Genomic DNA, 58,812 nt, shown 5'->3' with positions numbered 1-58,812 from the left:
AAACCAACCAAAACCAACACAAAAGACAAAAAGAGTGAGTGGTGGTGTGCCTATGCAGTACCTAGATGGTAGAACCTTTGACCTGGGTGGGTTTTTGCAAGCTACAACACTCAAGGACAAGTGCTGAGGGTTGGGGGTGCTCCTGATGAAGAGGGAGCAAGAATGCGATAGAAAGTGATAGGGTAGACTGCTGTCAGCCTACAGAAGGATGGATGGCAACTTAATTTGATGTTCTAAGCTGCACTGAGCTCACAGAGGGCCTGAAGCAAAGTATATTGATGATAGACAAGGATAAGCAAAGTAGATGATAGTTAGACCCTTAATAAAGTCTCAACTATCAAAGCTGCTGAATGAATTACTGAGTGATGGTAAAGTGCAAGCAAGAGGGGCTCTCTGACATCTTCTTTTCTTTTTTTGCTATCTAAGTACAGTGATTTATATACAGTACAGGGGTGTTGCCCTTGGAAAACAAGGTGCAAACACTTGGTAAGTGATTGGTAACTGATGAGTAAGGAATGTAAGTGATGGGTAATCATCTTGGAAAGCATTGGTAAGGATTAGCAAGCCAAAAGGTGAAGAATCAGTAAGCAAAGTCAAAAGATTGGTAAGTATTGGCAATAGGTGAGTCAGAGACAGTCAGAACATCAAAGTATGAGTCAAGTAATGTCAGGAACTGGGAAAGTGCACTGGAATCACATTAGGGGGAGGCTGTGCATGTCACATCTCGAAGAGATCACTTCTAGGCCAAGGTGGGATGACAGAGAGGCAGCACTGATCTGATGCCAATATAGTACATCCAAAAGTGGACAGGATGAGTCAGATGTCAACAAGGGTCAAGCTTTGGGGGTCTGTGGGGGTGACAGGAGCATGGGGGATCACAACTTTTCCCCCCAAACCATCCTCTCAGTGAAGCAAACAAAAACTTCATGAATGAGGCTCTGTTAGAAGAGAGGATGAAGGGGGAGTGTCTTCTGCTGTATCTTGCAACAAGGAGGCAAGATGTGCATCATACTCATCATGGATGTGATCAGGGAGAGTGGAGAACAGTAGATTATACTGTAGCTGTCACAATCTTGGAAGAATGATGGACAAGACTGGTATGAAGACATTGCAGGGAGTAGGGAGGAAGGATCCATATGCTTCTTGGACTGGAGAGACTGAAATGACCACATAAGACCTTTCCAAGCGAATGACAGACCTGAGGTGACCAAAGAACATCCTCCTAGAGGTCATACTGACAAAAAGAACATGCTGTCCAAGCTGGATGGGCTGAGAGGGCACAGGCAAGGGTGGGATGTACCAGGATGCTTCAGGATGGAAGCTGGTAGGAACTCCTGGTAGATATATGTAGCCATGGTCCCTAGCAAAGGGGACAAGTGAAATGACTGATGTGGAGGTGGCCATATCAGAAGAACTTAGCAAAATGAGTGTCTTCTGGAGGGAGTGCTGTAGAAATGTGTGGAGTGCGCAAATCCTTTCCAATTTTGGAAGGTAAGATTGCATGGCTGAGCACTACAAGTGAGTGTGGGAATGGTCTTGGTATCTGCAGAAATGGCAGAGATATGTTGAAAACTGGAATGCTGTACATGGGCGCTTAAGAATTTTAACCAGTGCTTAACTTGCTCCCTTTCTTTTTCTTTGGCACTGATGACTCGTTCTTGTGCAAGGGATGACTGCTGACATTTCTGGCTGTCCTTCTTCACATGAGGGCTATGGTCTCCACCTCCACTCATCAGTTGTATCCATGTCCACCTCACCAAACACCTTTGGTGTGTGACAACAAGTCATCAGTGCCAAAGAAAAAGAAAGGGAGTGGGATAAGTGCTGGTTAAAATTCTTAAGCACTGGTGTATGGCATTCCAGTTTTTGACATATCTCCACTGTTTCTGCAGATACCAAGACCATTCCCACACTTGCTTGTAGTGCTCAGCCACATGATCCTACCTTCCAAGATTGGAAAGGATTTGCATGCTCCACACATTTCTACAGCACTCCCTCCAAAAGACACTCATTTCACTAATTCTTCTGATATGGCTGCCTCCACATCAATCATTTTGCTTGTCCCCTTTTCTAGGGACCATGGCTACATATATCTACCAGGAGTTCCTACCAGCTTCCATCCTGAAGCATCCTGGTACATCCCACCCTTGTCTGTGCCCTCTCAGCCCATCCAGCTTGGACAGCATGTTCTTTTTGTCAGTATGACCTCTAGGAGGACATTCTTTGGTCACCTCAGGTCTGTCATTTGCTTGGAAAGGTCTTATGTGGTCATTTCAGTCTCTCTGGTCCAAGAAACATATGGATCCATCCTCCCTACTCCCTGCAATGTCTTCATACCAGTCTCATCTGTCATTCTTCCAAGATTGTGACAGCTACAGTATAATCTACTGTTCTCCACTCTCCCTGATTGCATCCATGACAAGTATGATGCACATCTTGCCTCCTTGTTGCAAGATACAGCAGAAGACACTCCCCCTTCATCCTCTCTTCTAACAGAGCCTCATTCATGAAGTTTTTGTTTGCTTCACTGAGAGGATGGTTTGGGGGGAAAAGTTGTGATCCCCCATGCTCCTGTCACCCCCACAGACCCCCAAAGCTTGACCCTTGTTGACATCTGACTCATCCTGTCCACTTTTGGATGTACTATATTGGCATCAGATCAGTGCTACCTCTCTGTCATCCCACTTTGGCCTAGAAGTGATCTCTTCGAGATGTGACATGCACAGCCTCCCCCTAATGTGATTCCAGTGTGCTTTCCCAGTTCCTGCCATTACTTGACTCATACTTTGACATTCTGGCTGTCTCTGACTCACCTATTGCCAATACTTACCAATCTTTTGACTTTGCTTACTGATTCTTCACCTTTTGGCTTACCAATGCTTACCAATGCTTTCCAAGATGATTACCCATCACTTACATTCCTTACTCATCAGTTACCAATCACTTACCAAGTGTTTGCACCTTGTTTTCCATGGGCAATACCCCTGTACTGTATATAAATCACTGTACTTAGGTAGCAAAAAAAAAGATGTCAGAGAGCCCCTCTTGCTCACATTTTTATCATCACTCAGTAAATCCTCCATCAGCTTTGATAGTTGAGACTTTATTAAGGGTCTAACTATCATCTACCTTGCTTGTTATTGTCTATCATCAATATACTCTGCTCCAAGCCCTCCCTGAGCTCAGTGCAGCTCAGGACATCAAATTAAGTCACCATCCATCCTTCTGTAGGCTGACAGCAGTCTACCCTATCACTTTCTATTGCATTCTTGCTCCCTCTTCATCAGGAGCACCCCCAACCCTCAGCACTCATCTTTGAGTGTTGTAGCTAGCAGAAACCCACCCAAATCAAAGGTTCTACCATCTAGGTACCACATAGGCACACCACCACTCACTCTTTTTGTCTTTTGTGTTGGTTTTGGTTGGTTTTCACCACTGAACCACACTTTGACTCACAACACATGCATAGTAGTAATGTTCTACTGCATCACCAGACTAGGAGAATTCACTGTACCCTCCATCCAAAGTTTCAACCCAACAAAACACATCTCCAGAGTAAGTTTCCAACTTGTACACAATCAGCAAGGTCTCCTGGTAATAGTCTTCAACCTCCCAGCCACAAAGTGCTCAATCAAGGGTGAAACAGTTCAATGTGCCCCCCAAGACAACCCCATCACAGACCCCATGTGAGCCCTACAAAACCACATTTGTCTAAACCCAGCTACCAATGACACACACCTCTTCACCTGAGAGCACCCCATTCACAGCATTAGACCCTTATCCAAGACAGAAGTAATGAGCACAATAGCAAAACTAGCTAAACCTCACCCAGGACTGCCGAATATCAATGCCACAGCCTCCACATCAGAGGCACACTCTTTTACCTACTAAACAAAGTCCCTTTTGATGTTGTTAAGACCATGGGTCACTGGTCAGGGGATTCATTCACCATATACCTTAGGCACCATGCTCTGGTGCTTGCTCCTTTCCTACAGTACAAACCAGAGCTACTCAATGCTCTCAAATGATACATACTCCCCCCAGTACAGTAGGAAGTGAGTCCACAGCTCTTTTTTTCCTGGGCCTTGAGCTTTGCTGGATGCATCACTGACTCCTTATGTTTTGGGTTTCACAGCTCAGCTTGACAACTCAGGTCTTGGCTTTAGGGCCAGAAAACCTAACAGTTTTTGCCCAGTCCCTTTCAAGCAACACCCCTAGTGATATAGTACTTCACCAAATACTCTTAGATTCTCTCCCACGAGCACCATACATTCCTTCCCCTAGCTAACTAGTTGAATGCATAGACCAGCATCTCTCTGGCATCTTCTACACCACACATATCATCTTTATTTCTATCAGAAGGTTTTCTGTGCACATTCCTCTATATACCCATGTATTTTTTAGTGTAATTACTGATGTGATTGTGTGCTTCTGAAACAGTGTTTTTTGATGTTGCAACACCGGTCAAACGATAGTATTCGCAGCATTGATGCTACGAGTGACTTTGGTGTTCATACTGCCAGCAGATCAGGGAATACGGTGCGAGGGTCCGTGGGGATGGATTGCCTCGAACCTTGTAGGTAACTTTCTAGGGGTAAAGCAAAGCAAAACATAACTGACTCACTTCTCTTTGGTCATCATACATCATCTCCTCGTTCTTGCCCCTTTCAGAGTTGCTTCGGAACTTCTCCGTGAGCCTCTGGTGCACACTGCACAGCAAGAAAGTTACGCTATCTTCTGGAACTCCAAATTTATTCGACCCTTCGTCCAAGATGGGCAACTGAGGTCTCCCTTGATGGAAGACGACACTAGAAACCTGGTAGAGTCACAGGTTAATCTTGGGATGGAATTCTGTGCACAGGAAGGAGCAAAGGATTAAGGTTAAGATCGATGCGAAGGCAACTTTTCTAGAGGTTCGGAGATGGGTTCAATGTAGTGTATATCCAGACGGTATCAACCGGTGAGAGATGAATTTGGTCGCGTAGGAACAGTTCGATAAGATCCCAGGGGAGGAAGGAGGCTAGTGGTTCCTTAACTCAGTGTCCTGCTAGGCCCACAACCCAAGTATAGTGTGTCTGCGACGTGCCAGGCATATCTACAGAATTAGTAACCAGGTATGCAGCAGTAAGTTTAAATTCTTGCCAGTCAAAAAAACATTGAGCAGCTATAATCACACCCCCAGCGAAAAACGGGATACGTACCGGTGCCAGCAGGACAAGTACTCACCTGATACATTGTGTTCGCTTCGGCGACAAAGATAAGACATTGACGATACCACCAGCCTGGCGGTTCTACTCACATGAGATAGTGTTACGTGTTGGCTCGTTACACATGATGGCGGCCTTTACGACTCTGACCTCTTTGTCCTAATTGTTTTGTATCCTCCTCCAAGGTGGGGTTCGTTTCCATGTTTGTGTGCATCATTGAAGTACACTCTACTCCAGAAGCTTGACCCAGCCCCCGCTGAGTCCCTGTGAATTTGTTCCCGTGAAACAGTGGGAGAGAAGCCTCCTGAGCAATGAACAGAGCTCCGAGTGGGGAAGCTATAGGCTGAAGTATGTAGTTGTTGATGCGCACGACACACGACCATGTCTTCGCCTTTCTGACTAAGCACTACGCGGCCGTCTCCCGACAAGAGCTACACCTATTTCGAAGAGACTCCAATTCGGTGGCGTTGTGCTGTGCCCTTCTTCCTGGAAACCTGAACATCTGAGTATGTAGTCATATGGTCTGCTGTAGGACATCCATCAAGCGGAGGTTGCCTGTCACGCTTCGGAACTCGTGGTCAGGAGGAAAGGTGAATGGGTGACCGTAAGAATCAGTACGTAGAAACTATTACATGTCGACTCGTATAGGCGACCGCCGGGATACTGGGATATCTCAGGTGAATCGCCTACTCGATCCAGTTGGGCTGTGCATAGTACGTGAGAAGTCAATCATAAAATTGCGTACATATTCCAATGTATGGTTTGGGAGGGTCGGAAAAAATGTCGGACACCGACTGGTGTCCTGCAGGTATCTAACGCAGCTTAGAACGCTACTAGTCTTCTGTGCGATAAAAGTCGCAGCTTGACGTGAAATCTAGCACACTATACTCGTTCTGTTTCCACAAGGATGGCGAAGTTGGCGGGATGGCCACCGAGGATGCAGAAGTTGAAAAGTTGCAGGAACGCGGGGAGAGAGCACTACTAGGGGACACAGGATAAGGAAGATAGGGTAAAGCGAACGTTGGCGATTCCACCGGCGTGCCCGTATTCATGGCGCTATGTGAAGAGGTCATCGAAGGAAACTGAAGGGAAAGTCGCGTAACCCCGTTCTTCCGGCGCGGATACCCCAAGTGCTTCTCTCTGAGGTGTCTCAGTATGCTCTCCCGCTTCATTCTGTTTCCCGGACGACACCAACGACACTCGATTATGGCATCGAATGCCATGTCCTTGATGTCGTGGACGGCAGCGAAATGATGTACTAGATTGTTGTACGTAACAGGCATGTCACATATCTTTCCGTCGTTGTCCCGCCAGCCGCAGCGTTTGGGTGCTGTTGGAAGGCTTGTCGAGGGCCCAGTGGAACGGTCAGTTCTTGGTGACTTCTTAGGTATAGAAAGGTTCCCGATGTTGTGTGTTGGTTGCAGTTTATGAGGCAGTGACCGAGAGGCATCCGAAAGCGACCATGATGGCGCCACCGAGTAGGGGGCGTTGTCGGAATTGTGGTCAATTCCATCCATCCTTTCACGATTATCCCCTCCGCCAGGCCGGAGCATGGGACGATCAAGTGAGATGGGTATTGTCCCCGCGTTCACCATGGTGCCATCAGCGACGTTCGATGCAATTGGGGGACATGTGGATGTTGGAATGCCCCCAGAAAGCACGTGTCCACACGGTTCCAGAGAAGGTGGCGGAACCATGTTTGACGGCGGACATACGCTCGAGTCGAAAAAGGGTTCGCGTGTTCCAACAGCCATGAGGTCCTCCGACAATTCCGAGGTTAATAGAGTTCGCATGACCATATTCCGCAGTCCGCCTAGGCGTGCCAATGAACTGGACGGCATCAGCAGTAGCGAGGGAATGGGTGGCGTGTGGCGGCGGTTTAAAGGGCGGAATCTTAGCTCAATTTAATTAGTAGCCCAATACCATAGTTGCCGAAGTCAAGCATACCATCAAAGACCCCTCATTCTCATCAACGAGAGGGGTCCGAGTATGAAGTAACGGGATTGCCATGTTCTGCATATTGAACATTCCAAACCGGATTCATCTGATTAAGGGTGTGAGCTTGGTTGTGTGGGAGTGGACGCGCATCAGGAGCCTGTTGTACGGGAGGAAACCCTACGTAAGTACTTCTCGGGTGCCGTTGGCCAAAATTGAACGCACCATAGTCGCCTCAGCGTATTTAGTATCGTCAGAGACATATAATGTGCCCGGAGTATACTGGAATTACGATAAGCATCACGGCTGGATACCTGCCAAAGTCAAGCCTACCATCAAAGACCCCTCGTTTTCATCAACGGGATGATGGGTCGAGTATGAAGCAGCGGGATTGCCAAGTCCTACGCTTTGAGCATTCCAAACCAGATCCATCTGGCTGAGGGTATGAGCCTGGTTGGGTGGGACGGAACGCGCATAAGGAGGCTGCTGTACGGAGGGGAACCCTGCGTAAGTACTCTTCGGGTGCCGTTGGTCAAAGTTAAACACACCATGGTTGCCTCAGCGTATTTAGCATTGTCAGCGACATATAACGCGAGCAGAGCATGCTGAGATTTGCGATAAGCATCATAGCTGAGAACCGAAATAACGATTTACATCACGAGTCCCCATATGTTCCAAAGCCGGGCGCGAGGGCTGAAGTCCGTGTCAAACGGCTCAGAAAATGCTGGTGATACTATAATATCTTAGAATTCTCTTTAAGGTCAAGAAGGTCGGTCTGCAAACCTCAGATAAGATAGTAGGAGGACTAAATCTGATTACAGGAAATGTTAAAAACTTGGTGTCTAGCGTGAAATGACACTTACGTCGACGGGGGGATGGTCCGGTCCTGGCACACTGCATCTTCACCGTCTGAGCAATCCTTGGGTACTGCACCACGCAACATGTGGCTAGGATCGCAGCCATACTGCAAGGAAGTCGCGTCGCGGGAGAGTGGCGGCGGCGAACGGTCACACGCAAGATGCGTGTTGGGCAATTGTGCGGGGTAGGATGGACAACTACGCATATTTGGTAGAACGGCTGGCGAGGGTTGGAATCGGACGGAGAGCACGAGCACCGGATAAAAGGAGAGTGGGGGTGTCTAAGAAGGAATGAGATAGGTGAAGCCTTCAGCCTCAAGAGGGTACGGTGTACGCCGTATTTAATGCGCTCGAAATGTGGCGATGAGGACACACTTCCAAAACGCCAGCATTCTGGAAACAACGTTCTGAAAGCTAATCTTCCAGGATGGGTAAGGTTGGGCCCCAAGCACATCGAGCCAGCGATCTGGCCGTATGGTAGAGTGATCACGTGGCGGCGCCCTTGTCTCCGCGAGTGTACCAACACGGTATCCGCGGAAGTAAATGCTGGCTGGAATCTCCCGGTGATAACGCACCTCAACAGGTTCACCTTGCGGTATCGGAAGGTGCCGTGATTGGTGCGCAGCCCTGGCCGACTGCAGGAGTTATCCCAACCTGACAAATAGTCCCGGAATAAAAGGACACTGAGAATGCCTCTAGGGCCCTGGAACTAGTAGAGCTGTGAGCCCACTGTCCCCTAGATCCGCATCACAGGGACTGGTGATAAATTAACACGAGTGGTTATCCCCGGCGGGGCCTGGATCATTGACGTTTGCTGTAGCTAAGCACCTCGTGGCCCTGCAAACCTTCGATGAGAAGATCTCAAGATGGTACTGAACGTAAAAACTATGTGATACGACTGACACTGACCATCTTATTTAAACCCGTCCACTGGAACGGATGCAACGGTATAATGAGAGCCGCGGGATGGGTGCGATGTACGAGTTGAAGTGTCTGACTGGGGCCCAATATTTTAGCCGAAACCGAACGATTGGATTTTCTATTTATTCGTGGGTGTATGATGACCAGTAGTGGCGGATCAGAGGAATGTATGACCGTAGCTATAGAATGGAATAGAAGCAGCTTGTATAGAAGGATGAGCAACGATCACGAAGAAATGATTGAAGTGGCGCAGTCAATAGGACCTGTATTCGCACTGTACGTAGCGCAGACATAGTTGGCGTGCCCCATCCGCACAGTTGCTGGAATACGGCAACAAGCGTTAAGCTGGCTGCATGGAAGATAAACGTGGATAGCATTCTTACTTCCTGACGCCACGACTCGTTTGAATATGACAATAGTGCCATCTTGCCAGAAGTGTGACAATTTCCGTCCTTCCTTTCACAATTGTCCCCCCCTCCAGGCTGGAGTGCAGTGCGATGGAGTGGGAGGGGTATCGTCCCCACGTTCGTCGTGGTTTCATTAGCGATGTCTGGTACAATTGAGGTGCATGTGGGCCCCGGAACGGCCCCGGTGAACAGTCCCTGAGAGGAGGGCAGAGCCCAATTGGAAAATGGGGAAAACGATTCATTGGAACCGCGGAAAGTTTGCACATCCTGAAATCCATGGGGTCCTCCGAGGGTTCCGAGATTAAAAAGCTTCCCTCGATCAACCGTATTCCATGTCGATTCACCCATTTGTACGGCATCATCAGCGCAAAGGGAGAGGGCATCATGTCGCGGTTGCTGAGGGTGCTGAACCTTATTAATTAACTAAGTAGTGACCCAAGACGGCACCCGCTGAAGTCAAGCCTACCATCAACGACCCTCCACATTCCTCGGCGCGACTGGCCGATGAAGTAACGGGAAAGGGATTATGTACCCCTACATTTTGAGCACCCCAGTGCCAGACTCCGTTCATCAAGTCGAGGGTATTCGCTCGGACGTCTGGGAGGGGACGTGCGTAGGGAGAGCACGCAGGCGAAGTTAGAAAGGAATGGGGGAGGCGAAGTCTTCAGCTGTATGAGGGTTATTGTGTGACCCGGACTATTATACTGAGTGGGGCAATGCAGGCATGCTGCCCCCAAAGTACTCGGCGCAGAGTGAAGGATGCGCCCTAGAAACGAAAGCTCCGTGAAAGGTAGTCTTCCAGATGGGTCAGGTCAAACCTTCGAACACACTAATCCAGCCACGAGGTTGTATGGTTGGACGATCAAGTGAATGCGCCCATTTATCCGCAAATGTACCACCAGTGCCCGCGGAAGTAAGTGTTTGCTGGAATCTCCTGAAGATAAGCGAAAGTCTGCACCTCAATAGGTTCCCATGCAATGGCGGAAGCTTCCATGCAACGCAAACTTTAAAATAGGAACAGTTTCGTGAGCGAGATGTTTTAGTGGCTTGCGGCGCATGTCAACCAGTCACCTCAACCCAACAAATAGTCCCGAAGTAACGGGATGGTATATCTTTGGGACCCCAGAGACCATTCAGACTGAGAAGCTTATTGCCCCCCGGTATCCGCGTCACAGGAACTTCGTGGCGAGGTGACTTAATTCCGTAGTGTTTCGGCGGGGCCTGGATCATTGAAGTTTGTGGCAGGCTACCTCGTGGCCTTACGAATCTTCGATCAGAACATTCCGAGAAGGTACTGGAAGCCAAAACTATGTGAAACACTTACCATCTTATATAAACCTGTCCACTGGAACGAGTGTAACAGTAAAGTGAAAGCAGAAGAACGAACGCAGTGTACCACTTGAAGTTTGTTTAACTAATACCCAATATTTTAGCCGAAACCGACCGACATGACTTCTATTTGTTCGTGGGCGTGTGATGGTCAACGTTAGCGGATCAGTGGAGTTCATGAGCAAATATATACAGTGAAGCAAAAACAGCTCGTATGAAAGGATGAGCAACAGGAAGTAATCAAATGGCACAGTTAATGAGATACCTTCGTGCAGTGTAAGTAAGACCTGTATGCAGATGGGGAAAAAAAAGTCGATCAAATTCGGCGAACACGAGGTATCCATAGGCCTCACCACAAGACAGCAATCCTTGCCGCATATACGCCTCGTGTTGTCTTTCCACTCACAAGGCCTTCGATAGGGCTGTGACGTTACTTGTGGAAGCCCTAAGGCTGTGGTGTTTGTAAACTGAATTGGGTTAGGGAGCACCTGGGAAATCCCCGAAGGAAAGGCTAGCGTATCGGCTGTGGCGAGAGAGCCAACTGAACTGGCAGAGGTGACGACGGCACCGGCATCATTGCTAAAGGGCCCCAGGTACCCTCGGGGAAGAGCAAGATGTCCGGTGGGAACGTTGACTTCGGTGGCTTGAACCGAGACCACTAAGGAATCGAACTGTGAAAAGATAGAAATCATCAATCAGTCCTTGCCAATGCAGACATCGAAGTCGAGCTCACGGCAACAGATCCCACGGCGGGAAAATAGGGAAGGTACCAAGTGGGACCTACCGTAGCAGTTCAATGTTCCCTGCACTGTCCTGGTGACCGAAAACAGTAGCGGTTTGCAGGTAATCCACACGGAACGTGGACTACCCAGATATAGCTGGTGCATCCGATGCGGGCGACTGCTGGAATATGGTAAAAAGCGTACACAGGCTGTACCGAAGATAAACGTAGATGGTCTCTTTACCTCAGGAAAATTATAATGAATACTGCGAGTGATGCAGAAGATGACAATGAGGGGCTGGCACATTGCAAAGAGACCGCGTACGGCCTACCCTGGTGGCAAAGCATTTGTTCGCTTTGCCAGCAAGTCTTCATCTGGGGGGAAGCAGTCGCTGTCTTCCAGATCGTAGTGAAGATAACAAGCAGACGCGTCGTATTCCTTCACAGGGGTGGGGACTGAGGACGAGAACCGAGGCTGAGAGAACATAATTTTGAAGGGGTTGGTGGACAGAAAACGAGCTTGATGAAGGGATTCTACCCAGAGGGCTGTATTTATATATGAAGACCATGAACCCTTTAAAACATGAACCAAGGAAGGCAGCCAAGTATCTGGGGTGGGAATGTGATGGCCTCGTTCGCAATTGAATTGATTGGAAGAAGCCAGAAATGAGAGACATTTGGGGGCCTGCAAAACATATGGGGGCGGTGAATACTGATGTTGGAGGGCAGCCCTAGCTGGACTGAAAACAGAAAAGGACGCCAAGGACGCAGATCTCGAGCTGGAAATTGAGAGGAGACTGCAAGAAAGAATTAACTGAAAAGTCCTATGAAAGTCCGACGGCGTTAACTTACTTCCAGAAAACTGCAAGCGCCACTTACACACCGCGGTATTATGAGCGGGTGGGGGTTTAAATTTCACTCGATCGATGAACTTCCTCTGACTCCAGAGGCAGGTCACTATCTCGACCGCAACCTCGCCTTGGAGATAAGCCTAGCGAAGAAACCGTTGGGAAGCCGAGCAGCCGAGGTGTGACCGACTGCGGAGACAATGAATGTAGTTCAAAACTACACATATAGCGAGTACACAGGAACCAACCCAGGAGACCCCCCAGGTAACGCAGCTGGCTGCTGTGGATTTTCGAACCCAGCTGATTTGTCTGGTTGGCGGTGCTGGCCGGGGAGAATGAAAGTCCAACTAGAACCTCGGCGTGTCCGTTCGCGGCGTTGGGGTGCTCTGCACTCCAAAACTGCATCACCAGACCACCTCCTGTCACGGTGATGAGCCCAGAAATGTGTGGCGACGGTTCTGGGTGCTTTTCCTTTTCTGTCGGCCGTTTGTCTCAATTGGTCAATCAGGACCGAGATTCACTGCTGGAGGTTATGCTTACATGTTCATATGGTCCCGTACAGCTCTCCGACCTTGAAATCTACATATCACAACGCGAAAGGCCCGATATCAGCCTAGAATCGCAGAGAACTGGGGGGGAAGTAGGGGAGGAAGGTTTTTAACATAGGCAAGTCGCTGCTTATCAACCCCCAATCGCCAGATATATGTCAGGCACAGCGTCTATCGGCTAAGGTCCCGCCAACAGACGCTTGGGGCAAGCGAGTAACCTCGCTTCGATTTTGCTCAATTTTGTGCGGTGGGCAATACAGGCCGTGCCAACGACAGCAGCAAGGAAGGACACTGCTTGGTGAGAGCCGCCATCATACCAAAGAATGACCTGGAAGTGGCTGTTTTCTGACACAAAACCCGAGAGGCCAGAATGAATCCATGGTAATTGTTGAACCATGGAATGCTAATGAAAAAGTTACGCTGAGTGCCATGTCAGTACAAATATTGAACCATGGAATGCTAACCGGGAAGTGACGACTGGGTGCCATGGAAGTATAAGTAACACAGAAAGCATCTCGCAGAACAAGGACGTAACACAGCGTACTTATACAACGGCGCCTCGTCGACACACGATAAGGGCGACGTGAGGCAGGTTGACGGCAGTATCACCATCACGTGAGGCCACATCATTGATCTATGATGGGCCACAAATCCGAAAAGAGCTGCTGCTGTGAGTTTGCTGTGTCAACGTGTAACGTGCTGTATATTCCCATTGGTGTACCATGTCAAAGCTCAAACAGAGTCTCGATGATACCACTACTTCAGTAGACACCCGCTTTTGCCGACGTTGACTCTATTTTCTTCAATTTGAACGCTGAGGTCGATTGTTTGGCGCGGACGCCGAAGGTTTGCAGACGGGAAGGCTAGCAAATTTGATCTTGTCGGCAGCGGACTCGGTCGTCGGCAGCATCACCAAAACATATGGCGAAGAAAGTGATCCGTGTGCTCTTCTTACCGTCTTGAGCTGCGATGCATACCGAGTACGATTACTTCCTGATTTTAATTTCTCAGCGTTCACTGATGGACAAAACGAGTACAGGATAATCCTGCTGTGAAGGCTCTCATAGGGTAGTACATGCTGTCAAAGATATCAGCGGGTCTTACCTTCTACAGCACGCCGTCTTTACTGTTTGCACCAAAAACACGGGTTCAAAATCGGGCCCAAGCGCACCTAGGACTTGTTTTGTGTGATCACATAATCAGCATGCCGGTCCAGGTCGTTTCACCCATGTATCATATGCTCGTCGACGAATTACAGGACGCAGTCGCAGACGTATGCCTTTTCACCCACTCCCGGGCGTATCACCTGACACCCGAAGAGGAGGCGATGGCTGCTGTGCAGAAAGATTCGACACGATACACGTTAGTAGAAAGTTCTGAGTTAAGTAGGGGCAGAAATCGTGTATGTGGATTCCATCCACAAGATGAGAAAATATCCTGTATTGCGCAACGCGTGGCATTCCGTCACCGTTGTCACTGGAAATTCGAGTGGCCAAAGGAAATACCGGCTACGAAAGGGATAAATATGACACCAAACTTCATGCAATTTTGCATAAACTGAATACCAAATATAAGGGGACCTGTTCAGGGTACCGCGCTAGGTACTCCTATCTTGCAGCAAATTTTCGCAGACTTTCGCACATTGGTGGGCCATCGCCTGTTGACTAGGGAACCCCTAGATGTGGGTGAAAGTTACAGTGAAACTATCGCGAGCAAGTCCGTCCGAGGGTTGGCCTCCATCGTGGTATTGCCAATTGGCGTCTTGTGTTGGACACTGTTCGGTCGGCAGGGATCCCGCGATTTGGCATCCTCCGGTCCCTCTCAGTCGATCTCATGTCTAGAGTTGGACACTCAGAGAAGAAAATATGCAGGTGAAGACCAATACTACCTGTTCGCGTCGTCGCCGTAATCGCCAGAATCCTTTCAGCTCACGACAGACAATCATCCACCGGGTAATGCTAAATATCAGATATTAGCTACGGCATCATGCAGATGGGGAAGTAACGCAGTCCAGCCTTCACATAGGAATCGAACCGCTTATCACCTTCCACTCATTGGACCTATTATGTTATACTAATCATCTCGACAGAGAATCTAACACCTTTTCTGAGCTTTGTAAAAACATCGCGTCATTGTGACGAAGCCGCACTTGAAACTCCATGCTTGCTGCCAATGAAAAGCCCGAGAACGACAGAACGGCCACATCACGGTATGTGACTTGGTATTGCTCAGTTTTCCACTGCACTTGAATTTGTTTCCGCGGTGGCTTTACGATGTCTCGTATCATTCACCTATCCTGTCTGATCGATGTCGAGTTGAGTCAGTGGTTGCGGTTTCATTGCAGAGTACTCCACCAGATGCTACACCCGGACGCAAAGTTAATATGAGACTAAATTGAGGAATTTGAACCTTGTCCACTTATAGAGCAGCGCTTAATGTCAAGGATAATGTGAGAGCATCAAGTCGTCCATGTGCTGCAACGGACTTCACGACTTCGGCTATATGATCGTTTCATTTGCTTGCTGCCATTACATAATTGCGTTAACCACAGCTCATGCGTCACGTGAGATCTTTAACCTAGAAACGGGCTCCATGTACTGATCAGCGCGGTACATAATTCCCCTCGTTCCATCTCAAAAGTGCAAACAGGGTTCGGTGAAAATGTAGATTATAGGCTGCTCAGATGAAGGGAGTTGATTTTAGCCCCTTCCCTTGCGCTAGGCCCCGGTCATCTTTGCTTGTACCGCTGACTTTGATTTCTTCAAATTGAACATCGAGATCGATCGCCGCGATCAATTTATTGTTGGTTAAACACGGGCGCGGAGAGCGTGTACTTACAGGAAGATTAGAAGACTTGATCTTTTAATAACGGTGGAGAGAGCAGTCCGCTTCCTTTTCGGCTCCTGTGTTGCTGTTGACGAACCACGGCACGCTAGATCATCTGGCTGTGAAGCTTGTGAGGGTTCTTGTGGAGTACATGCTGTTAAGCACATCAACGGATCTTGCCCTTCATAGATCCCCATTTGATCAACATACCAGTGCCAGTCGCTCTTTCATTTAACTGATCGAAGAAAACATAGCACTGTGCAAAGCGATCCTTACAGTTCCCGCTACATAGGTATACATGCCTAGTTATACTCATGGTATAGTACCCGATGCCCGAGGAAGGGGAGGCGATAGTTGCTGCACAACGAACTTCGAAGCGATACAAGTTGCCAGGAAGTTCTGGAGCAGCACGGAGCAGGAATTTGGTACCCCAGAACGAGAAGGTAGTCAGCTTTATTTACATTCCCACCCGTTTTCGACTCGTTCATCGATCTCAGTACAAAGTGTTAGGTTTGTAGATGAGTTGTGCCAGTTCCTGTAATAGATTATCTTGTAGGCATTACCTATGCCCGGCCAAGCTGTCAGCACCCCGCTCGATAGCGTTGTTGATCATTCCTTTTTCTTGTGGATTAGGGTAAATGCGAAGGTGGCGAAAGCTGTTTGTACACAGTAAGACTGCTTCTGACCGGCGTGATACCCGACTTGTAGTCAACGTGTGGACGGAACCACAGCCAGTGTTCGGACTCTCTCCCTGCTTCATCGTGAGAAGAGAAGCAACTCAGTTGGCCGATGCGAGAATCTCAGTCGACGGATCTTCTTTTATCTTCTATGACGATTTTCAATACACACCTTGCGAGCTATTCCCCGACTCCGAAATATCTTCATCACTTGTTTCCATAGTAGGGGATAGGACGGTATGCTCCTGATTCAACGTTTACGATACGAAAATGAAGGTATGTAGTGCAGGAGATCGAGAAGTACAGTGTGGCAATGGTGACGACAGTGCTGGAAATGACCCGTGGTCGTACGGAGTTGTGTCAAAATCACAATTAGTTTACGAAAGCATGACGAAAAAATTTATTCACAGCATTGATGTTACGAATGACTTTGGTGTTCACACTGCTAGCAGATCAGGGAATACGGTGCAAGGGTCCGCGGGGATGGATTGCCTCGAACCTTGCAGGTAACTTTCTAGGGGTAAAGCAACGCGAAACATAACTGACTCACTTCTCTTTGGTCATCATATATCATCTTCTCGTTCTTGCCCTTTTCAGAGTTGCTTCGGAACTTCTCCGTGAGCCTCTGGTGCACACGCGCAGCAAGAAAGTTACGCTATCTTCTGGAACTCTAAATTTATTCGAGCCTTCGTCCAAGATTGGCAACGGAGTCTCCCTTGATGGAAGAAGACACTAGAAACCTGGTAGAGTCACAGGTTAATCCTGGGATGGAATTCTGTGCACGGGAAGGAGTAAAGGATTAAGGTTAAGATCGACGCGAAGACAACTTTTCTATAGGTTCGGAGATATGATCAGTGTATGTATATCCAGACGGTATCAACCGGTGAGAGATGAATTTAGTCGCGTAGGAACAGTTCAATAAGATCCCAGGGGAGGAAGGAGGTTGGTGGTTCTTTAACTCGAGTCCTGCTAGGCCCGCGACTCAGTATAGTGTGTCTGCGACGTGCCAGGCATATACAGAATTAGTAACTAGGTATGCAGCAGTAAGTTTAAATTCTTGCCGTCAAAAAAACACTGAGTAGCCATGATCACACCCGCGCGAAAAACGGGATACGTACCGGTGCCAGCAGGACAAGTACTCACCTGATACACTGCATTCGCTTCGGCGACAAAGATAAGACTTGACGATACCGCCAGCCCAGCGGTCCTACTCACATGAGATAGTGTTACGTGTTGGCTCGTTACACATGATGGCGGCCTTTACGACTCTGACCCCTTTGTCCTAATTGTTTTGTATCCTCCTCCAAGGCGGGGTTTGTTTCCATGCTTGTGTGTATCATTGAAGTACGGTCTGCTCCAGAAGCTTGGCCCAGCCCCTGCGAGTCCCTGTGAATTTGTTCCCGTGAAGCAGTGGGAGAGAGCCTCCGAGCAATGAACTGAGCTCTGGGGAAGCTATAGGCTGAGGTATGGAGTTGTTGATGTGCACGACGCACGACCATGTCTTCGCCTTTCTGACTAAGCGATACGTAGCGTGGCTGTTCGCTATTACCTCCTGTCCCTAGGCCTCAAGTATAAAGTAAATACTTACCGCCAGTTGTACGGTACTGTACCATACCCCAGCTCTCTCGCTGGAGGAAGTTCACTCAATTCCCCATAGAAGGCTTCCGTGGCGTTCTGATCTTCTCGCCCTATGATGCCCACGATCCGTACGTTATTACGTCTCCACCTATTTCGAAGAGACTCCAATTCGGTGGCGTTGTGCTGTGCCCTTCTTCCTGGAAACCTGAACATCTGAGTATGTAGTCATATGGTCTGCTGTAGGACATCCATCAGACAGACAGAGGTTGCCTGTCACGCTTCGGAACTCGCGGTCAGGAGGAAAGGTGAATGGGTGACCGTAAGAATCAGTACGTAGAAACTATTACATGTCGACTCGTAAAGGCGACCGCCGGGATACTGGGATATCTCAGGTGATTCGCCTACTCGATCCAATTGGGCTGTGCATAGTACATGGGAAGTGAATCATAAAATTGCGTGTTGTATATATTCCAATGTATGGTTTGGGAAGGTCGGAAAAAATGTCGGACACCGACTGGTCTCCTGCAGGTATCTAACACAGCTTGGAACGCTACTATAGTCTTCCGTGCGATAAAAAGTCGCAGTTTGACTTGAAATCTAGCATACTTTACTCGTTCTGTTTCCACAAGGATGGCGAAGTTGAAAAATCGCAGGAACGCGGGGAAAGAGCACTACTAGGGGACACAGGATAAGGAAGATAGGGTAAAGCGAACGTTGGCGATTCCACCGGCGTGCCCGTATTCAGGGCGCTATGTGACGAGGTCATCGAAGGAAACCGAAGGGAAAGTCGCGTAACCCCGTTCTTCCGGCGCGGATACCCCAAGTGCTTCTCTCTGAGGTGTCTCAGTATGCTCTCCCGCTTCATTCTGTTTCCCGGACGACACCAACGACACTCGATTATGGCATCGAATGCCATGTCCTTGATGTCGTGGACGGCAGCGATATGGTGTACTAGATTGTTGTACGTAACAGGCATGCCACATATATTTCCGCCGTTGCCCCGCCAGCCGCAGGGTTTGGGTGCTGTCGGAAGGCTCGTCGAGGACCCAGTGGAACGGTTAATTCTTGGTGACTCCTTAGGCATAGAAAGGTTCCCGATGCTGTGTGTTGGTTGCAGCTTATGAGGCAGTGACCGAGGGACATCCGAAAGCGACCATGATGGCGCCACCGAGTAGGGGGCGTTGTCGGAATTGTGATCAATTCCATCCATCCTTTCACGATTATCCCCTCCGCCAGGCCGGAGCATGGGACGATCAAGTGAGATGGGTATTGTCCCCGCGTTCACCATGGTGCCATCAGCGACGTTTGATGCGATTGGGGGACATGTGGATATTGGAATGCCCCCAGCAAGCACGTGTCCACACGGTTCCAGAGAAGGTGGCGGAACCATGTTTGACGGCGGACATACGCTCGAGTCGAAAAGGGTTCGCGTGTTCCAGCAGCCACGAGGTCCTCCGACAATTCCGAGGTTAATAGAGTTTGCATGACCATATTCCGCAGTCCACCTAGGCGTGCCAATGAACTGGACGGCATCAGCAGTAGCGAGGGAATGGGTGTCGTGTGGCGGTGATTTAAAGGGCGGAATCTTAACTCAATTTAATTAGTAGCCCAATACCATAGTTGCCGAAGTCAAGCATACCATCAAAGACCCCTCGCTCTCATCACCGAGAGGGGTCGAGTATGAAGTAACGGGATTGCCATGTTCTGCATATTGAACATTCCAAACCGGATTCATCTGATTAAGGGTGTGAGCTTGGTTGTGTGGGAGTGTACGTGCATCAGGAGGCTGTTGTACGGGAGGAAACCCTACGTAAGTACTTTTCGGGTGCCGTTGGCCAAAATTGAACGCACCGTGGTCGCCTCAGCGTATTTAGTATCGTCAGAGACATATAATGTGCCCGGAGTATACTGGGATTACGATAAGCATCATGGCTGGATACCTGCCAAAGTCAAGCCTACCATCAAAGACCCCTCGTTTTCATCAACGGGATGATGGGTCGAGTATGAAGCTGCAGGATTGCCAAGTCCTGCGCTTTGAGCATTCCAAACCGGATCCATCTGGTTGAGGGTATGAGCCTGGTTGGGTGGGACGGAACGCGCATAAGGAGGCTGCTGTACGGAGGGGATCCCTGCGTAAGTACTCTTCGGGTGCCGTTGGTCAAAGTTGAACGCACCATGGTTGCCTCAGCGTATTTAGCATTGTCAGCGACATATAACGCGAGCAGAGCATGCTGAGATTTGCGATAAGCATCATAGCTGAGAACCGAAGTAACGATTTACATCACGAGTCCCATATGTTCCAAAGCCGGGCGCGAGGGCTGAAGTCCGTGTCAAACGGATCGGAAAATGCTGGTGATACTACAATATCTTAGAACTCCCTTTAAGGTCAAGAAGGTCTGTCTGCAAACCTCGGATAAGATAGTAGAAGGGCTAAATCTGATTACAGGAAATGTCAAAAACTTGGTGTCTAGCATGAAATGACACTTACGTCGACGGGGGGATGGTCCGGTCCTGGCACACTGCATCTTCACCGTCTGAGCGATCCTTGGGTACTGCACCACGCAGCATGTGGCTAGGATCGCAGCCGTGCTGCAAGGAAGTCGCGTCGCGGGAGAGTGGCGGCGGCGAACGGTCACACACAAGATGCATGTTGGGCAATTGTGCGAGGTAGGATGGACAACTACGCATATTTGGTAGAACGGCTGGCGAGGGTTGGAATCGGACGGAGAGCACGAGCACCGGATAAAAGGAGAGTGGGGGTGTCCAAGAAGGAATGAGATAGGTGAAGCCTTCAGCCTCAAGAGGGTACGGTGCATGCCGTATTTAATGCGCTCGAAATGTGGCGATGAGGGCACACTTCCAAAACGCCAGCATTCTGGAAACAACGTTCTGAAAGCTAATCTTCCAGGATGGGTAAGGTTGGGCCCCAAGCACATCGAGCCAGCGATCTGGCCGTATGGTAGAGTGATCACGTGGCGGCGCCCTTGTCTCCGCGAGTGTACCAACACGGTATCCGCGGAAGTAAATGCTCGCTGGAACCTCCCGGTGATAACGCACCTCAACAGGTTCACCTTGCGGTATCGGAAGGTGCCGTGATTGGTGCGCAGCTCTGGTCGATTGCAGGAGTTATCCCAACCTGACAAATAGTCCCGGAATAATAGGACACTGAGAATGTCTCTAGGGCCCTGGAACTAGTAGAGCTGTGAGCCCACTGTCCCCTAGATCCGCATCACAGGAACTGGTGATAAATTAACACGAGTGGTTATCCCCGGCGGGGCCTGGATCATTGACGTTTGCTGTAGCTAAGCACCTCGTGGCCCTGCAAACCTTCGATGAGAAGATCTCAAGATGGTACTGAACGTAGAAACTATGTGATACGACTGACACTGACCATCTTATTTAAACCCGTCCACTGGAACGGATGCAACGGTATAATGTGCCGCGGGATGAGTGCGATGTACGAGTTGAAGTGTCTGACTGGGGCCCAATGTTTTAGCTGAAATCGAACGCTACGATTTTCTACTATTTGTGGATGTATGATGACCAGTAGTGGCGGATCAGAGGAATGCATGACCGTAGCTATAGAATGGAATAGAAGCAGCTCGTATAGAAGGATGAGCAACGATCACGAAGAAATGATTGAAGTAGCGCAGTCAATAGGACCTGTATTCGCACTGTACGTAAAACCTGTGTGCAGCCAGAACAAAATGTCTATTAAATTTGTCAAGCACGCAATAAGTATAGATAGACCTTACCAGAATACAGCAATTGTTGGGTTCCACGAGGAATCTCACTTTGAGCGACGGAATCCAAGATGTTTCTCTCGGAAATGCCTTAAGATGGACTTCCGCTTCATGCCCTTGCCACAAGCACCGCAGGTGACGAGTTTGTTACTTGCCATGTACAACGATTCCGTGGACAGCGGCCAGATGGCCCTCGCAGTGCCAACCCACGAGTTCGCCGCACATACCCCCCTGATTGGATTTCCACTTACAAGGCTTCCAGTCGGGCTGTGATGTTACTTGTGGAGACCCCAGGGTTGCGGTGTTTGTAAACTGGATTGGGACGGGATACGCCTGTGAAACTTCCAAAGCAGAGCCTGGCGTATCGGGTGTGACGGGGAAGCCAATTGAAGTGGCGACGGCGCAAGCATCCCGGCTGAAGGGTCCCAAGTCTCCTTCGGCACCAGCGAGGTGTCCGGCAGGAACGCCGACTTCAGTGGCTTGAACGGACATTACAGCGGGGATGGATTGCACAGGCTATCAGACAACATGAAAAATTACGAGAGGTCACTCTTATGGTATCAAGTCGAACTTACGATGTGAGATCCGAAGTTTGGGTAGTAGTATTGGGATGTGTCGTAGTCGTTTGCTGCACTTTGCACATAATCCGAGTAGCCGAAAACGCCAGCGGTGTTCGGGTAATCCATATGAAACGTTGGCAGACGAGACAAAGCTGGCATGGCCGATGCACACGATTGCTGGAACATGGTAACAAGCGTAAGCTGGCTGCATAGAAGATAAATATAAGTAGTCTCCGCACCTCGGCATGATCATCATACCAGGTAGTATCACTGATACAGAACATGACAGTGAGAAACAGGACATTGCAGAGTCGACATTGAAGCCTACTCTGATAGCAAAGAAATTCCATGTTCTCCCAGAAAAGGTTCGTCTGGGAAGGAACAGCAATTGTTCTCTGGATCGTGAAGATAATATGCAGACGCATCGAACGCCGCCTCCTGGACGGGAACGAGGGTCGAAAACTCGAGCTGAGGGAACGGGAACATGGTTTTGAAGGTGACGGTGGATTGAAAACAACGAGGTGGTGGTAGGGAGACCTTGGGAGGGCTCCAATATATATGGAGGCTTCAAATTCTCTAGAATATGGACCGTGGAAGGCCCTCCAAGTATCCTAAGTGGAAGTACGCTGACATCGTTCGCAGTCGAATACCTCCTGGATTTGAGGCCAGGCAGGGATATGAATTGGCTAGAAAGGGTTTGATGTGAGACTGTTGGGAGGGCTGCCATACATATGGAGGGCATGGATCCTTCGGCACATGGACTTGGAGGGCAGCTCGGGTATCAATAACGGCTATGCGATGGCATCGTTCTGATTGAATGGAGGGCAGGCAAAGACGCAAGCTGGCGAGAAAAGTAGTGGAATGCTGAGTTGAAAGTGTTAAAAAAAGGTTAACGGCAAGTCCTATGAACCTCCGGTGGCATTAACTTCCAGAAATCCGCCAGTGCGCCACTTGTACACCCCGCGATCGTAATCGGGGGAGGCCTTAAATCCCAATTGATCGCCGAACCTCCTCCGATTCAACGAACAGGTTTCTACTCTTGGCCACAACCTCGTCTGAGGGTAGTCTGGTAGCAGACAACTATTGGGAAGGGAGCCAGACAAGGAGCGATCGTTTGCAAGGATATTATCCTTACAGCAAATACACAGGGACTTGCTGAGGAGACCCCCCGAGGGGGTATGTCCATTGGTAATGGTAGCCCTCCAACACTGCACTGGCGGTCTGTGGCAATGATGAGCTCAAAACATCCGGTAGAATATACCGATCTGGAACTTTGGGTAGTTTTCGCCTTTTCAGTTAGCCTATCGTCGCAATGGGTCAATCAAGGCGGAGATCCACCGCATGAGACTGTACTTATATGTTCACATGACTCCCTACAGCCCCCCAACCCTGCAACCTACAAATAACAGCACACGGGATAATGCTAAATCCCAAGTATCAGCAAGCGACTGCTTGTTATTGCGCAGATAGGCGCGGAGTGCGAGGTAGCAGCAAGGGCTTTGACGTGGGGGGAGTGGGCTGCTTATCGGTTGCCATCCTGCCAACAGACGCTCGGGGGGAAGCGAGCAACCTGACTTGCCTCGATTTTGTTCGATCTTGTGCAGCGGCGGGCAATACAGGCCGTGCCAGCGACAGCAGCAAGGAAGGACACTGCTTGGTGGAGTCGTGTGCCATCATACCAAAGAATGACCTGGAAGTGGCTGTTTTCTGATACAAAATCCGAGAGCCAGAATGAATCCATGACATGCGAACGAAGAAGTTACGCTGAGTGCCATATCAGTACAAGGTCGGGAAACATTGAACCATGGAATACTAACGAAGAAGTGACGACTGGATGCCATGTCAGTATAAGTGACCGGGAAAGCGTCTCACCGGACAACGCTGTAACGGTGTACTTATACAACGGCGCCTCGTTGGCACATCGTAAGGGCAATGTGAGACAAGTTCACGGCAGCATCACTATCACGTGAGGTCATATCATTGAATCAGGTTGGCCAAATGATGGGCCACAAATCCGAAAAAAGCTGCTCCTGTGAGTCTGCTGTGTCAACGTGCAACACAGTGCTGTATTTTTCCATTGGTGTGTCATGTCAAAGCGCAAACAAAATCCCGATGCAGACGCAGATTACGATAGTTCTGATGAAGAGGTATGTTTTTTATTCGCTTGTAATACCGATCATCTTCGCTGATACCACTACTTCAGTAGACACCCGCTTTTGTCGACGTTGACTTTGATTTCTTCAGTTTGAACGCTGAGGTCGATTACCATGCTATCAACCGGTTATTGATTCAACTGTTTGGCGCCGACGCCGAAGGCTTGCAGACAGGAAGGCTGGCAGACTTGATCTTGTCTGCAGCGGACTCGGGCGTCGGGAGCACCATCAAAACAGACGGCGAAGAGAGCGATCCGTGTGCTCTTCTTACCGTCTTGAGCTGCGATGCACACCGAGTACGACTACTTCCTGTTTTTACTTTCTCGGCGCCCGCTGATGGACAATGCGAACACAGGATAATCCTGCTGTGAAGGTTCTCATAGAGTACATGCTGTCAAAGATATCAGCGGATCTTACCTTCCACAGCACGTTGTCATCGCTGCTGGCGCCAAAAACTCAGGTTCAGAATCAGGCCCAAGCGCACCTAGGACTTGTCTTGAGTGAACGCTTGATCAATATGCCGGTGCAGGTCGTTCCACCCATGTATCGTATGCTCGTCGACGAATTACAAGACGCAGTTGCAGATGTATGCCTTTTTACCTTTCATTTGATAAAGTCATATTAATTCTAAATGCTGTGTAGGGTGATCCTTATAATTTTACACACTACTTGTTTATATCCCGTGTGTATCGCCTGACACCCGAGGAAGAGGAGGCGATGGCTGCTGCACAGAGGAATTCGAAGCGGTATAAGTCGGCGGGAGGTTCTGAACTGGGAAGGAGCAGAGATGGTGTATATGGATTCCATCCAGAGGATGAGGAAATAATGAAGGTTTGGATTATCATTCGTTCGACACGTTACAATGATCTCATACGAAGTGCAGTTCTCCGAACACGTGTTGACATACTCGTATACCAATGCGCCGGCACGCGATGCGGAGAGTATTGGTCTCGATGTTGGTGGACGGGCAATGCTGGTTCCTGCAGATCGGTTTGAAGCACTAGTCCGCACTATTGGAGAGGTATTTTCTGCACCCGGTTCAACATAAGGTACTTCGGAGGCTTCCTTCAATAGGCAAATGAAAAAAAAAAACTTGTTGGCCCGGAGTACTTGACGGAGTCCTGTGTAGCACAGCATTACATAATCGGCAAATTGTCAAGGGTCCTACTGACAGACCCAAGTGACGAGTAGCCATCGGCGCTGTGGAGACTTGCTCACCGTTGGAGCTCGTCGCGACTCAGAATGGCGACCACGCCGACGACGCAGGTTCCTGAAGAGGGAAAGCTCCTTAGTGAAAGTCTCAGCACCGTCAAGTTGCAGGCGGCTCAGATGAGGAGGCATCTGGTGCGTATGCGCAGTCCTCGGTTACTTCTCTCCCGCAGTGTTTATCGTCTTGCTACTGGATAATGTTAACTCTAGTCAACAGGATAATGACGACATCATGGATGCATTGAAGAGTGCCAGCCTAATGCTCGCCGAACTGCGAACCTCCTCCCTCTCTCCAAAGCAATATTATGAACTCTGTTTGTGTTGTCCGTGCCGTATCTGGTCGACCTAACCTCCTTGCAATGCAGATATGGCTGTCTTTGATTCTCTTCGTCATCTCTCAAACTATCTATACGATGCACACACCCAAGGCCGACATCATCTCGCTGACCTGTACGAGTTGGTTCAATACGCCGGCAACATAGTACCTCGGCTCTATCTCATGATTACCGTCGGCTCCGTTTACATGTCTATCCCCGAAGCACCTGTTAAGGACATCATGAAGGACATGATAGAAATGTGCAGAGGCGTATTAAACCCGGTCAGAGGGCTCTTTCTCAGGCACTATCTCAGCGGTCAGACGAGGGGTTACCTTCCAGTCGGGGATGACCAGGGGTATGTGCGAGTCTTTATCAATTGCGTATTGCTTTAGTCAGACCTGCTGACAGTGCGAGTTCTGCGTCAGACCCTGTGGAAACTTGCAAGATTCCATATCCTTCGTCCTCACGAATTTCATCGAAATGAACAAGCTATGGGTCCGGCTTCAACATCAAGGTCATTCCCGAGATCGCGAGAAGCGTGAAATGGAACGACGCGATTTGCGAATACTCGTCGGGACGAATCTTGTTCGCTTATCTCAACTCGATGGTGTGGACCTTGACATGTACCAAAGATCCATTCTTCCCGCTATTCTGGAACAAGTGGTCAACTGCAAGGATGTCATCGCCCAGGAATATCTGATGGAGGTCGTCATACAGGTGCAGTAGAATTACGATAATTTCATCCTGAGATTAGCTCACTGGACCGCCCGCGCGCTATACGAAACCTTTATGGTCGTTGTTTCACAGGTCTTCACAGATGAGTTCCACCTGCATTCGCTCGGTCCTTTCCTATCAGCGACTGCTCAGCTTCATCCAAAGGTGAACATCAAGTTGATAGTGATTGCTCTCATCGATCGTCTTGCCGCCTATGCTGCACGTGAAGCGGAGAATGAAGATCCCGAGGAAACCAAGAGGCAGGAAGAAGGTGCTGCACGACGACTTGCGGAGAAGGTCAGAGTAGCGCGCGAGCAGGCAAGTGCACCTCGGGTAGAACAAGTGTCGCAGGACGGTGCAGATACCTGGCAAGACCATGCCGTTCAGGCTGCAAAAGAAGATGCGGTAAATAGTGTAGTGGGCGAGAAGGTGAATGGCATGCCCGATGAGAGTAAGGAAGGGAAGGGCAAGGACAAGGAGGGCGCTCCTGCGCACAAATTCAGGGGTATACCAGAAAACGTCCAACTGTTCGAAGTATTTTGGAAGCAAGTCGTCGAGCTTATCAAGGTATGTGTGATTGCGTTAAATAGGGGTTTGAGCTAATCTCGTCATTAGGCAAGACCGGATCTTTCCATACAGGATATCACGGCGTTGTTCGTATCATTAACGAACCTCTCGCTAAGTTGCTATCCCGACAGGCTGGAATACGTGGACCAAATTCTTGGCTTCACACACGAGAAGATCAAGGAGTTTTCAAAAAGGCATGGCTGTGGCCAAAATTTGACACCGCGTAAACTTATATACTCTTCCCAGCCCTGACCTTCACGCTCCTCAGACAGCTGCCAACCTTGCTGCTCTTCTCGTTGCTCCTATCAACTCCTACCAATCCGTTCTCACTCTGCTTGCTATCCCACGTTACGTTCCCCTCCTGACTCAACAGCTATTCTCTACTCGCCGTTCCATCGCGCACTCTGTCGTTTCCAGCGTGCTCAAAAATGAGACACTCATCGAGACTCCGCGTGATGTGGATGGTGTGCTTGACTTGTGCCACGTATTGATCAAGGACCAGAATGATGCAATGCCCGCACAGGGCCTTGGCGCAGTTAAAGAGGCACGACGACAGGGACCACAGTTCGCGGGGGGAGAGGATCTCGCTGAGGAGCAAGGTTGGGTCGCACGTATGGTGCATTTGTTCAGAGCAGAGTCGCTGGATACACAATTTGATGTGGGTATATTGGATATGGACGGTGGGCAGTCGTTAACTTTACTTGTGCAGTTGTTGCAGACGGCGCGCAGGCACTTCGAGGCAGGTGGCGAGCGGATGCGCTACACCTTCCCTGCTCTCATCACGTCGAGCATTAAGCTCTGTCGTCGGTATAAGAATCGGGAGCATCTGGTGAGCGTCTTCCTTTGATCATAAAACCTCCCGCTCTGACACCTCAGTCCACAGGAGGAGGATTGGCAATCCAAAGTAACGACCATCCTCAAATTCGTGCGACAGTGTACTTCTATCCTTGCTACACAAGTCGATGCTCCCGCGCTCGCACTACGACTCTTCCTGCTCGCTGCTCAAATCGCATCCGAGTGCGGACCCGAATTCGCTGATCTTGCGTATGATTTCTACGTGCAAGCCTTCTCCGTTTACGAGGACTCGATTTCGGAATCTCGTGCTCAGCTTGCAGCGATTACGCTTATCATCGGCACGTTACAGACGTCCCGAGTGTTCGAGGTGGACGCATACGATACATTGATAACGAAAGCTGCCTTGCATGGTGCAAAGTTGTTGAAGAAACCGCATCAGGCTATCGCTGTTCATGCGGCTAGTCATCTATGGTGGCAGGAGCCGCCAGCAGAAGGCGATGGCGATGGTGAAGGTGACGGCGCGCGGACAGACGACGAAAAGAGCAGTAGTCCCAAGGAAAAAGAAGCCGGAGCGGTTAGACCTTCCTTTTCCATTGCGACCTTACCCTCTTAACCCGATCATTTGTGTTCAGTTCCCTCATCAAGACAGCAAACGTGTACTTGAGTGCCTGCAGAAAGCGTTGCGTATAGCCAACTCTGCAACAGAGGAGATCGTGACGGTACAGCTGTACTGTGAGACTCTAGACAAATACCTATACTACTTCGATCGCGGTGCACCCGCGGTATGTCTTACTCGAAAGGCTTTTCTTAAATCGCGCATTTTAGCTGACGCTTTTTTGTGCAGATCGCTCCCAAGTACATCGTATCGCTCGTCGAACTCATTGCGTCATCAATCGACGCGATCTCCTCACCTGCATTCTCGACTTCATACCTGCACCCTTCGCAGAGAATCGAAGGCGTTGCCTCGCCCGAAATGATAACGCGACACTTCCAGAATACGTTATCCTATATTCATGCGAAGAAGACGTCCGAGAATCCGGGTCGGTACGACGAAGTTGAAATCGTTGGCGCGTTCCTGAAGATGGGCATCACGCGGTAGCGTATACCCCAGAACTGTTGCCCTCACCGGTTGTTCCGTCGATGGCAAGGGATGGAGGAGCCCTGAGGGACTCGTAGGATGTGATATGCTCCCGAGTTGTGATATGACGTATCGAGGATGGTTCCTTAACGCCTTCCTGTTGTTGCTATTAAGATTCTGGCTATATGCTTGTATGCGTGTCCTGGTTTGGACACGGGCATATGATTTGTACAGAATACCCTCTACCCTCTTATTTACTTGCGTACATACTTCTGAAGCTCGAAGATTTGAATTGAATTGAGTGTGTGGGTTGACGGACTTGATTACAATTGGAATCATTGAGATCTTCGAAATAAATGAAAATGCAGCTCCATAGATTGTCGGATAAGTGACCACGTCATTAAATTTAGGGTGGTAGAAGACCTGTGTGAGGGAAGGAAAGTGTGGCATTGTGGTTCGATGGCGTGGTCCTGCATTTCCGAGCACTGATTTGGTCATTGTATGATTCGTTAAAAAAAATTACATAATAACCCTGGTGGGCGTTTACTGCTAACTAGTGAGCCCGCGATCTTGGACGCAGTCAACAGGGCCTTCGTAGCGATCACGTGAACATTATGTAATCTAAGACGCGTTCACTCTTAGATTCCTTCTCTTCCCCCTTGTCTTGCGTCTCTCTCTCCGATCTGGTCTCAATCTCCCGGCTTCGTAGTCACGTGACCCCCGCTCAGTGCGCGCGCGCTCTCGGCATCTCGGCACGCTCACTCGATTCTGGAGCTAGCGTCCGGCGGCCTTCCCCCCACGCACTAGATCACTCTCCTTTGTGATCTACGTTTCTCTAGTCATTCTGTTCTCTTCGCTTTCTTGTTCTATTGACTTGTATCTTCATCTCTACTCTCCGTTCGTTCACCTAGCTACGAAGGTCCGTGTCGACGTCGGACGTAGTGCTGTAGGTTTCCGTTGGTGTATCATGTCAAAGCGCAAACAAAATCCCGATGCAGACGCAGATTACGATAGTTCTGATGAAGAGGTATGTTTTTTATTCGCTTGAATACCGATCATCTTCGCTGATACCAATAATACACCCGCTTTTGTTGACGCTTGACTTTGATGTCCTCAATTTGAACGCTGAGGGAGCACACAGCAGGAGACGAATACAGTAAGCGACAGGAAGACCATACAACAATGGTGCACGCAAGATAAACAGGGAAAGCTAGGATAAGGATATGAGAAGGCATCCTTGAAGGGGAGGGATTTAATGGACACATATACTACGGGACAAGCGCACACAGGCGATGTCGCCAATTAGAGAGTACAGCGGCTCACGATGGAAAACGGTCCCGGAATCTTGCTTGCGCAAGCGAGCGACAACAATCACAGAAGGAAGTGGCACAAGGGTTACCGCGCCCTATGTGCCAGTGACCATGGGAGACAAGGAGAACTGGTGCTGATGTTTTAAAAGGTACGTGAGCTTTTGAACGCTGGCCCTTCATATGTACCTCCCTGAAGTGTCTGATGAAATTTTTTCGTTTCAATTCTTTTTGCGCGCCTAGAGGACACCAACGGCACCCGACTTTGAAATCCGATGTCATGTTCGTGATGCATGTGCAGCGGCGAAATGACCTTCGCAGTGGTAATCAATCGGTTTATAGCAAACCGTTCCGTCTGGCTTATTCCAGCAGCAGGGTATGCGAATGTGACATACTCATGTCGTCTTCTCCTAAGGATGGCTTGTCGCTAGCAGTCCTGCAGATATTGCACAGTTCCTGCCACCAGCATGGGGTAAGCGTTCGAATGTATGCAGTTTGCGAGGAGATGCAGATATGCCTGAGTTCAGACGACGATAAGTGAGCCTTTGCTTTCATTCTCCCACAATCGTCAGCACAACCCCTAGAGGACATGCTCATTGTGGGTGTTCTGCAATTCACGTCGTCTCGCCACCTCCCAGTCACGAACCCTGAGGAAATACGCTCTGTTTGCGATCCCAATGCATGCACTCCCTGTGGCTGGCAGAACTGTGATGGCCAAGAACGCGGTATGCCTGGCCATAATATCAAGAACATAGCATGGCATGTTGAAATCATCTGCCGCTGATGTTCTTCCGTGGCAAAACCTACTTAGGCACCTCCGTGAAGCGCATATGCCCAAAGAAAGATCCACGGACTGCACAGATGCCGTAAGAGCTCTCTTCCCTGCGATAACGTAGGGTGTTGTTTCCTTCCCTCAGCCAGGCATACCGTTCCCCTTTTATGATCGGTAATATCTTGACCAACAGGTTGTGCCAATTGGCAAGGTGAGGAAAGCGTGACATTATGGTCCGTGACATGTTCCGAGGGTGTGATAATGGCGGCCCTTACGAGGGTGACTATCACGACGCTGCCAGACGAGCACCATGGTCAGCGGAAGTTTTCTTGTGTGGAAAAGCATGAGAATTTCTGGACTCCTGACCATGAGAGAACGCGGATGCATCTCGCGCCACATCCGAGAAGAACACATTTTCGGACATAAGCAGGGCCAATGGAAAATCAGGGAATATCAAGGTATGCGGCCAGTAGCGAGGGCTCCAATATGGCACCTGTTAGATTTGGCAAGTTGCTCATAGCCTTTGTTCACTAATTGACGCTACTTTTCCTTACCGTGGGAAACACTTCCTGTTTATGGGTCTACAAGACCACTGTACTTAGTTGTTTCGAGCGCTGACAATACAGCATGGTAATTTTTGGTTTATTGTCTCCAAATGTTTCATATGTATAATTAATGGTACAAGCACTCATGCTATGACTGTGCTTGTAGTTTCAATACCAGGTTCAACACCCGTGTCTCACCCTTTTGTTTTGTATAGCGTATTTAACTCGTTACTGTAGTAACACCACCTCAGACGTTTGCCGCTCGCGCACTCGACTGAGGTGGGTATAGTGTCTTGTTCCCATGTTTGTGTACTTCGCACTCACGTCATTACCTTAGATCTTGCTATAGGTAATGCAAATATAGACGTTTGCCGCTCGCGCACTCAACTGAGATCTTGCTATAGATTTCTGTGAGCACCACCACCCATGATGAATTGCTGGATAATGGGGGTTATGAATCGTACCTCTGCAGACGAGTCGTGCCTCCCTTCATCCCTTCCTTGGTCATGCCCTGTGCACTGTTGAAATGGATAACCAAAGTACAGTAGGACCCCGGAATATCCCTGTACATGTCCGGACAACAACAGGCAACTCCCGATCTTACGACAAAGTAGAGTTTGGGAGGTCTTGTTTCGCAAGCTGCCGGTGTTTGCCGGTTATGAAGCGTTGATTTGCGTTCGTTTCCCACATCTGCAAGACGGTTGAATTACAGCATGCGCTTCAGACAGTTTTTGAATTGTTTGAGAGCTCGGCACGCACTGTTACCAATGCTAAGCGCTCTAACGTTGCTCTTACATCAGTAAATTCAGCCAAATTACAGCATGCACATTAGACAGTTTTTGAATGCTCGGCAAACACTGGCGAACATTAAGCGCTTGAAAACCCAGGTTTTTGAACGCTTAGCTTTACTGATGTAGAGCACTAAGCGATTTGCAGATGCAGGACGCCACGCAGGATTCCGTACGTGGCTGTTGGCCAAGTCATGTTCGAGCAAAGCTGCAAAGGGGAGTTTCCCCCCTCTCCCCGTTGTGAAGGAGCAAGTGCATCTTTATACGGCAACGTTCTTGCGGGGTGTCTGTTATTAGGGTCAAGTAGGAATTACAGTGCTTAATCGCGGTATTACAATTGCTAATTGGACTTTATTAAATAATATCCGCTGGGGTGCCCTCGCAGCGTAGTCCCTGCCTCATCTAGATCACGTCCGCAACCTCTACGCCAGCATCAAGCACACTCCCCAGATGCAGCTGACACAATGGGAAGGGATGTATACGCATATTATATTGTGTTCAAACCTAAGTCTCATACTGGGAATGTCTCTTAATTCTGTACCTAGGAAGCCCCGATGTTTAGTATTGTTATCGTCTGTCACGCCCCCGCTGAAATAGTAAATAGCCAAGCTGTTGCACCCTTAACCACAACCTTCTTCCTCCCCCCTCGCCTCCCGTCCCCTCGCCCTTCCCACCATCTGCTCTGCCCGTTCCCTCATTTAACTTTTCAACTCTGGCCACGATATCATTCATGGCAGGACGCTGCACTGGGTCGTACTCCCAGCATTCTAAGCATATGTTCCACCAGCTGTCGCACAGACGAAAACTAGTCGATTCGTCGCTTGGACGATCTGGCAGGCGACCTTCTACAATACGCGACATGACACCCCATTTCGTGCGTACCTCGTGAAAGGGATTCTTTCGTGAAAACAGTTCCTACATAAGACAACACATATACAATAATTGTGAGTACTAAACTTCCAGTGTGCATGATGGACAGATGCTTACTAGCACTGTCATCCCAAATGCCCAGACGTCAGCTTGAGTGCTGCTAGGGGTAGGTGTATTCAGTCTCTCGGGAGCCATCCATGGTAACGAGCCACCACAAGGTGGGTCGACTTGAAGGCTAGGTGGCGGATTGGTCAGGCGCGAAAACCCGAAGTCGGTTATCAGAGCTCTCCTTGCTTCAGAAATTAGCACATTCGGCTGGAAATCGTTGCACCTGTCATTCAAACCATACGCTAGCACGACTAGGACGCACCCCTTTCATATCACCATGCGCTATATGAAGGCTATGCAGGTAACACAATCCACTGGCGATATCCAACAGCTGTGGCACTATGTCATTGTCAAGCGTGATTGATATTAACGTTGACATACCAGTGGACCGGGATCCACAGCCTCGTCTTGTGCATACTCATGTGCGTTGCCTCCTTCCATCCACTCTGTCACCATTGATACCGTGTTGTTGAAGTTGGTTGTTATTCCCAGCAACGGAATGATGTTCTCGTGTTGAAGTTGGGACCAGATGTCTATTTCATAGAGAGTACGCTGTGGGCTGGTAAGCAAAGCTATACATGTGCTTTTAATGGCCTTGACCTGGATTGCAGTGACGTCTATTGACAAGCTGGTCTTCACTGCTATTCCTTTATTTGAGCCGCGCAGTCTTGCTCGGCGTATCACAGAATAGGCGGTATAAGCGACAACATCTCCTCCCTCAACGTCGTTATTGAGGTTGCTGTACGGCAGAACCTGAAGCAAGAGCGACGCCTGGAAGTGCGGAGCTTCTAGTTCCAGGGATGCTTGTTGCGTTGACGGTAACGACATTTCAAGTGGTTCGTCCTCTGCAGGTTCTAGGCGTCTAGCGGATGGTGCTGGGCGAGACATGCGCAAGGACCAATGCCCCAGTAGTTAATGTTGGATCCTTTGGACTAGGATCGGACTGAGAAGTTATTAGAACATTCGTTCATTGCAACTGCATATAGGTGACGATCTCGTATGTACTACTCAGAATCTCTCAATAGCTCATTACTCTGATAAGCTTCCATTCGCCTCTCACAGGTATTCCCCGTGCTGCTGCCAGATGATGTTCCGTGTCAATACTCTGCAACTTCAGGCTCCGCTCCAATCGATGGTCGACACTTGTTCAGCCACACGTTAGAAACACAAGTTCTATACTGTCCGGAATATCATTTTATTCAAGTTCTGCTAAAATCGGCGGTTTATTCCTCGTTACTTCTGGAGAAGTACGAATGCCAGATTACTTGTAAGCGGATCAATGGATCCCAAGTTTTGACCAGGTAGTGAAACTTCGAGCCTGTGAAGGCGTGACAAAGTCTTCGATGCACTCTGAATGATTGATTTCGTTCTAGAGATCTCAGGGCATCAATTGGAAACTATGGAAAGGACCCGGAATGTTTGATGCTACATATTGGGCGGCTTTTCTCCCGATACGCCTGCAGTCTCACTTCTGAGCGTAAAAGCAGATGGAGGAGCAAGCCTGATGACCTGCTTGATAGTAAGACAAGGTTGCATCGCATCAAGGTTTCGGCCTCGTATCCAGGGCAGAAAGGTGTTGCGCAACGACACCGCTACTTTCCTGTATACGTTTGAGTTTCTCATAAAGAGACTGAACTTCTCCATTCATCTCTGCGATGAGGTGCTGCTCAGTCGGAGGACCAGATGCGGCGCCTGGATCGGAAGGCGGGAGCGGAAAGGCCCCAAGCCCTGTGGTCTTGAAGAAGTCCGCAAGCATAAGTAAAGTTTGGTCGAGAGCGACCAGGTCCGCTGTAGATGGCAACATCATCAATCGAGTACTCGTAGCGAACTGTTACCGCACCTTCCGTTTGCGCTGGGCTGCTTCCTGCCTGGTATGCGTTCTGGCTGATCCGAGTTGGTCAGGAGGCGAGGCGTTACTTCAGTACATCTTTACGAACACAGACTTACATTCCGTTCAAGGCACTGCGAGCAAACGCGTCGACTCTGGCGACGTGGTCAAGGGCGATCTGGATATTCTGCCTGAATGCTTCGGGTGAATTTTGGTCCGTGATGCTCGTCGAGGATTCCTGGGATAAGAAGGGGGCGATGGAATAGTTGGATGGTAGCGAGGGAATGGTGTATGTCAACCCTATGGATGCCTGTGAGCTGGACGGGGTGTACGATTGCTGGCTGAAGTTCATCTTTGGTGGCCTCGATGATGGCTTGTCTATAGACGCTGCGGAGGCTCAAGTATTACGTAACACCACAGGACGACTGCTTGTCCGTTACATGTGACATGTGATATGTGACAGTCTGCTAACAGCTACACACGGCCACTAATACGCTGCATGGTTATAATCCAACCGCCCACTTCTTACCTCCCGTCGATTGCGAAGACCGCAACTTATACCTCGACGCAGTTGCTTGATGCCCTGGTGTACCTCAGACTCCTGTACAACCCCGAGGTGCGAGGTTCTCGAAGGATACGCTCCAACCCTACGTGCAATCAAGACGTGTCGGCTATCGATGCCAAGTGGCGTTTCGGCGACGACGATAATCATATCCAGTTAATCCGATCAGATACCTTCGAACGCTCGTATGCGATACGATGGCTCACTGCATTAGTAGCTCGAATGGAGGATTTACAGGCATCGATCGACGACACCCAATTAGAGTCGACGTCTGCTTTTCATGGACCCATACATCCTGAAATTTTAATTCAACAAGCTGCTTCTCTCCTGGCTATATGTGCTGGCGTTGCTGCAGCTGGGACTGTAGAACGCATTTTTTCTTTTGGTTCGGACGAAATAGGGAGGATAGACGTACGTGTGATGGATATCCCCATAGAGAATCAGGATTATGGGAGTGTTGGAGCCCAGACATGGGGTGGAGCGTGTGTATTGGCGGAGATGATCGTCGAGCACTCAGAACAATTTGGTCTCGGTTTTCGCATTGGAATAGATTGTACTGGCGGCGAACGTCCTTTCCGCGTACTCGAACTGGGTGCTGGAACTGGGCTGGTTGGGTTGACCGCCACCAAAGTCCTTGTTGCGTCCTCGGCTGGGAAGAATCGCAGGGCGACCATCGTAGCAACGGACTTTTACCCGTCGGTCTTGCAGAATCTCAAGGCGAACATCGATAAAAACTTCCCTGGAAACCTGAGTGATGGTGCTATAACCATCGCCAGTCACTTCCTCGACTGGTCAAAGTTCCCGGCCATGTCTTCGGTCCCCGACCTTCTCTCCGAGCCATTTGACGTTATCCTCGGCGCAGATATCGTGTACGAGACAGAACACGCTACCTGGATCAAAAAGTGTCTGGAGCGGCTTTTGCGTCGCCCGAGCTCATCAGCAGGCTGTCCCTCTGAACCCGACTCCCTCCCTATCTTCCACTTAGTGATACCCCTCAGACCAACGCACTCGTTAGAGTCTAGTAGTATCGAGACTGCTTTTCGGTGGACGGACGATATACCGCAAGAGGGACACCCGGAACTTGTGATACTCTCAAGGGACACTATACTTTGCGAAGCATACAGGGGCGGTGACGCGAAGAAGAGCTCTGATGTAGTAGAATATCAGTATTACAGGATTGGATGGTCTTGGTAGGATGGACCGATAGAACAGCAAGTTACGTTCAATAAATTTAGTATGTCGGTTGAACCCTAGGCCTTATCCCCAGATACTCGAAATGCCCGATCCACCTTCGAGAGCTTCAAAGGCAGCCATTCACAGGGGGAGTGCTGGTGATGACATGACGTCAAGATGACCCCCGTCTTTCCTCCGCACTGTCAGCGCCGCCGTCGACATCAAACCATTCGGCCACGTCTACAATGTCCACGACCAGCCCCGTCTTTCTGATCGTACCCACAATTCAACAATATGGCTGGGGCAAAATGGGAAAGTCTTCCAAAGTCGCTCAACTCGCCGAATCGGCAGTGCCTGGTTTTGCACTGAGCCAGTCAATTCCTTATGCAGAGGTGGGTAGCCGACTCGCTGCATTGTCGCTACATCTAACTTTACGACCCAGTTATGGATGGGCACGCATGTCAAGTCTCCTTCAGGGGTTCCCGGTCTTGGTGTGACGCTGAGGGACTTCCTTGCCGGGCACCCGGAACTGATGGGTGGTGTGTCCTCGGTGTTCGACACCACCGGCGGAAACCTTCCTTTCCTCTTGAAGGTACTCTCGATTGGGAAGGCGTTGAGCATTCAAGTGCATCCAGACAAGAAAACAGCGGAGAAATTGCATGCTCAACAGCCTAGTGTCTACACCGGCGAGCATACTTAGTTCTAAGTTCGTTCTCCAATTATCTCATTCGAACCGCTAGACCCGAATCATAAACCTGAGATAGCCATTGCCTTGACGCCTTTCCACGGACTCTGTGGATTTTCACCCGCTCCTGAAATCAAGGCATACCTTGCCGCTGTCCCAGAATTCAGAGCTATTGCTCCGGACGAAGTTGTGCGTCGTTTCGAAGGCGCTTCGGAGCAGGATGAAAGGGCCGCTCTGAGGGACTTTTTCACTGGTATCATGACTGCCGACGCGGACCGGGTAAAAGAGGAGATTTCAAAACTCGTCAGTCGCTACCTGGAGGGTCGAGAGACGGGAATCGAGCACGGCGTCAGGGATCTTGTTCTGGCTCTGAATTCGCAACATCCCGGTGATGTCGGCATTTTCTGTGCTTTTATGCTCAACCTGGTCGATTTGCAACCGGGGGAGGCAATATTCCTCGGCGCGGGAGAGCCGCATGCCTATGTTTCTGGAGGTACTTCATGTTTATATCCTCATGTACAAGTGCTCATCTTTGGTGCTTCTCAAGACATCATAGAGTGCATGGCGAATTCGGATAACGTGATCAGGGCTGGTCTTACTCCCAAACCTAAGGACGTCCCAAATCTCATCGAGTCACTCACATACAACGCTGCTAAGGCAGATAGTCATATGGTCCAACCCAAGCCTCTCCCGGGAAGCACGTACACCACCGCTTATATTCCACCCGTACTTGATTTCAGAGTGCTTGCCGTGAAAATCCCAGAAAACGGTACCGAAAGACATCCTAATTTCGACAGTGCTTCAATCGCAATCATCACTGGAGGATCTGGCTCAGTCATATCGGAAAATGAGGGTGGTGATCTGGCGTTGTCTACGGGAAATGCAGTGTTTATTGGAGCGAACGTCAGCGTTTCGTTCAGAGCTGGGAATGAGGGGATGTCCGTTTATCGCGCGTATGCGGCTACTTGCTCGTAAATATGTATCTCTGGTAGAACTTGGGGTTTCTGGATAGATGTAACCAAGATGTAACACGGGCTAGGACGTATAACTCAAAGGAGGTCAATAATATTAGTTGGTTACGAATGATTGGCAAACGGCTACAAACATCTTTGAGGTTTCTGGGTACTGGCTGACTCGAGTGATCGGCGATCTCACTATAACTTGATATTATTTCCCTACACACTCTGAACAAAGGCGGATGTCTGCGTGAGCTGCTGGGGTCCAATTGGCCCTCAATGATGTTCACACTGGCTTGATTCATTGCGAGACTGCTTCTCAGGATCGACATCGTTCGAAGAGCAAGATGGAAACCACAGAAGAACTGCAACAACTCGAAATCACCGCCTTAAAATCGATTTATGACCAGGATTTCTTCGAACCACCCCCACCAAAAGCTTGGAAGGTATATCTGCGCGCGTTTCTTCCAATCAGATCTGATGACGACGAGGTGATCGTCCTCACTGTACCGTTAGGCAGCTGCCAGGCTCCCAGAATTCATCATCAAAGTCGTGCACCCCGACCCTTACCATGCATCCAAAGTTTTCTTTCATCTTCATATCAAGTAAGCAACTGACAATAGGTCTTCGCCGATGTCACCGACCCAGCTGTTAGATTCCCAAAGACATACCCCACACTTGCCACACCTATCTTTAGTGTCCAGAAACCGATGCGCGGCATTACTCCCGATGTGGAAGCTGCGTTGCCAAAGGTCATCCATGCTGAAGCCCAGAGACTTCGAGGGTCGGAAATGGTCTTTCAGGTTTGCTTTCTTTTATGCTAACGTGTTGTACTTTGCTAATGACTGTCTCGCTGACGTCTAGATCATCACGACAGCCCAAGAATGGATAGCAGAGCGTATCAAACCCCCAAGCGAGCCATCTGGATCCCTTGCTACTGAGATGACGAAACGTGCCACTCAGGAAGAGCAGGTACGTGCTGCGCACCCGTTGCATGAATTTCCTTCTGATCACAACGTTGAACAGGAACGCCGCCAGAAAGAAGAGGCGGAAGCAGAACGCCAATCAGCACTGGCAGCCCAGCTTGCCGCACAACTTCAAGAGAAGATTCAGGCAGATTCTCAGAAGCATCTTTTGGCTAAAGAAATGCAATACAAGGCTGCTCGACGGAGAGCACAATCAGACGCTACGGAGGTTCCTTCTGCCGGTGACACTTTGACGGAATCGTTCCCTTCTGAAGTCGAGTTTCGTGGGATACGCTTCAACGCTGTTAAGATGTTTCATCCTCGACGAGGTGCGTTCGTGTGTAAGCAAGGCGGGCGATAAATTAAGCACGGGCCTTCAGAGTGTTTGGGTATCACCTATCTGGCGGATCCCTTATGCGACGACGTTCATGCTACCCTTCCCTTGGAGGTGCACGCGGTCGAGTTCAATTCAGAATACTACACGTCTACTCAAGGTAATTGAATACTGTCCTTCATGAAATCATTCACCCGGCTGAATGCAATATTTCAGGGAGGAAGAAGCTTGCGCAACTCGAGGCAGAAATCCAGCGTTTGATGAATGTCAATCACCCGAACTTGTTAAGCGTGTTGGCCGTCAAGTTATCTTTTCCTCATACCGGCCCTCCACTGCTTGCCGTTCTTTCTGAACAACGTCCGTCACTCACTCTGCAAGATGTCCTCGAGGATTGCCATTGCCTGCGGGAAGACAGAGCTTCGGTAGCGTGCCAATTGTCTTTCATTGTAGTTTCTCGTATCAACTCCTATTTCTTAGGACTATCTTGGCCAAATTCTTTCGGCGCTGAACGCCGTGCATTCCCATGATCTAGTACACAGAGGTGAGCCACATTCATTTTGTCGGAAACATCGCTTTACCGTTTTCAGGATTGAACACGTGCTGCGTATTTTTAGCCACTCGAGAAAATCGCTTGGGTGCTAAGCTCGTCAAGGTGGGCAAAGTCGGATATTATGCACGCTTGAAGGATCTCCATCGGTCGAATCCTTTCTGCACTGGTTTGGTCTTAGCCAATGATGAACCCGACTTGCCTGAGGCTTGGTGAGACGCTTCTATCCTGCTTTGCATACGGTTAATAACCGCGAATTCAAGGCTCTCGAAAGATGTCCTCGAGTCTCCATTGTCGTACACCAAGGGTCGCGATATCCACAACGTCGGAGTGATATTGTTACAGATGTTGCACGGTTTAGACGTCATGTTTCGATTCCGTAATCCACGAGAGGCCGCGCAAGCAGGAAAGCTCCCCCCCACTCTTTTTGTTTGTACTTCATCTGATGATCCACTTCAGCATCAGTGTCTCCAATTCTGAAAACGTGTGCCCTGAATATGATGTCCACCAGCAAGAAGAGCAGCGTGACATGTTTGAGCTTGTTGGCCGACCTCGCATCTCTGTCGACGAACTCTCCCACGACGATACATTCACCGACGATTCCGGTTGGGCCGAGAACCCCCTTGGCTAACGGTAGCATTTACGGGACGTCGCCGGAGAAGGATTACTTCCGTGCACCCCCAAGGACGAGACAAGCCAGTAGGTGGAAAGAGGACTGGGAGGAACTTGAACTCTTGGTAACAGAATTTGACCCATTTGAACTTCTATCAACCTCATGGTACTTTCTGCTAGGGACGAGGGGCGTTTGGGTCGGTTGTGAAAGCACGTAATAAGATTGACAATCGCATATATGCAGGTGAGTTGGGATTGTTTGTAGGAAAGACGAACCTTTCAATGATGGAGCATCCTAAGTCAAGAAGATTCGGCTTCGCACTGACCAGAGCGACACGAAAATCTTCCGCGAAGTTAATGCACTTAGCAAGCTCTCGCATCGATTTATCGTGCGCTATTACACGACTTGGGTCGAAACCGCTCAACCAGATTCCACAGCTCCATCTTCTGAGGACGATTCGGGCACTGGTTCGGGGACCGAAGGTGGACGAACCTCCGTCCCGAATTCGTTCGAGAGGAGGGGTGAACATTCAGACCCGTTCAGCATCGATCTGGACGATCTGGACGACTATGGTTCGGGTAGTCGGTCGTCGTTTCCGAGTATCCACTTTACGCGGTCAGAGGTGAATGACGAGAAGGACGAAGAAGATGAAGATAGTGATGATGCGTTTGCTAATCTCTTCGTTTCGGAATACTCCGACGATGTGGACGTTGTGATGCCTACTACACCGGTGGTGCCTCGGACTTTGTACATTCAGATGGTTTGCCTTGGTATAGTTCCCGCCGATTATCTCTAGCTTATGCAAATCGTCAGGAATTTGTGGAGCGTCAGACACTGAAGGAGGTATGCTGGATTCACGCGTCTTATTTGGTCATTGTTGAGTATGTTCTTTTCATAGCGGGTTGCAGAAGGTTTGTCTGAGGAAGAAGCATGGCGCCTTTTCTATCAAATTTTGGAGGCCCTAGTACACATGGGAAGCATGGGCATCGTAATAATCTTCCCTCCTCACCACATTGTGTACTGACGTTACGGTGTGCAGTTGCACAGAGATATCAAGCTAACGAATATCTTCATTGGTGAGAGGGGTCCGTTGTATTTTCCTTTCTGGCTATTGAGGTCGTTTGTCTCAGATGGCAAGGGCGACTGCAAAGGTCGGGAGCTTCATTTGGTGCTGCATACGGCGTCTCACATCTTCTTTAGTTGGTGATTTCGGGCTTGCCACTTCTAGCCTTGCAGCTGTGGATCCTTCGGACTTGTCGCCTCAGATAGCGCACTCGGATTCTGACTTTACCCTTGGTAGTACTTGAACCTTCTTATGTTGCACCTCCCGCTGAATTCTCGTTTACAGAGGTGGGAACCAAGTTATATATCGCACCTGAGGTATTGTCTCGGAAAAGGGGACCCCGCAACCACAACAAAGCCGACATGTACAGTTTGGGAGTGAGTTACAGACGTCATGCCCGTTCTGCTTGCTTTCTCAGCGGGTTTTCAGATTGTATTCTTCGAGATGAACTACATGTTCAGTACAGGTTCTGAGCGTATCGCGGTCATTGAGGATCTAAGAAAGCCCGAAGTGTACTTTCCACGGGAATGGGACCAACATAGAGCGCGCCAAAAGCAGAGTAAGTTTCCCTGTTCGTTTTGGTGCGGCGGTTGGCTAATGGCACCCAGTTATCTCGTGGCTTCTGCGTCATGACCCTGCAGAACGGCCCACTGCTCTGGAACTCACCCAGAGTTCGCTTCTGCCTCCAAGAATGGAAGACGAGTATTTCAAGGGTGCATTGAGGATGATGTGTATGTGTCCATGCTTGAAATTTGTCTGTGACTTAAATGGTATCTTTCAGCAAAGAAAGATTCACCCTACTACCAAGGGGTTCTATCTACGTTGTTCAACCAGCCAGGAGATCAGGTCAGAAGCTACCTTTACGACCTTGAAGCTGAGATTCCCGAACATGCCCACCTGAATACCATTGTGCAAGACAAGCTGTCATCTATCTTCCGCCTGCATGGAGCTGTTGACATGGAACCTCTGCTTCTGGTGCCGTCGACTGGTCCAGAAGATAGCCAATCGCAGGCTGCTTATGTTGACCGGCATGGTGAAGTCGTTTGTCTACCCAACAATGCTCTTGTTCCGTTTGCAAGGTTGGCTGCTCGTAACAACGTTCAGAGGATTAAGCGGTTTCATATTACTAACATCTACCGCCCTAGGTAAGTACTATGTCTCCCTCTAAATATCCACTTCTGACGTGTCTCGGGTAGCGCCGTGCCTGGTCATCCCAGAGTTACGAAAGCCGCTGTGCTCGACATTATTACGCCAGATATTTCAAGCGGCATCGTTGCAGGTGGTGCAGAGTTAATCATGTTACTCAATGATTGCCTTTATAGCTTCCCGAACCTTACGCAGACTTATGAAATTCACATTTCACACTCGAGAAGTATTGAATTTCTTCTTAGTCTCCTATAGATATATGGCTGACTTATGTGCAGTTGTTGAACTCGCATTGAGTCGTATTCCAGAAGAATTGCGCGCTTCAGTGATTGATATCATCAACCAATCGAAATCTTCGGCTTCTCAAAAACGCGCCTCACTGTTAAAGAAAGGTCTCTTGCGAAGCACTGCCGACGAATTGGAGATTCTTGCTGAAATAGGTCAGTCACTTCGTACCCTGTGGAGTGACGGTGGTGTGCTCACGGATACAACGCAGACGAAGATATCGATGGGTTACTTGCAAAGCTCGGGAAAGTTGCGCCGTCCCTGATGACTATGATGAAACCTGCTGCAGAGGAAATCAAGGAATGCATTCGATATGCGTCAGCGGCAGGGTTCAACGAGCCAATCTACTTCCATCCGCTGATGTGGGGTACGCACCATATGCACTTCAAAGAAGGGTTCCGGCTGGAAGTTGTACGACGCACCAGAAGACTAGACGTCCTTGCAGCAGCAGGGAGGTGCGTGGAGTCTCTCCCCAACGCAATGCTTTTTTGAGTCCTTGTCTTTAGATATGACAATCTCATCAAGCAGTATGCCGCTCCGAAATCCAAGTCAGAGCAAATCTGTGCTTTTGCTGTCCAGATCGCACTGGAGAAGATAACAGTCGCTTTAGCCGCGTATCAGAGTACATCGGTGAAGGCCTTAGTTAAGGAGCAAAGATCTTTCGGTTTTTGGAGTCCACGCAGATGCGACGTCTATGTCCTCTCGTTTCAGCCAGGTTACTTGCAAGACAGACTGGAAGTTGCCGCACTTCTGTGGCAGAACAATATAAGCGCTGATATTATGTATGAAGCAAACCTCGCAGATGTGGATCACGAGAGTCACAATGATCTTTGCTCACGAGAAGGGATCCTGTGAGTTTACTATTGTTTTAAAGCTCGTATCTTTACTGAACCGACGTAGGTTCGCGGTATACATTCGATCTCGAAGCGGTCGTCGAGACCAAACTGCTTTCAAAGTGAAGAGTATTTTGAAGGGTACGGAATACGAGGGTACGCAATTTTCTCTGGACTCCTGTTGCACACTCAGCGTCGGCTTCAGTCTCGAGACAGGATTTGGTTGGCTGGCTCCAGCAACAGATCGCAGAACAGAAGCGCATTGATTCCTCAACGTCGGGAGCTACTAGCTATCCTGATATCCTGCACACTTCATTGTCTGGAGGAACGTCCAGTGGAAGTGATGTTCACCTCGTCCTACCAGTTGACACAAAGAAGCAGCGCAAGCATGTTAGAATATTACTTGATAAAGGTAAGCCAAATTATGAAAGTTTTCAGCTGAGCAGGTCTGCTCACTTGCACTGCAGCGTATGAAAAGAGTACTGAGTTGAGTGACGCCGTCCAAAGCGGCATCTCCACAATTGTTGTCGACGTGCCCACCGCAGTTTTCGATGGCTTAGTGAGGAACTCTAACTGGATTCATGATGATGAAGCATGGAAAGCCATCGTGGCCTCTATGCCCAGTCTCCAAAGTGCCTACTCCCATCAAGTTCGGGAGGCAGTGGCGAAGCGCAAGGCTGATGGACACCGTTTCGTCATCCTATATGCCGCAAGGGAAGAGCGCATGCAACTGCTCAGCCTCACATAGATCACTTTTCTCCTGGTCTGCTATGCCCGAAATCGAACTTAGCTCTCATAGACCTCTATCTATTAGGCTTGAGTGATTAACACAAAGTACAAGAGTATGAGTGCTTCTAGTGGTTCTACAGTCGTGATTGCCATAGTAGATTGACAGTGCATCGTGTAACTACTTATCGGATGTTGATATTTCATTGACTCCAAACTGTGAGTGTTTCCTGGAAGCCGTCCTGGTTACTACTCTCATTCACGATCCCGTTTTGCGACACGCTGAGTTGATATGTCGTGCCAACGGTTGAGAGACTGTAAACTGTAATAGTCGAACTTGAATCAACGTTGAAAATCTGGGATTGACAACTCCACGTGTTCAAGCAACTTTGCGCGTAATTCTACCATCCGGTGAGCTTTCCCAGTTGAATCAAGGTAAACTCTGGACGTACTTGGAAAAAGCTATAAAAGCCAGTGCCTGAAACCCGTGTTAGCTAGAGGTGTGTGGGAACCAAGTGGCGCATACCAAATAAGATGATATTGTATGAGTTTTGCACCCACATGCCCCATGCCATGTTGATGTTGCTGGAAAACGATGGATCACTGTAAACGGACGTGCTGCTGTAGGGCGCTGGGGCAGCGGGAACAGGTTGATAGTAAGGCTATAGGTGGCAAGTTCATCGAGGACATTGCAAAGAGAACGCCAAGCTCACTGTCTCAGTTTGCACAAACCCAATCCAGTGGTTCTGTGCACTAGCCAAGTTGTATTGGTAAAGCGCAGCGTGCTCCGCTAAGGAGTCGTCAGAGTTTGGCTGACATGTTCCAGAGGAATCATACTTACAGGCAGTTCCGATTAACCAAACAGGGCCAGCAGATTGAGAGAGGACGCCGCGCCCAGTGAATACACTGATCTGTGCTGAGTTGCCAGCATCCAGGTCGTGGTCAGCAGTCCATACCCATGTACCCTACAAGCCAAATTTGCAGTAAACTCCAAGAATGCCAGCTGAAGTTCGCACCTCAAAATATGCGCTAGACCCCGATGTGAGGTGTATGCCGAGGAAGGCCGCCTGGCAATTAGTGTTCACTGATCCAGACGGACATTGACTGGCCTGCATATTGGTTCCCGCAGCTGTGCATGGCGCTCGTCAATAGAGATCCCTCCTGTATCACAATGCCTACCTCCTCCAAGTCTTTATGCTATACATTAGCCACTGCATGGTCGAACGGGAGTGGTGCGTACCTAATGTGAGTGTCCCAGAGTCCCGCAGCTCCTTGCTGTCCGGATGGGTCGTGGACGTTCCATTCGAGCAAAATGGCACCAGGGGCTAAGATTTCTATGGTTAAACTGCGATTTGAATTATGCAAACTTGACTCACCGGGTCCTGCAGTGGATAAGATCATATCACTGATCTCCATCAAGCCAGTGGAGCCGGCAGTGCCAGCTTGGATGGCGACCTTCGGACTGTTCTGATTTTGAAATGCACTTCCACCTGCAAGGATCACGGACCACGCCTCGCCAACGATTTGTGTACCCGCTGGGATGGCGATGGTATTCGTAACATAGTAGGTGCCCGCGTCGAAAAAGATAATCATGCATCCAGCATACTGTACGCAGCATGATCAGCGACATCTTCCCTTCCCACGACACTGCCTGAACAGTATCACTTGCCTGATTGATAACATTCTGAATCGCTGCTGTGTCATCCGTATGGCCGTCGCCAGCGGCACCCTGACTCTTGACGCTGATGAACTGGCTTGCTGCGTAGTTTGCATACTGAGGGTGGGATTTGCCAAATATTTTACCGGAGCTATCCAGAAGCGATGATGGCTTGTTAGCCGACACGATGTTTCCCTGCGTAAAGGTCGGCGTGCCACTGGTTCCAGTGAAAACGTTCCCTTGTCCCCAAGATGTAATCGTGACAGTACCACCGGTAAGCACTGTGGGACCGTTATTGACCCCTACTGCAATGGGAACGTTGTTCAGTTTTATGTTATTCAAAACGAGTGAGCCTCCCAATTTCCCATTACTTGCAGTGGATGTGCGAACGAAAATGGGAGTATTTGTTACTACAGCATCGATAATAGCCTCAGAACCGACAGACTGGGTGTTTCTTTAGCGCATACAGCATATTACTCGAGGAACTACGGACTTGGGTCGATTGGTTAGTACCGCCCGTAGCCAAGTCGAAGCCAACCTGATATGGATTGTCAGCTGTGCTGCACCGCTTCATTGTGGGGGACTCCTACCTGACAATTATTGATGGTAACTCCCTGAAACGTAAAGCCTGGATAGAACTTTAAGCAAACTCTATCTGACGTTGCATATAATGACTAACCCCAATTCCAGATACCGGATACAGCTAGTAGAGTGATTCATCAGTGCCGTGCCATCGAAGCTACCGCCCGCATTACCTATGTTGGCGTTATTGACTGTCAAGTTCCGGATGGTAAATTGCTGGTTTCCAACTTGAATGCCGTATTTTCCTATTAGGGTCATAATGAGGTATTTCTACATGGAAAAGAGGAAGGTGCTACCTCCATTAAAAACAATATCTGCGACCGGTGCTTGAGAGTGGTGGTATCACAAAAATGATGAACAACACACCTCCCATAAAACCACCACTTTAAAGACGATGACACTGGTTATGTACCACAATCGTGCGGAATATCAGAAATCTTACCTCCCATTTTCCATAAACATGCCTAACAAGTCAGTTCATTACTTTGCGATCAAGTACTATATTAGGGCTAACCTTGATGGTTGTTGCCTGAGGCGGTCGACATTTCTACAACGACATTAATTAGAGACGTAGCTTGCGACACTTGCCAGTGCAGGCCGATAGCAGATGTCGAAGCGGGAATCTGCCGTAAATCGATGATCAAGTTCCGCACCGAACGATAGCTTAAGTACGTTAAGTACTTGGGAAAGTCGGAGACAGCAGTGCACAGCTCTTACAAGTTATCTTGATTGACGAACCACTGAGCGCCGTAGCCGTTGGGAATATAAGGATCAGCGTCTAAAGTACGAATGTTCGTCAATGCATGCTACGGAAGATCAAGAGCCGCCTACTTACCTATGACAGCAAACCCGGAGAAATTGGGGGATGCCAGGAGAGTCGGTGGGTTCCTCGCATCACCAATCATCTGAGTATAGTAATACGTGTTGATTGCTGAAGAAACCAAGTATGTTCTACGCAATGGTCGAAATAATAGCGAAATAAGCCAATCAGAAACTCACCCTTGCGGAAAGTAGACGATAGCCGGGGTAACGCTGGGGATAGCTGGCTTACTATCATATGTAAACAAGATGACGGGCATACATACGTAGATGAAGGACAGGTACCTCCACCGCAGCGTCCTCCTGAAGACATTGCTGCGCTAAACTTACTTGAGATATGTCCAACAACGAAGTGTTTGAATGTAACCCACTTGATTGCGGCAGTGTCGTCAGTAACACCGTTACCCGTGGCGCCAAAGTCTTTGACATTGCGGAAAACTTGGTACGAGCTTGGGTTCGGATTGAACGCAGAGGTTCCTTGGTGTTTGATGGTTTCAAGCCAGTAAGGGTCGCCGGGAGCTGCTGTTCCACCATTGAGGGGGGCAGAACACAGGGAACCTAAACTAAATACGCGATGGGACAAGCTCAGGACCGTGCCCAAACAGAACAACATAGCGAAGGACACCATGGAACAAGGTCGGCAAAGGAACAAGAGGACACGGAAGGTCAGAGAAAAATTTTGCCTTCATATACGGTTAGCAAAACCTTCTCGAGCCCCAATTCTTTGCAGCCGTAAACGTTGGGGGCCAGACAGCCGCCACCTCTCACCAAGGTCTACCAACATGGAAAGATTCATTGGCACGTAGGATCTCCAAGACGATGGAGAGTGAGCTGGCAAACAGCACGCCATTGACTGCAGTCGTGCAGCTGAGCGATGCAAAACTGTGAGAGTGGAACATTCTAAATTCTGAAGGCCAGTAGTTTTAAGAGAGCAGTCATCAGACAATAAAACCAAGAAACGGCATCGAGACGCACCTTTTGGCTTCTGCCGCGAACTGAAGGTAAAGATCCTGATAGAAGATCGCGCGGGCTGGGGAACCAACTGACTAAAGATGTCTCAGACGACGGTCCTCGTTACAGACACACCTGATTTTAACCCAACCATTGCCAAATGTATAGCCAACCTCCACGATTTGGGCCACCTTGGCTACACCGCCCGTTGTTCGGTGGTAGCTGCGTGAACAAACTGGGGTTCAAGAATGCATAGTAAATACGTCGCTTGCCACGTCACTGAGGTATTGGTAATATGCATCGATGCCTCTGGAAACTCACCTGCCTTCCATGTATCCAGGGGACCGCTATTACCGCACAGACGAGTTATATCCATCTTACCTCCTCGTGCACACTCCGATACACACGACACTGAATACTGGCTATTGATAATAGCAAGGAAGGGTTGTCGTTGTCGGCAATATGAATGCAGCCGCCCAGAATATCTGCTGCGGTGCCTCTCCACTCCTTCATTCGTCTTCATACGCTCCGTCGAGCCTTCTCGTTCCGGTAGCATAGCTCCAATGAACGTCCGGAAATACCATCACCTGTTGTCGTTGATCACAAAACTGTGAACTCCACTGGGGCTGAGGGCACCCATTCAAAGCATATGGTCTTAAGATATGGTATCAGGAGGCATAGCACCAGTTTTACCCAAGAAGACCGAAGAGTGTCGTGTAACAATATGCAAGCTGTGAAATTGACGATCGAATACGGAAGCTCTCAAACCTAACTCTGCTCCCGTTCTATACCTTGTTTCATCAGTAAACGATACATTGCTTTGATGTGACGACCGATATAAGTTCAATGGAGTGCCCAAGGCCTCACCTTTCCTTCCTGAAAACCACGAATATGACTGATTTCGCCAGTATGCTGACTGTCAACTCCGTATGTCCATGTCAGCCTTGTGTTCTGCCCGATGTCATTTACAACTCTGTGCCACTGACCTAAGCAGCATGCTTGTTTTGCAGTGGTGATAGGAACCTAGAATGGCGTACTACTTGCCTGGAGTCTCCCACCGTCACAGACCACACTAACACACCATAGCTACATTTGGAAGACCCGAGGGTATAGGCCGGCGACGCCGAGAGCCGAAAGCCGAGGTTTCTTATTCACTGGCAGAGAATATACCCGGCTTCGACGATGGCAACGGTGCGGAGTGCGGAGAACTCGTGATGCATGATGCCGGTGGAAGTGATGATTAGTAATCAACGGGGACTGCAAGGTATTTGGAATATGCTCTTTCTGGCCACTTTACTGCCGGTGAGTTATTACGATTTGTTACAACCGAGCGCGACCACTTCAGGTTAGTTTCAGCGCAGAGAAATGGTACACCTTCGTTGGCGCAATGGACAGAGCATCACAGGTGAACTGAATTGCGCACCAGTTTGGCATGTATGAAACTCACCAAAATGGCAAGGTCGCCCGCAAGCTTTCTAACAGGCTATATTAGCGCGCTGACTGCTGTGCCAGTATGAAATTGCGGCTTAAGTTAAGTCGGTAGGCGTTGCAAAAAACGTTTTCATATCTAACTTCTGACGTGCATCAATAGCCTAGTCGGAAAGTACATATTAACTACCCGTGCACCTTGGCGAACCACAGCCGCCCTAATGTATTGCGTTCTTGCGCTCCAATACGAGGAGATCGCATTATGTCAGAGAAAACAAGCTCCTATTAGTCGGGGTAGTTGCGCGTGCTCCGGCTGATCATTCTGGCCTGTGCCACCCGTGATTCGACGTGGCACCACCGCACACTTCACCATTTTAACTCACCATTATGAATCATGGTCGCTGTGCTCTCGTGAATGCAGGCGTGATTGGTTCGCTTCAAGCATGATTCAGCTGTTCGATTGGGCTCGGCGCATTGATAGGCCGATGGAAGCGTTCACTGAATCTATAAGTAGGAGTAACCCTGAGCCCTCTTTTCGCAAGCACGATGTTTGAATCATTCTCACTTGTTCATTTGACTGTCGTTGGTGTCTTTCTAGCACTGGGCTTCTTCAAGGTGACGCGATGGGCTTCATCCAGGAATTCTCTCCCTCTTCCCCCTGGTCCCCCAGCTCGCTGGTTCTGGCAGAATCCTTTGCCACGTACGGAGTACGTGCTGGCTACAATTGATATGGCAGGGTTATAACAAAGTTTTTCCTGGGCAGTATCGCTCGTACCCTTGCAGATTGGGTGAATGAGTATGGCCCTGTAATCAGTTTGCAGCAAGGCCGCCAGGTAACTATCATTGTTGGTCGCATGGACGTAAGTGTCATTATCAGTGCATGTGCAGATATCTCATCTGGATCTTGTATCATCTAGGCAGTTACTGAGATCATGGAGAAGAATGGCGCTTCTACTGCGGATCGCCCTCATTCGATCGCCGCCCGCGAATTGCTTTCCAAGGGACTACGCATGGTACTCGAGCACAACAATGAAAGACACCGTCGGCTGAGGAAAGCCATGAGTACTCACCTGCAGCCCAAATCCATATCCAAGTTCAGGCCTATGCAAATGCAAGACGCCAGGAGGTTCGTCCTCGACGTCTTGAATGACCCAGGAAATCACCAAACACATACACTCCGGCAAGTAATCTTGCTTCCGGAAGGCGGTCTTTCCTGACCGCCGTTGCACAGATATGGTGCCTCTGTCATTCTTCGTGTCACGTATGGAAAGTCAACCTCGACGTCTAATGACGATGCAGAGGTCATTGGCGTTCATACAGCTCTTGGACGCTTCCAGCGAGTCATGCGTCCGGGGGCATACCTTGTGGATCGTGTCCCGATTCTCAAGCACGTGCCTTGGTACGGACGCGAAATAGAACAGTGGCACCGCTATGAGATTAAATTGTTCCGAGAACAGCTAGCACGAGTACAGAGGGAAATGGCAAGTACTATATCACATAACGTGACTTCAATTATCGAGTTGGTGTACTTAACAGGAAACTACGGACTGTGGACCTTCATTTGCGCGGACACTATTGGAGCACGAACTTGACAGCATGCCCAGAGATGAGATGGCGTATCTCGCGGGGTCGATGTACGGCGCTGGTTCAGAAACGGTAAAGGTCCTTTCATTGTACGCGAACATGCACTTACCGCAACCGTCGTCCAGAGTGCGGTCGGTCTCATGAGTATGATTGTAGCCGCCGCTTGCCATCCTGATGCACAACTCTGTGTCCAAAATGAAATCGATGCAGTGGTCGGCAGAGACCAAGGTTGGTGATTCTAGCCATATCTTACTACGCCAACCTGATCGTGTCACTACTTCTCTTTCCAGCGCCCAATTGGAACGATGCTGACTCACTTCCGCAGCTACAAGCATTTATTTTAGAAACGGCACGCTGGAGGCCGGTGATACCTCATGGCAAGTTCTTACTATCGTGGTGAAGGGCAGTATTATCTAACCCAGAAATTAGGCTTTGGCCATCGGGTCACCAAGGACATCATCTGGGTGCGTTTCTGAAATTGTTGCATTGAATTCCACATTAATTGCCGCGTACTCAGCGCGGGTATCTAATACCTGCCGGCGCTGTTATTTACGGATGTCTCTGGTTAGTATACAGGAAACGCAACTGCCACGAGCGCGATGGCTTATTAAGGCTTAATAGGGCTATATCCCGAGACTCCGATGTATTCCCTGAACCAGACGAGTTTAACCCTCAACGTTGGCTCGATCATAATGGTCGAATCCGCACTGACTTGAAGTTTTACCCCTACGGACAAGGCAGAAGGTGCGTCTCATTTCCTGATCTTCCCTTGGCATGCCGAACTTTACGTCTTGATAAGGGTTTGTCCTGGTATGTACCTCGCGAATGATTCGCTTTTCATGACCATGGCCTCCCTCCTTTGGTCCTTCCGCATCGTTGAGCGCCCGGACGCTCCAATTGACGTCGATGCATACACTGACACGCTTATCTCGCGGCCCTACCCGTGTAAGGTTGACTTCATCCCTCGCTTGGACGTAAAAGTGCTAAGGGCGATGATGGAGGCAGAGGTTGGCGAGTGAGGCAATGCGAGTGACTTGTATATATGTGAACGTAGCATCCCTCGTAATACTGCGTAGGGTACCACAGTTTTTTCCGACGCTCGGTGAAATGATTATTATCTCTGGGATTACCATTAAAATTGTTCTGGTTGCCGTTATCTTTGAACTTTTACACCACAAAGTCAAGGTGAGATCTGAAGATTTGGTCATGCCGCAGCAAGACACCGGGTTTCACTGACAGCATCCTACGCCCGTACAGGCTCACGCTTCAAGCCGCTGCTGTGGGTGTGAGCGGGGTTATGTGAGGAAGGTGTCGCTGACCGCATGTACTATACTGGATGCGGTGCTTCAGACATCCGGTAAGGGCTCATCACTTTAAGAGCCTTCGCCAGATGTCAACGGGGTGGCAGCGAGAGGCGAAGGTGTCTCTGCGTCTGGTGACACTGAGTGCCGTGTTGGGCCTTAGCGACTTGAAAGCAAATTATGATAAAGAGAGCAGTACAGCGTCAACTTTGAATGACTGCGGGGACTTCGCCCGCCTAACTGTCGGTATCTGACCCGACCCGTTTCCCTCGACACGTTCGGATTTTGTGGTGATGCATGGAATCAGGGATGCGGTCTAAAGTGGGGTTGGTTACAATGAGAGAAGGGCTAAGGTCATTGATGTTTGCCCAATCATAGACGGTAATTGTCCTTGCCTCCCGCCAATCCTCAAGGGCATCCGCTAAGTGCTGGTCCTTCATACTAAACGCCTTGTTTACAAGGATCACTGCACCTGGAAAACCTGTCAACTTGTTTCGATGTCCGCGAATATCCAAATATTCATGTTTGGGATTCCGATCCACATCAGTTGCTGCGCCCATCGTGGAATCATCGTTCGGCATGTACCTACATGGCGAGGCTATGGCATTGTAAGCCATCCGTAACGGTCCTGTATGTACATTAATGAAAGTGGGATGAAACTTGGACGCCGGGGAGGACCTCGTGACACATGTGAGTGCTCCTATCCTGCTAGGGGTACTCTCAGGCCGGTGGAAAGATGAGGATCATCATCGGTAACTGAATAATTAATGCAACACATGAGGGCAGAGTGCACTCTACCCATCCATTTGTGCCAGGGCGCAAGCTGCATGTGCCGTCGTCAAGATTGATGAGATTTTCTGTCCTTTCCTCCCAGCGGTACGGCGCCGTTGTTAATTATATCTTACGGTGACAAGCTGACAATGCGACGCACAAGGATCAGCTCCGGCGAGATGGCAAAGCCAAGTATGTGATTCCCATCCTAGTCCAGGTCTGGGAAGAGGCTTTGTCCGCCGCGTTGATACCGGCCAGGGCCAGCCATCTGGTCGGAACAATGGCATTGTTTGATAACCATTCGAGTCACACTTGGTTCGTTATCTCGACTTGATCTTGACTGCCAGACACTACTAGCCTCGCACGCAGACTAGTATGCATCTGCTGAAGATTGAACACCATCGTGCTTTGTAAGTGATTCTAATGTGACAATGATGCACAGGACTCTTCCGGAGTCATGAACTTAGCATATGAATCAGTATGGAGTTCTCACCTAAACACGGGCTTCGTAGCTCCGCAATGTTCAATGCGTTAGGTGCTTGCTTGCACTGCCTGTTCGAATGTCTGTAATCTATCACTAATCCCCCATGGACAACTTTACGGCGTTGCATCTACGCACCTTGCAAAACTGTTCCACGCTACACTGCCCACACGAGTACGTGAGTTCCTGTAATACCCTGTAGACGACTCATAAAAGTACCAAAAGCCCTCCGGGCCCCTCCGAGCGCAACAAGCCCGAAGGGGCGCATGTGTAAACATTATTGACACACTTTGACGGGAAGACTGAGGATGGATACTCGATAGGTACTTACCGGTCTCCCATCGGTATGTTCATTCATTGCCTCGTCGAGAGATATCAACGTTCGTCAGCCGTGCCAGTGGATTGCAAAGTGGATTGCAAATTTCGGCAAGCTGTGTAATGCGAGAGTCGCTGTCGGGTTGTTATGATCGTGTGTTGCAACATTAGAAAAAGTAGTGTTAACGTCGAGTGGGCTTTAATCTCCCCGCAGACCAAAGACTCAACAGAAGATAATCATTCCCTCCCGACTGTGAGCAGGCTTCGTCAGCTTACGGGATGCAAGGACCATGGTATGAAGGTACTTCAGCTACTGCGGAAGCACCTGTTTTCCAAGTCATCTTTAGTGGAGCGCCTGAGAAGCCAAAAAAACCATCGGCAGCCGGTTTGTCATGCGGATCCACGTCGGGGAGGATAACGGCACTCTGTAGGCGCAGAAAAACTCCCAGGATCGAAATATAAATCTCGAGGCTGTTCTTCAAGACCGCCAAGCCGACAAGCGATGTAATTAGGGAGGCTCAGAGTACGCCGCAGTCGCAGTCGCAGTCGCAGTTGCACGTGACTGCCATATAAGGGCATGAGTAGTGATTCTAGTACATAGGAGGTATGACCAGTAATAGAACTAGCTATTGCTAGCCCTGGGGCCGAGAGGCCCCAGGGGCATCCTACATGGTCATTCTGCTGGCACTGGTCAGTTGAGGAGCATTGCTCCTCAACTAACCAATGCCAACCTGGATTTGTGACACAATGGTCATTCCACTGGCATTCCTCAACCAACCAACAAATGCCAGCTCAGCTTTCAAAGGAAGAGCTTCATCTCATTTGCCTGCACAATGCTTCAAGCCATTCAGCTGTTGAGCTCTTGTAGTCATAGAAATTTGATGGTAGACAGGAGTTATACAATTTGAAAAAGACATGTCTATAGTATAGTACATTTATACATGCAATCATCTCAAAACTTCATTGAACACTACCTTCATAGACTTGTTTGTTTGCTGTCCTTGGCCACTGTGCAGCACCTTGATGTTCCTTGGATGAGTACATCTGGACAGAGTAACATATAGTTGCCCATGAGAAAACACAGGTGTTGTGAGGTCAAGGCCCACATGTTGGACTGTCTGGCCTTGTGATTTATTGATGGTCATTGAATAGGCCAGATGAACAGGGAACTGCAGGTGACACAGGGGTATTGGGAAGTCATCTGGATTGGTATCCAAAGCCATGCAAGGAATCAGCACCACATCATTGTTGGCATCTCCATCCCTTTTCTGCAACACACAGCACTCCAATATATGACAGGTAGATCTGATCAAGACCAGCCTAGTACCATTATAAGGCCATGGATAGGATCCAGATTGCAAAGAAGCATGAGGGGAACACCAGGCTTCAACTCCAACTCATGAAGAGGGAACCCTGATGGATCTAGTGTGTTCAACACCTCCTTTGGAATGTAATCATTACTACTCTGCACCTATTAGGCAGTTAACTACACAACCCAATGCTACACTTCTGGTAGTCACTTGATAGTCAAAAAAGCAGACACTACCTGCACCTATTAGGCAGCTAACCACACAATGCAATGCTACACTCTTGGTAGTCACTTGACAGTCAAAAAAGCTGACACTACACTTCACTTATTAGGCAGTTAACTACACAACACATTGCTACACTTTCAGTAGTCACTTGACAGTCAAAAAAGTGGACATGATACCATGCTTTTGTTAGTCAAGCAAAGATTAGATCTGACAGCCAAGAGAAAAATTACCACATTGCCACATGGTTTTTGTTGTACAAAAGAGGAAGTTTTATATTACTTAGTGAAATTAGTGAAATAGTCAAAATGTGTGAAATACATGAAATAGTCATTAAGTATTGGTGATTGGGTGTTTTTTTTTTTTTTTTTTTTTTTTTTTTTCATTCTCCCTTAAATATATGATTTTGTTTTTGCATGAGTGGCTGTGCTGCGACGCACTTCATCTTTTCTTTCCTCCACTGTCATCAGCACTCAGCCCACAGCTGTAGAAATATCTGTAGGCTACCACTACCTCAGTAGGTGTGAAACTACTGTGTGCATTACTGTACCTGTAGGCTACTACAGGATGTCAGTATGTAGAATACTAGCCAAGTAAATGAGTGCTTACCCTCAGTAGGTGTGAAACTACTGAGGGGATAATGAAGGGAATGTATCACTATGTACGCTCTAAGGTGATTATGTAAGCACCTAAACATCGCACCAAAGTGAGTGCAGCACAGGGGAGAATATATCTCCAACAACAGCATGGGCCCCACTTTGTTATTTTTTCACAAACTGAAGTCACTCCTTTTTTTAGCATACCACCAACCTAGTTGCTATCCCCCTCTGTTGATTGGAAGCATCACTTCTCATGCCCAGAGCAATTGCATCTGGAGTTGCAAGCATGGAAGATAACCAACCCCAGAGACAAGACTGACCTGACTTTGCCCTCCAAGCTTTACAAGGTGTAGTCAAACTCATAATGGCTGGGGGAAACATGACCAGAGAAGAAGCCATCAAAGTGCTGGAGCAATGTTGGGAGTGAGACAATGCTCAGGGTCAGGCCCAACAGGACAGACAGCTGCATCAGGGAGAAGGGCATGCACCCCCACCTGAAGCACATAATGCACCCACATTGTTCCATACAGCATGGCCAGCAGAGGCTGACAATTGGCCATGTCTCATGGGCCAGCAGAGATTGAGCCCAACAGTGAGTAATCACCATGTGGCAGGAGTTAGCCTAGATGATGTCATCCAGTGTCACATGAGTGGGCCACAAACTGATTGTTGCATTAATACTCACAGTAGCCTAGGTTGAGATCTGCACTTATTACCAGTATACCCAGCACACCTATCCCCTGCAGATACTACCAGAATGAGCATAGCTTAGAAGATTGACATTCAGTGCCACAAACTGGGATTCAGCAGCTTGTATTGGCAAGTAGTGGCAGCTGGCAGATATGACTTTCTTCATTGGAAGTCTCAGCAACTGTGGGAAATGGCACCATGCACCATGGCACTGGGCAGGATTGCACCAGAATTCATCAGGACATTGTGGCAGCCAGCAAGGATGGCTGGGGACACACCAGCAAAATGGAAGGAGTGAGCTGAACTTAACAGCAACTACTGGCAGCTGGTGGCAATGGCACAAGATGCTACAACACACACCAGGATTGCATAGGATTCATGTAAAGGCTTCACAGCCAACATATATGGGTCTATACATGGCAGCACACAGTTAGATGTGGAGGAATGAGTCAGCATGTCTTGGCATCTTGCAGCATTTGCACAACATACTATTGCACACATGGAGATTTGTTATGCCCGAGCGCGGTGACTTCTTCAAATGGAATAGGCACGAAGCGCGCGAGGTGGGAGACACGGGCCGAACTTGTCGTAACCCCTATGGCTGAGTTATCGCGAGAATCCGACAGAGGTTCCTTCTGCTGGCGAGTCCCTAAGGTTGTTCGCACGGAGAGAGAACAAGGATTGAAGCGAAGTAATTAGCTCAGTTGCAGACTATCGAAAAACTGAGGATACAGAGTAAAGTACGTGGGTTTAAATACCCCTAAGTACGAGTACCCTATCAGTCGTGACAGACGCGTCGCGACGCGTATCCGCAGTAGTAAACGAACTAATCGCTGAAATAGATACGAGTCATCCGGAGTCAAAGATGGGGGTAGACAAGGAAACGAAGGCTATACCGGCTGCGCGATCAACGCGCAGCAAGGAGCCAGACTCCGGAACTATAGTACAACACGTGAGTAATAAAAACGAGTCATTAACGAGTCAAGGGGAAATGGGAACACTACAT

The 58,812-nt window shown here is 49.1% G+C and overlaps 17 protein-coding genes across 17 annotated transcripts; 7 read left to right on the top strand and 10 right to left on the bottom strand.

The window, feature by feature from the left end:
* Positions 1-5,815: 5,815 nt before the first annotated feature.
* Positions 5,816-7,480, bottom strand: F5J12DRAFT_207943 (uncharacterized protein). The gene is made up of 4 exons (XM_051738418.1): positions 7,476-7,480; positions 7,368-7,424; positions 7,155-7,302; positions 5,816-7,100 (listed from the first exon to the last, which is right to left on the bottom strand). The coding sequence occupies exon 4, from the start codon at positions 7,046-7,048 to the stop codon at positions 6,041-6,043; it is 1,008 nt and encodes a 335-aa protein (XP_051598771.1). The 5' UTR covers positions 7,049-7,100; positions 7,155-7,302; positions 7,368-7,424; positions 7,476-7,480; the 3' UTR covers positions 5,816-6,040.
* A 1,260-nt stretch (positions 7,481-8,740) lies between these two features.
* On the bottom strand, positions 8,741-10,001 carry F5J12DRAFT_208037 (uncharacterized protein). The gene is made up of 3 exons (XM_051738419.1): positions 9,794-10,001; positions 8,909-9,738; positions 8,741-8,836 (listed from the first exon to the last, which is right to left on the bottom strand). The coding sequence occupies exons 1-2, from the start codon at positions 9,896-9,898 to the stop codon at positions 9,100-9,102; spliced, it is 744 nt and encodes a 247-aa protein (XP_051598770.1). The 5' UTR covers positions 9,899-10,001; the 3' UTR covers positions 8,741-8,836; positions 8,909-9,099.
* Positions 10,002-10,465: 464 nt separating this feature from the next.
* Positions 10,466-12,032, bottom strand: F5J12DRAFT_208110 (uncharacterized protein). The gene is made up of 6 exons (XM_051738420.1): positions 11,622-12,032; positions 11,441-11,559; positions 11,010-11,314; positions 10,724-10,943; positions 10,652-10,672; positions 10,466-10,585 (listed from the first exon to the last, which is right to left on the bottom strand). The coding sequence occupies exons 1-5, from the start codon at positions 11,750-11,752 to the stop codon at positions 10,656-10,658; spliced, it is 792 nt and encodes a 263-aa protein (XP_051598769.1). The 5' UTR covers positions 11,753-12,032; the 3' UTR covers positions 10,466-10,585; positions 10,652-10,655.
* A 1,791-nt stretch (positions 12,033-13,823) lies between these two features.
* F5J12DRAFT_840278 (uncharacterized protein) lies at positions 13,824-14,524 on the top strand (the record flags this gene model as incomplete). Its single annotated transcript, XM_051746102.1, has 1 exon — positions 13,824-14,524. A coding segment is annotated over exon 1 (481 nt), but the record flags the coding sequence as incomplete, so codon positions are not given.
* Positions 14,525-19,056: 4,532 nt separating this feature from the next.
* F5J12DRAFT_207865 (uncharacterized protein) lies at positions 19,057-20,839 on the bottom strand. The gene is made up of 8 exons (XM_051738417.1): positions 20,343-20,839; positions 20,263-20,290; positions 20,135-20,212; positions 20,029-20,085; positions 19,814-19,966; positions 19,706-19,762; positions 19,494-19,640; positions 19,057-19,444 (listed from the first exon to the last, which is right to left on the bottom strand). The coding sequence occupies exons 1-8, from the start codon at positions 20,540-20,542 to the stop codon at positions 19,136-19,138; spliced, it is 1,029 nt and encodes a 342-aa protein (XP_051598767.1). The 5' UTR covers positions 20,543-20,839; the 3' UTR covers positions 19,057-19,135.
* A 779-nt stretch (positions 20,840-21,618) lies between these two features.
* F5J12DRAFT_207743 (uncharacterized protein) lies at positions 21,619-22,882 on the bottom strand. Its single transcript, XM_051738416.1, has 4 exons — positions 22,486-22,882; positions 22,397-22,427; positions 22,173-22,334; positions 21,619-22,113 (listed from the first exon to the last, which is right to left on the bottom strand). The coding sequence occupies exons 1-4, from the start codon at positions 22,641-22,643 to the stop codon at positions 21,745-21,747; spliced, it is 720 nt and encodes a 239-aa protein (XP_051598766.1). The 5' UTR covers positions 22,644-22,882; the 3' UTR covers positions 21,619-21,744.
* Positions 22,883-24,041: 1,159 nt separating this feature from the next.
* F5J12DRAFT_744188 (p21-C-terminal region-binding protein-domain-containing protein) lies at positions 24,042-25,458 on the top strand. Its single transcript, XM_051742059.1, has 5 exons — positions 24,042-24,304; positions 24,364-24,606; positions 24,666-24,896; positions 24,953-25,141; positions 25,194-25,458. The coding sequence occupies exons 1-5, from the start codon at positions 24,245-24,247 to the stop codon at positions 25,356-25,358; spliced, it is 888 nt and encodes a 295-aa protein (XP_051598765.1). The 5' UTR covers positions 24,042-24,244; the 3' UTR covers positions 25,359-25,458.
* Positions 25,459-29,424, top strand: F5J12DRAFT_840250 (vacuolar protein sorting-associated protein 35). Its single transcript, XM_051746101.1, has 11 exons — positions 25,459-25,654; positions 25,737-25,833; positions 25,885-26,191; positions 26,262-26,553; positions 26,644-27,117; positions 27,166-27,311; positions 27,364-27,775; positions 27,827-27,946; positions 28,001-28,486; positions 28,545-28,694; positions 28,757-29,424. Exons 1-11 carry the CDS (start codon positions 25,553-25,555, stop codon positions 29,009-29,011), a joined length of 2,841 nt encoding a protein of 946 aa, XP_051598764.1. The 5' UTR covers positions 25,459-25,552; the 3' UTR covers positions 29,012-29,424.
* A 509-nt stretch (positions 29,425-29,933) lies between these two features.
* F5J12DRAFT_840248 (uncharacterized protein) lies at positions 29,934-30,555 on the bottom strand. Its single transcript, XM_051746100.1, has 3 exons — positions 30,497-30,555; positions 30,121-30,449; positions 29,934-30,017 (listed from the first exon to the last, which is right to left on the bottom strand). The coding sequence occupies exons 2-3, from the start codon at positions 30,253-30,255 to the stop codon at positions 29,961-29,963; spliced, it is 192 nt and encodes a 63-aa protein (XP_051598763.1). The 5' UTR covers positions 30,256-30,449; positions 30,497-30,555; the 3' UTR covers positions 29,934-29,960.
* Positions 30,556-32,969: 2,414 nt separating this feature from the next.
* Positions 32,970-33,759, bottom strand: F5J12DRAFT_722920 (kinase-like domain-containing protein; the record flags this gene model as incomplete). The annotated part of the gene is made up of 3 exons (XM_051741413.1): positions 32,970-33,317; positions 33,390-33,587; positions 33,643-33,759. The coding sequence occupies 3 exons, from the start codon at positions 33,757-33,759 to the stop codon at positions 32,970-32,972; spliced, it is 663 nt and encodes a 220-aa protein (XP_051598762.1).
* A 1,191-nt stretch (positions 33,760-34,950) lies between these two features.
* On the bottom strand, positions 34,951-35,443 carry F5J12DRAFT_687434 (uncharacterized protein; the record flags this gene model as incomplete). Its single annotated transcript, XM_051740330.1, has 3 exons — positions 34,951-35,168; positions 35,221-35,264; positions 35,328-35,443. Coding segments are annotated over 3 exons (378 nt in total), but the record flags the coding sequence as incomplete, so codon positions are not given.
* Positions 35,444-35,677: 234 nt separating this feature from the next.
* F5J12DRAFT_207534 (putative methyltransferase-domain-containing protein) lies at positions 35,678-37,093 on the top strand. Its single transcript, XM_051738415.1, has one exon. The coding sequence runs from the start codon at positions 35,708-35,710 to the stop codon at positions 36,962-36,964; it is 1,257 nt and encodes a 418-aa protein (XP_051598760.1). The 5' UTR covers positions 35,678-35,707; the 3' UTR covers positions 36,965-37,093.
* Positions 37,094-37,188: 95 nt separating this feature from the next.
* Positions 37,189-38,603, top strand: F5J12DRAFT_906275 (RmlC-like cupin domain-containing protein; the record flags this gene model as incomplete). The annotated part of the gene is made up of 4 exons (XM_051748770.1): positions 37,189-37,335; positions 37,386-37,629; positions 37,684-38,121; positions 38,176-38,603. The coding sequence occupies 4 exons, from the start codon at positions 37,189-37,191 to the stop codon at positions 38,601-38,603; spliced, it is 1,257 nt and encodes a 418-aa protein (XP_051598759.1).
* A 328-nt stretch (positions 38,604-38,931) lies between these two features.
* Positions 38,932-45,571, top strand: F5J12DRAFT_744175 (uncharacterized protein; the record flags this gene model as incomplete). The annotated part of the gene is given in 29 exon segments (XM_051742058.1): positions 38,932-39,081; positions 39,101-39,189; positions 39,240-39,387; positions 39,449-39,556; positions 39,611-39,878; positions 39,930-40,043; positions 40,100-40,305; positions 40,361-40,424; positions 40,471-40,642; positions 40,694-40,836; positions 40,890-41,167; positions 41,223-41,286; positions 41,343-41,803; positions 41,857-41,886; positions 41,942-42,031; positions 42,083-42,128; positions 42,174-42,194; positions 42,244-42,339; positions 42,392-42,483; positions 42,536-42,665; positions 42,715-42,837; positions 42,888-43,251; positions 43,303-43,478; positions 43,531-43,692; positions 43,749-43,992; positions 44,044-44,388; positions 44,438-44,526; positions 44,576-44,782; positions 44,838-45,571. The coding sequence occupies 29 exon segments, from the start codon at positions 38,932-38,934 to the stop codon at positions 45,116-45,118; spliced, it is 4,761 nt and encodes a 1,586-aa protein (XP_051598758.1). The 3' UTR covers positions 45,119-45,571.
* Positions 45,306-48,803, bottom strand: F5J12DRAFT_947452 (glycoside hydrolase family 55 protein; the record flags this gene model as incomplete). The annotated part of the gene is made up of 23 exons (XM_051749760.1): positions 48,526-48,803; positions 48,421-48,474; positions 48,335-48,367; positions 48,171-48,286; positions 48,053-48,113; positions 47,850-47,998; positions 47,778-47,799; positions 47,702-47,718; positions 47,632-47,649; positions 47,509-47,580; positions 47,433-47,456; positions 47,344-47,381; positions 47,247-47,291; positions 46,754-47,197; positions 46,473-46,701; positions 46,337-46,421; positions 46,267-46,271; positions 46,113-46,225; positions 45,938-46,061; positions 45,810-45,886; positions 45,623-45,758; positions 45,549-45,574; positions 45,306-45,497 (listed from the first exon to the last, which is right to left on the bottom strand). Coding segments are annotated over exons 1-23 (2,337 nt in total), but the record flags the coding sequence as incomplete, so codon positions are not given.
* A 2,035-nt stretch (positions 48,804-50,838) lies between these two features.
* F5J12DRAFT_840196 (cytochrome P450) lies at positions 50,839-53,256 on the top strand. The gene is made up of 11 exons (XM_051746099.1): positions 50,839-51,240; positions 51,297-51,393; positions 51,451-51,713; positions 51,765-52,014; positions 52,070-52,189; positions 52,243-52,345; positions 52,408-52,494; positions 52,547-52,581; positions 52,635-52,681; positions 52,739-52,861; positions 52,917-53,256. The coding sequence occupies exons 1-11, from the start codon at positions 51,080-51,082 to the stop codon at positions 53,134-53,136; spliced, it is 1,506 nt and encodes a 501-aa protein (XP_051598756.1). The 5' UTR covers positions 50,839-51,079; the 3' UTR covers positions 53,137-53,256.
* Positions 53,257-53,461: 205 nt separating this feature from the next.
* Positions 53,462-54,172, bottom strand: F5J12DRAFT_207296 (uncharacterized protein). The gene has a single exon (XM_051738414.1). The coding sequence runs from the start codon at positions 54,033-54,035 to the stop codon at positions 53,655-53,657; it is 381 nt and encodes a 126-aa protein (XP_051598755.1). The 5' UTR covers positions 54,036-54,172; the 3' UTR covers positions 53,462-53,654.
* Positions 54,173-58,812: the final 4,640 nt, after the last annotated feature.

The sequence above is a fragment of the Pisolithus orientalis genome, assembly GCF_024613125.1.
Source record: "Pisolithus orientalis strain OTSU chromosome Unknown F5J12scaffold_20, whole genome shotgun sequence".
NCBI classification, from domain to species: Eukaryota; Fungi; Basidiomycota; class Agaricomycetes; order Boletales; family Pisolithaceae; genus Pisolithus; species Pisolithus orientalis.
Note: the sequence above shows the minus strand (reverse complement) of the source record. Positions and strands in the feature narration are given on the sequence as shown.

Coding starts and splice junctions, on each gene's coding strand:
- F5J12DRAFT_207865 (XM_051738417.1), bottom strand. CDS start 20,542: ATGCGTAGTTGTCCATCCTACCTCGCACAATTGCCCAACATGCATCTT. Junction 19,763..19,813: donor AAAACGAGGGGTCTTTGATG/GTAGGCTTGACT, acceptor TCGTAATCCCAG/TATACTCCGGGCACATTATA. Junction 19,641..19,705: donor AATACGCTGAGGCGACCACG/GTGCGTTCAATT, acceptor CCCGTACAACAG/CCTCCTGATGCACGTACACT.
- F5J12DRAFT_840248 (XM_051746100.1), bottom strand. CDS start 30,255: ATGTGTCCATTAAATCCCTCCCCTTCAAGGATGCCTTCTCATATCCTT. Junction 30,018..30,120: donor CGTCTCCTGCTGTGTGCTCC/CTCAGCGTTCAA, acceptor TAAAAAACATAC/CTCTTCATCAGAACTATCGT.
- F5J12DRAFT_744188 (XM_051742059.1), top strand. CDS start 24,245: ATGTCAAAGCGCAAACAAAATCCCGATGCAGACGCAGATTACGATAGT. Junction 24,305..24,363: donor ACGATAGTTCTGATGAAGAG/GTATGTTTTTTA, acceptor CTACTTCAGTAG/ACACCCGCTTTTGTCGACGT. Junction 24,607..24,665: donor TGAGCTGCGATGCACACCGA/GTACGACTACTT, acceptor ATGCGAACACAG/GATAATCCTGCTGTGAAGGT.
- F5J12DRAFT_207296 (XM_051738414.1), bottom strand. CDS start 54,035: ATGGCTTACAATGCCATAGCCTCGCCATGTAGGTACATGCCGAACGAT.
- F5J12DRAFT_840250 (XM_051746101.1), top strand. CDS start 25,553: ATGGCGACCACGCCGACGACGCAGGTTCCTGAAGAGGGAAAGCTCCTT. Junction 25,655..25,736: donor CTCAGATGAGGAGGCATCTG/GTGCGTATGCGC, acceptor TCTAGTCAACAG/GATAATGACGACATCATGGA. Junction 27,947..28,000: donor ATAAGAATCGGGAGCATCTG/GTGAGCGTCTTC, acceptor CTCAGTCCACAG/GAGGAGGATTGGCAATCCAA.
- F5J12DRAFT_840196 (XM_051746099.1), top strand. CDS start 51,080: ATGTTTGAATCATTCTCACTTGTTCATTTGACTGTCGTTGGTGTCTTT. Junction 52,346..52,407: donor AGTGGTCGGCAGAGACCAAG/GTTGGTGATTCT, acceptor TTCTCTTTCCAG/CGCCCAATTGGAACGATGCT. Junction 52,682..52,738: donor GTTATTTACGGATGTCTCTG/GTTAGTATACAG, acceptor AAGGCTTAATAG/GGCTATATCCCGAGACTCCG.
- F5J12DRAFT_208037 (XM_051738419.1), bottom strand. CDS start 9,898: ATGAACGGAGTCTGGCACTGGGGTGCTCAAAATGTAGGGGTACATAAT. Junction 9,739..9,793: donor AATGTGGAGGGTCGTTGATG/GTAGGCTTGACT, acceptor TTAATTAATAAG/GTTCAGCACCCTCAGCAACC.
- F5J12DRAFT_207743 (XM_051738416.1), bottom strand. CDS start 22,643: ATGTTCCCGTTCCCTCAGCTCGAGTTTTCGACCCTCGTTCCCGTCCAG. Junction 22,335..22,396: donor GGTATGATGATCATGCCGAG/GTGCGGAGACTA, acceptor ACCATGTTCCAG/CAATCGTGTGCATCGGCCAT. Junction 22,114..22,172: donor CAAACTTCGGATCTCACATC/GTAAGTTCGACT, acceptor GTTGTCTGATAG/CCTGTGCAATCCATCCCCGC.
- F5J12DRAFT_208110 (XM_051738420.1), bottom strand. CDS start 11,752: ATGAAGACTTGCTGGCAAAGCGAACAAATGCTTTGCCACCAGGGTAGG. Junction 11,315..11,440: donor GGGAACATTGAACTGCTACG/GTAGGTCCCACT, acceptor TCGATTCCTTAG/TGGTCTCGGTTCAAGCCACC. Junction 10,944..11,009: donor GCAAGGATTGCTGTCTTGTG/GTGAGGCCTATG, acceptor ATCTGCATACAG/GTCTTACTTACACTGCACGA.
- F5J12DRAFT_207534 (XM_051738415.1), top strand. CDS start 35,708: ATGGTTATAATCCAACCGCCCACTTCTTACCTCCCGTCGATTGCGAAG.
- F5J12DRAFT_207943 (XM_051738418.1), bottom strand. CDS start 7,048: ATGCCGTCCAGTTCATTGGCACGCCTAGGCGGACTGCGGAATATGGTC.